Source organism: Oculina patagonica, chromosome 8, assembly GCF_052425735.1.
Source record: "Oculina patagonica isolate OP01 chromosome 8, crgOcupat, whole genome shotgun sequence".
Taxonomy (NCBI): Eukaryota; Metazoa; Cnidaria; class Anthozoa; order Scleractinia; family Oculinidae; genus Oculina; species Oculina patagonica.
The window spans coordinates 24,823,124-24,895,212 of record NC_135765.1 but is presented as its reverse complement, the minus strand read 5'-3'; the positions used below and the strand labels follow the sequence as shown (position 1 = coordinate 24,895,212).

General features: G+C 36.6%; 7 protein-coding genes across 10 annotated transcripts in view; 4 read left to right on the top strand and 3 right to left on the bottom strand.

Annotated features, from left to right (window-relative positions):
- The first annotated feature begins 365 nt into the window (after nt 1-365).
- LOC144663638 (trace amine-associated receptor 365-like) lies at nt 366-2,139 on the top strand. The gene has a single exon (XM_078524646.1). It carries the CDS (start codon nt 869-871, stop codon nt 1,802-1,804), a length of 936 nt encoding a protein of 311 aa, XP_078380772.1. The 5' UTR covers nt 366-868; the 3' UTR covers nt 1,805-2,139.
- Nucleotides 2,140-5,080: 2,941 nt separating this feature from the next.
- Nucleotides 5,081-6,442, top strand: LOC144663253 (trace amine-associated receptor 2-like). Its single transcript, XM_078524163.1, has 2 exons — nt 5,081-5,153; nt 5,277-6,442. Exons 1-2 carry the CDS (start codon nt 5,081-5,083, stop codon nt 6,287-6,289), a joined length of 1,086 nt encoding a protein of 361 aa, XP_078380289.1. The 3' UTR covers nt 6,290-6,442.
- A 9,794-nt stretch (nt 6,443-16,236) lies between these two features.
- LOC144662395 (adenosine receptor A2b-like) lies at nt 16,237-17,539 on the bottom strand. Its single transcript, XM_078523188.1, has one exon. The coding sequence runs from the start codon at nt 17,360-17,362 to the stop codon at nt 16,436-16,438; it is 927 nt and encodes a 308-aa protein (XP_078379314.1). The 5' UTR covers nt 17,363-17,539; the 3' UTR covers nt 16,237-16,435.
- A 3,563-nt stretch (nt 17,540-21,102) lies between these two features.
- On the top strand, nt 21,103-47,159 carry LOC144663532 (fibroblast growth factor receptor 1-like). 3 transcript variants are annotated; one of them, XM_078524505.1, is made up of 18 exons: nt 21,103-21,132; nt 31,639-31,782; nt 32,626-32,919; nt 34,719-35,021; nt 35,559-35,822; nt 36,562-36,840; nt 38,493-38,873; nt 39,845-39,970; nt 40,535-40,586; nt 41,121-41,269; nt 41,583-41,699; nt 42,099-42,289; nt 42,865-42,993; nt 43,488-43,576; nt 43,783-43,823; nt 44,425-44,524; nt 44,772-44,868; nt 46,082-47,159. In XM_078524505.1, the coding sequence occupies exons 2-18, from the start codon at nt 31,707-31,709 to the stop codon at nt 46,304-46,306; spliced, it is 2,913 nt and encodes a 970-aa protein (XP_078380631.1). In that variant the 5' UTR covers nt 21,103-21,132; nt 31,639-31,706; the 3' UTR covers nt 46,307-47,159. The 3 variants fall into 3 exon arrangements, with proteins under 3 accessions (XP_078380631.1, XP_078380630.1, XP_078380632.1); XM_078524504.1 differs by lacking the exon at nt 21,103-21,132 and adding an exon at nt 30,919-31,099; XM_078524506.1 differs by lacking the exons at nt 21,103-21,132; nt 36,562-36,840 and adding an exon at nt 30,919-31,099.
- Nucleotides 23,092-29,871, bottom strand: LOC144664235 (uncharacterized). Its single transcript, XM_078525340.1, has 5 exons — nt 29,687-29,871; nt 25,750-27,975; nt 25,253-25,628; nt 24,506-24,621; nt 23,092-23,289 (listed from the first exon to the last, which is right to left on the bottom strand). Exons 1-5 carry the CDS (start codon nt 29,840-29,842, stop codon nt 23,092-23,094), a joined length of 3,072 nt encoding a protein of 1,023 aa, XP_078381466.1. The 5' UTR covers nt 29,843-29,871.
- On the bottom strand, nt 27,934-29,693 carry LOC144662504 (uncharacterized). Its single transcript, XM_078523316.1, has 2 exons — nt 29,218-29,693; nt 27,934-29,011 (listed from the first exon to the last, which is right to left on the bottom strand). Exon 2 carries the CDS (start codon nt 28,886-28,888, stop codon nt 28,376-28,378), a length of 513 nt encoding a protein of 170 aa, XP_078379442.1. The 5' UTR covers nt 28,889-29,011; nt 29,218-29,693; the 3' UTR covers nt 27,934-28,375.
- Nucleotides 47,160-68,410: 21,251 nt separating the features above from the next.
- The window catches only part of LOC144663565 (uncharacterized), a 108,718-nt gene continuing 105,039 nt past the window's right edge, over nt 68,411-72,089 (top strand). For both annotated transcript variants that reach the window (XR_013572625.1, XM_078524560.1), the window contains exon 1: nt 68,411-68,577. Coding sequence is in view for 1 of the 2 variants with exons in the window: in XM_078524560.1 (XP_078380686.1) it covers nt 68,514-68,577 (64 nt within the window). In the remaining variant the exon portion in view is untranslated. The remainder of the gene's footprint in view (nt 68,578-72,089) is intronic.

The window sequence follows — 72,089 nt, the reverse complement described above, 5'->3', positions numbered from 1 at the left end:
TGACTCAGAAGCCATGTGGCTATGCCAAAATAAAGAACAGCAAATTGCTTATTTTGCTTAAAAATGCAAATAACTGACCTCAACCATAAAAATGAATATTTAACTTTTTTAATGATCGTCTTGTTCTAAGAAAAAATAAAGGAAACACTTCGACACTTTCTTTTCCTTCGAAACACATTGACACTTAAGCTTCTTTCTTTTTCTTCGTTTACTTTCTGTTATGGTAATTTTTAATTAACGATTATGGTAAATTGTTGATTGTGATCTTGAATTAATTTTTGATGGCAATCTTTCGCCTGCTGTGTAAGTATCATTCGCAGCATTAGAAATCAAGTGAAAAATCAGGCCAATATGAAGCTTTCGATAACAGTTCAGAATGATATACTTCAATCATTGTGACATTTAGTCCGACCCTGTATATAGTTTATTTCGAACGTTTAGAAGCAATGGAACGGTTTTTTCATTCACAAGGAATGAAACTACGGAAATAAATAGCTTTCTAGTAAGACAGCCACTTGAGTAGGTAGCACATTAATTAAAAACCACTCAGTGAAATGCTAACTGATTTAGCTTTAGAATTATGAATTATGTATACACTTCAATTAATACAAGTGCATTTAGCAGCATGCTTAACAGTTTGGCATACTAATACGGTGGGTAATTTTTTAAGACTCACGCTTCGAATGTACAAAATGACGAATTTCTCAATTAGCACAGTTTGAATTGCCATCTTATTCGCCATACAGTTTGCTTCAACTGAGCACCGATGTCGCTTTTATTTATTAAGTAGCTGAACTTTGAAGTTTTAACAGCTCCCCTTCCTACTTTGGTCGAGTGTTACAGAGGGCTTCATTTGGTCAAAAAAAAAATGAATGCATCATTTCCAGAAAATGCGTCCAATTCGCAAAACATGACCAGTTTTGACGATTGCCTGGACTGTGAACTACAAGACTGCGAATTTGGATTAAGCCAAACATCACAGATTGTTTTCATTACGCTTTCTCTCATATGCGGCATTTTCGCAATTGGAGGGAACTTAGCCCTACTGGTAGCCCTATATCGAACATCAGCGTTTAGCACCCGAGTCAATACCTACTATATTGTTTCACTAGCTGTTGCCGACTTCTTAATAGGGTTGACTATGACACCGTTGTACATCTGCTACGCAATGGCTGTTGAAACTTTGTGGCTCATCAAGCTTGAAGGTTATCTTTGGATTGTTACAGTGACAGCCACAACTTACAGCTTAAGCGCTGTGAGCTTGGACAGATTTATAGCGGTCGTATATCCTTTGCATTATCATCAAGTGATGACTGAAAAACGATGTCGTGTTGCCATCTTCTTTATTTGGTTTGGATCCGTTATCTTTGGCGTCCCCAGGCTGTTTCTTGATGATTTTGTAAAACTAGAAAAGCTATGGATCGCCTGTTCTGTTACCACGGTGGCAATTCCTCTGCTGGTCATGACGTGCTGTTATGGCAAAATTTTCTCGGTTGTTCAGAAACAGAGTCGGTCAGTTGCCGACTGCCAACTACCAAGTACCAGTGTTAACAACAAAAAAGCTGCAGTGACGATTGGAATAATAGTTAGCTTATTTATTGCAACGTTTCTTCCAAGCACAGTTGTGTACTTTATGCTTTTATTGGAAGACGATCTTTGTACGGAACTCAAACTAAATGATGTTTGGTTGTGGGTTGCACTTGTATCCTTCACCCATTCCTCATTTAACCCTTGGGTGTATGGACTTAGGTATGTAGAATTAAGAAACGCGTTGAAACAGGCTTTTTTAGATGACAGTGTTTAGTGTTATTTTTCACAGCTGCTGATGTGGTACCTCAGTATATGAAACCCCTTAAATTGTTGTTATCTGGTTACCAATTCCTTAGCATTTTTTTTCAATATATTATTGACTCGAAGCTAACGGACATTAAGTACATGCACATTCGGTAGAAATATACACTAAGTATTGTGATTTCAGTTAGCATGGGCAATTTTTTTAGCAGTCTCTTTTTTTTACATATAGATAGCGATGGCTATTATTTATTTATACATTTATATATATTATTCTGCTATTAGGATTAATACTTAAAACAGAATCCATTAGCCGAATCGCTTAACCGTTTAATACAAAAAAACATAATGGATATTTCGGGGTCGTCAGCGGCCAGCCTTCAGATCCCCCATTATATCTGTTTTGAGTGCATTTTAAAATTGTATTTCTTAACGACCAACTTCAACGAACTCTGTCACGGATTTTAACAGATATTTGAACAGCCAAAATTATCCGCAAATTAAGGTTATATCTTCCTTTAGACGTTCAAAGATTCAAAGAAAATGTTTTTTCCTGTGTGAAGTTGCCTACCACTTATTTCAGGACGTCAGCTTAGACCAAAAAACTGCGAAATCCCCGTGACGTAGCTCCTTTGGCGTATTGTATCGAACAATATGTATGCTAGTAATTGTCCCGTCATAAAACATCTGCTATCTTGGGATTAATAAATGTTGTGACTTCTCAAAAAAGTACATATATTTTACAAGATCGCTCTAACGCAACAGACTCAAAGGCAACTAAAACTATTAAATAAACACTAGCTGCAGAGAAAGCGTAGAAATGTTATAAACCGTAAACCCTTTATTAAGCTTCACCCCTTCCTCGGTGGGAGGGGAGTGGGGACGTGTTTGTTATGCACGTTTGAGGGCCGAGGGGCTCATGATCAATTGAAAGGAAGGATAAAAAAACGTTTCGGGACCTTCGAGAAATGGGTCCGAGATTTTTGTTACTTCTTGATGAATAGCACTTTTGTCGGAAAGGATTGCTTGCAGGAGAAATTTGCCATATAGTGTGACAACCAAAATGTGGGTCTTAATGGGTCAACCGTTAGCCGTAATATGGCCAAAAAAAATTTAACTGTTAATATATGTTGCGGCAGAGGAACCTGTCGCACTCCCTTCTATAAGGACCTGATTAGCAGATGTCTCGAATTATTGTTATCTGGGGATCATATCTACTTTATTTAAATTTCATTTTAGTACTTTCCTTATCCCGATTGATGTGCAATTTACACTAGGTATTGCTTTTGGTGTAAGCAACCCGTCCAGAGCTACTGTATGATTTAGGTATTACTCATCAGAGAAGCGAGTAAATATTTCTTATTTGCAGCCGCGTAAATTAACATTAGTCGTTTTGTTATGTCAAATGATGAAAACTATATTTGAGGTGAGAATTTAAACATTTTTTTTTATTGAAAACATACATCTTCTGCATGTAATTTTCACCGTGTCACAAAACATTCGACATAAAATTATGAGTTATCCTTTCAATAACTAAATGTATGTACTTGTTTTCAATCGCAGTGCATTTACCGTGGGAAATTCACATTGATTATTTGTTTTCTCTGGTTGATTAAGAAATGTTGATTTCCTTTTGTTTGTATTTTTCGGAAATAAAAATGCCATCTTAAAGAGCCCTTGATGAATGACTTTTAGAAAGATTTTATCGCAAATCCGTATGATGCATTTTGAGCTAAAAAGCACTTGATAATTAGAAAAGATTAGAAGCGATTTTCTGCGGTTTTTTTTTTGCCCATGATCGATCATTACTTGCTGCGAGAAATACAGCCTTTGTTTTTTTTTCTCATTGTATATAAGTAAAATGTAGCTGATTCTTATTTGATGATAATTAAACGAGCCAGCCCAGCCACCAAAGTAAAGACAATGCTCAGAAATGTTATTATTAGTATTTTTGTTGTTTCAATATAAACGTCGCCATGACCAAGATGGCATTGGCACAGATTATCTGCGTTTTTGCAATCTTTCTTCTTGCTACTTAAACGACATACCTTAAGGTTACTATGGTGAGCGGCTACTAATTTAAGCGATTTTAGCGAGTTGGGGCCAAAATCGCAAATCTAGTACTCGCTAAAGTTTGTCTCGGTCAAATTTAATACGCGTTAAATTAATACGCCCGCCCGCCAGAGGAATACAAAATTAATATAGTGGCCCTGTTCAACTATATGACAACGTCATAAGGTAGGGCAACGATTAGAAGGGTGAGAGAAGAGGAGATCGCCGGCATTGGGGAGAAAATGACAGATTTCCATGACGAGGACCCAAATGATAGTGATCACATTCTTTCATTTTTTATGGAAATAAATTCAACTGCTGCTTGAAATGAACCATGCAATAAACTCACAATCAATGAACAGTTATTTTGACAACATCGTTCAAAAAAACAAATACATAAAAAGTTTGCCAATAGACTCTGCCTTTATTTTGGCGAAAAACGGTAAATAACTGATGCGCTATTTCCAACCAACCTCCCGCCATCTCAGTGGTACACCTTATTCAAAAGAGCGAAAAACGCCAATGAAAAGGGTAGCTTTTAAAATTTGTGTGAAAGTAATTTACCAAAAAAGGCCACATCTTATTTTCCGAAGTTATTCACCCTGAGGATTTGGCCAATATACTTCGGTTTAAATTAATTATTCAGTAATTAGTCTATAAAATACGACTCAGAAGCCATGTGGCTATGCCAAAATAAAGGAGAGAAAATTGCTTATTTTGCTCAAAAATGCAAATAACTGACCTCAACCATAAAAATGGCATATTTGACTTTTTAAATGATCGTCTTGTTCGTAGAAACAATAAAGAAAACACTTCGACACTTTTTTTTTCCTTCGAAACACATTGACACTTCTTTCTTTTTCTTCGTTTACTTTATGTTATGGTTATTTTTAAACGATTATGGTAAATTGTAAACTGTGATCTTGAATTAATTTTTGATGGCAATCTTTCACCTGCTGTGTAAGTATAGCTCGCAGCATTCAAAATCAAGTGAAAAATCAGGCCAATATAAAGCGTTCGATAACTGTTCAGAATGATATACTTCCATCATTGAGACATTTAATTCGACCCTGTTTATAGTTTATTTCGAACGTTTAGAAGCAATGGAACGTTTTTTTCATTCACAAGGAATGAAACTACGGAAATGAATGGCTTTCTAATTAGACAGCCACTTGAGTAGGTAGCACATTAATTAAAAACAACTCAGTAAAATGCAAAATGTTTTAGCTTTAGAATTATGAATTATGTATACACTTCAGTTAATACAAGTGCATTTAGCAGCATGCTTAACAGTTTAGCATACAAATACGGTGGGTAAATTTCAAGACTCACGCTTCGAATGTACAAAATGACGAATTTCTCAATTAGCACAGTTCGAATTATCATCTTAAAGTTTGCTTCAACTGAGCACCGATGTGGCTTTTATTAAGTAGCTGAACTTGGAAATGTCAACAGCTCCCCTTCCTTCTTTGGTAGAGTGTTACAGAGGGCTTCATTTGGTCAAAAAAAAAAAGAATGCATCATTTCAAGAAAATGCGTCCAATTCGCAAAACATGACAGTTTTGACGATTGCCTGGAATGTGAACTAGAAGACTGCGAGTTTGGATTAAGCCAAACATCACAGATAATTTTCATTACGCTTTCTCTCATATGCGGCATTTTCGCAATTGGAGGAAACTTGGCCTTACTGGTAGCCTTATATCGAACATCAGCGTTTAGCACCCGAGTCAATGCCTACTATATTGTTTCACTAGCTGTTGCCGACTTCTTAATAGGGCTGACAATGACACCGTTGTACATCTGCTACGCAATGGCTGTTGAAACTTTGTGGCTCATCAAACTTGAAGGTTATCTTTGGATCGTGACGGTGACAGCCACAACTTACAGCTTAAGCGCTGTGAGCTTGGACAGATTTATAGCGGTTGTCTATCCTTTACATTACCATCAAGTGATGACTGAAAAACGATGTCGTGTTGCCATCTTCTTTATTTGGTTTGGTTCCGTTTGTTTTGGCGTCCCTAGGCTGTTTCTTGATGATTTTGTAAAACTAGAAAAGCTATGGATCGCCTGTTCTGTTAACACGGTGGCCATTCCTCTGCTGGTCATGACGTGCTGTTATGGCAAAATTTTCTCGGTTGTTCAGAAACAGAGTCGGTCAGTTGCCGACTGCCATCTGCCAAGTACCAGTGTTAACAACAAAAAAGCTGCTGTGACGATTGGAATAATAGTTAGCTTATTTATTGCAACGTTTCTTCCAAGCACCGTTGTGTACTTTATGCTTTTATTGGAAGACGATCTTTGTACGGAACTCAAACTAAATGATGTTTGGTTGTGGGTTGCACTTGTAGCCTTCACCCATTCTTCCTTTAACCCTTGGGTGTATGGACTTAGGTATGTAGAATTAAGAAACGCGTTGAAACAGGTTTTCCTAGATGACAGTGTTTAGTGCTATTCTTCACAGCTGCAGATGTGGTACCAAGTCTGTATGAAAACCCTAAAAATGATGTTATCTGGTCACCACATCCTTAGCATTTTTTCAATATTATTCACTCAAAGCTTACGAACATTAAGATTTTACTCTGTGTAGATTCGCTAGGAATATATAAGCAAATTTATATGTAATATAAATGCCAATTTACATGTAATATAAATTAAAGTTAATGTGACAACCATGAAAGGAGTTCAGAGAAGTCATAAGATCACTCTATTCAAATATGCAGATCTGTCACGCAATATGCTGCAAGACTATCACTCTTGCGTTACATTCAAAGGTCAAATTCACTTCTAGAGTGTGATGCGCTATACGGGCTGGCCAATCACATCGCTCCCTTTTCTATTATGTCAATCAAGGCCATGCGGTTTTATCTAGACTTGAGTAGTTTTACTTCAAATTCTCTGAGCTCCCTAGAAGAGTTTTCACAATAATCCAATAATCATTATTGCTGTGATATCCTTCGATTGTTTTTTGCTTCAACATCGCTCCATCAGTACTTTATGAGTTATCCTGGTATCTGCCCGCGAACTACGTTCCGGTTTTACACATTTTATTCTGTCGTTCGAAGATAAATATGCGGACGATCTGTCGAAGGCCTCGCACTACTGAACAGGTATTCGGTCCAGCAACTGAGGAACTTGATATGCACACACAGAACGGATTTCCTCTACCGGAATATGGCCACTCTACCGACTCGGCTTCAAGGTCCTGTGGTCTCCAAACCGCGGCTAAAACCGACAGTACAGCAAACAGCATGAACCTCACAAAAACATCATTTGTATGGTGGAGACAATATGCCTTCGTTTGCCCGAGATTATGTAATGTGAATGAACGACTTATAAAGAACAAGACGATTTCTTCAACTAGAAAATACTATTCTCTTGTCAAGCCGGAGAACAGTCAACAAGGGTCATGGCCGTCGTGAATGTCTTTCAAGCCTCGTCTAGCGCCTTCCAATTCTCTCCCGCCGAAAGTGGTCAGTAAAAAATTTGACAAGCAATCCGGATTTCCCTAGGGTGCATCTTGGCCAAGTGGAATCCAGGAGCTTGCTAAAAGCTAAGTATAAATATTTATAAGCTGATTCTATCTTGCGTTATATCATAGTTAGTAGAGTTATATTCGACCGGCGTTAAATGAGATTTCAATATGAAAACAAACGAAACTTAGAGCAATTTGCAGGCTGCCGTTTCCACCAGCCGTCGTAAAGCCTAAAGGGCTGGAAATTACATGATACCGATGGAATTCGCTATTGTTATCTTCTGCAGCGTTCGAAGTCATGTCTTAATACCTGAGTAGACGAGACCCTTTATAATTTGGCTGCTCAAAGTTGAGGAAGAGTGACATAAACTTAGCTTTGCTGGAGGCTAGTGTGGTGAATTCTCGTCCCTTGTCACTAAAGTCAAAATAGGACAAATAACAACTCAAAGCAACGAAAGTTCTCAGCTTATAGAATACTTTATGAAGATTCTGAAAATGTAAAGAGTTTTTACATTTAATGCAAGGAATTTGAGGTATTTAAAGGTGCCATTGTGACTTCCATTTTAATAAAAAATAGGTTATAACTCAAGGGGAAATTGAACAATTGTAGCAAGAATTTGATCCAAGACATACAGGGGCGTACCTGCCTTTACTAGCACTATAAATTGCCTAGGAACGCCCCTGACATAAAATACAATAACAGGACTTTTTACGGGAGTATGTCACAGGAAATATAAAAGTGAGGATTCTAGGATCAAAACATAAAATTTTGCTTTGTAGTGAATACATTACCTTGTTCATGCAAGAAGCATCAAAAACTACACATACTCAAATTCTAACCATTTCAAGCCTGCCAAATTTAGTGGCACAAGGATAAATCTAACAGGAGTTACTCTATCTACAATGAATGATGTCTGTGTCGCAAGTGTCTAAATTGTTCAAATACGCCTTATTTTTCGCACCTTCTTCCCTGATTGATTCTTGTGCGAGTTCTGCCTTCCTGCCATGTTTCTCAGGTCAGCAATGTATAATTTCAGTGGTGAATAACAAACTTTTGCTCTGTATAAGGTCTTTCTTTCCGTTTTTCCCAGCACTCATTGAATTCGTGCTGTATCATTCAAAGGGAAACCATGAATTGGCATTTTAGTATTAATAATAATAATAATAAATAATTTACTTATATTGCGCAATTATCAATTAAAAAATTTTCAATTGCGCATTACAATATAGTTAAAAAAAAAAAACTAAAAATTTAAAATTTAAATTCACAAGCTAAAAAAAGATTAAAATGTATATGACTATAAAAAGAAATGTACAATTAAAAAGCTTTTAAAAATAAAAAGGTCTTGATGGCTTTCTTGAAACTTTGCATAGATGACATGTTTCTTATTTCACTTGGAAGATCGTTCCATAATTTAGGGGCGGCCACATGAAAAGAGCGATCCCCAAGCGTTGCGAGTGATTTACATTGGCTATAATTAAGGCGTAAACCATTGTTGGAACGCAGGTAATGTCTTCCAGCAGTTTCTCTAACGGAAATAAGTTCACTTATGTAGGCTGGAGCAAGACCATGTACGGCTTTAAAAGTAATCAACAAAATTTTAAAAACTATACGATATCTAACAGGCAACCAGTGCAATGACTTGAGCAGAGGTGTGATGTGGCAATATCTGCTCTCCTGGAAAATCAATCGCGCAGCTGCATTCTGAACCCTTTGTAATTTTTGAAGATGGCTTTCAGGCACTCCAAATAGGAGACTGTTACAATAGTCAAGCCGGCTTGATATAAAAGCATGAATCAGTGTTAAAGTCTTGTATTTATATATCTATCATCATCATCATCATCATCATCATTTTATTTGCCACTTCAGAATTACAAATACAAATTAAAATAACTTAAAAGATAGGGCGAGGAGACCTCCAAGAAACCACAAGGCTATGGGGGAGGCCACCTCGGGTTAGCAATAAGTTTGTAATTTCGCTGTGAGTGTGCAGCTAGGTCAATTTCAGACTCATTTTATTAGAAATTTAATCTTTTTTTTTTTTTTTTTTTTCTTAAAAGAAGAGAAGCTACTCGAACCAGTGATCGATTCTGGTAGATTATTCCAAATTTTAGGACCCTGGAAAAGTATTGTAAACTGCTTTAGATTTGTACGACAGTGATGTGGTCGTAACACTTGGCTATTCTTGTATCATAACTGTGTATTTGACTACTAGTAGAAAACAAATTGAGAAACATCGGGGGCAATAATTGGTTATGATAGTAAAACATAAATTTAGCTATTTGCAATGCATTAACTTGAAGATATCTAAGATGTCCAGTTTAGCAAATAAGAGGGCAGAATGTTCTCGATAGTCTGAGTTGGTAATAGCTCGCACAGCACGTTTTTCTAAATGAAAAATTCTATTTAAATTAGTTACATATGTAGAAGACCAGGCTGAATTACAGTAAGTGATATAAGGGTAAATTAAGGTGTAGTACAGAGCAAGCTTAGTATTAGATGATAAATAATATCTTGACCTAAATATGACACCAACTGACTTAGAGATTTGTTTACATACTCCTTTACGTGTATGAAATGGCTAGGTCACACCTTACGGATGCCTTCCTGTACCATCACAAGGCAAGCTTTGTCCTGAAATCCTCAAGGGAGTTAAAAGAGAGGTCGACCATGAACACTTGGAGACGTTCGCTAAAAGCAGAGATCAAGTCCATGGGAATAATAATAATAATAATAAAACTTTATTTAAACTCGAATTTAGAGTAGCTTGACAGCTAATATTTCCGAGAACGAAAAATAGAGAAAAAAAAAATAAATAAATAAAAAAAAAATAAAAATTACTATTTACATATTTAAAATTGACTTATATTAACTAATTATAAAATTGTCATTTAATGCTTCGTGAATTGGCTTTGCAGATGTACCTTTTAAAGTCCGATAAGTTACATAGCCTTATAAAATTAGGTAGAGAATTCCATTCTTTTGTTGCCAGATAAGTAAAGGAGTGGAGACCAAAAGTTGTAGTTCTAGGTTTGGGCATTTCCAGTATATAGTTTTCACGCAGGTTGTATGAAGTAGAACGGAACGAGAACTTGTTTCTCATATAGGCTGGATAGTCATTGAAAAATAGACTTTTGTACAAGATAGTAAGGAATTTACAGATGCGTTGATTATGAAGTTGGGACAGTTTATCCTGTCTAGCAGCACATTATAAGGCGATTCAAAATCACTTAAAATGAATCTCAGAGTTGGTACCAGCTAGAGAGGGATGCACGGGACACGATGCTATGACGAGAGACTGTTGATGGTCTATACTCCTAAGAAGGAGTCGAGCGAAGGGCTACTACTACTTATTTACATGTTAACTTAAACCTATTTTATATTTGTGTGGTGTTCGTCTATGGGGAATACACTTCGTGTATTTGTGGGGATGAAGTGCTCTGTACCATTCGCCCTTTTGCCCCATAGCCTCACAGGGTCAGCTTTCCCCTTATAGTGGGGACCCCCAGTGTTGCTGTTGTTGGTTGTTGTGATTGTTCCCAAGGGTCCTAGAGATTAGGACCCCAGGTTCTTGGGAACCAGGGCATGTGGTTGTGTTTGTTCCCAAGGGTCCTAGAGATTAGGACCCCAGGTTCTTGGGAACGTTCCCAAGGGTCCTAGAGATTAGGACCCCAGGTTCTTGGGAACCAGGGCATGTGGTTGTGTTTGTTCCCAAGGGTCCTAGAGATTAGGACCCCAGGTTCTTGGGAACTAGGGCTTCCTGAAAGGAAGGAGAGGATTCCAGTCTCTCGTTGCCAACCAACTAACCTGTGATACATGTACCCTGCATGATTCCTATTGATGATTCTGATTGGCAACTCGAGCACTTCATCCCTTACCCCTTTTTCTCCCACTGAACTTGTTGTCTTGTTTTGACTTCATGGGTTGGGAACATTAAAGCAAATTTATATGTAATATAAATGCCAATTTACATGTAATATAAATTAAAGTTAATGTGACAACCATGAAAGGAGTTCAGAGAAGTCATAAGATCACTCTATTCAAATATGCAGATCTGTCACGCAATATGCTGCAAGACTATCACTCTTGCGTTACATTCAAAGGTCAAATTCACTTCTAGAGTGTGATGCGCTATACGGGCTGGCCAATCACATCGCTCCCTTTTCTATTATGTCAATCAAGGCCATGCGGTTTTATCTAGACTTGAGTAGTTTTACTTCAAATTCTCTGAGCTCCCTAGAAGAGTTTTCACAATAATCCCCACCCACCCAACCCTCTTTGGTTCTCTTTTAGCTTAGTATTTGTAAAAATGTAGGCAATGTTCTAGTTCTACGCACATATCCGGCTATGTTGAGGGTGTTTATTTTATTATTATTATTATTATTATTTACAAACGTAAGCCATAGCTGATGGACTAAAGAAGCAAGCCCGTATTTATAGACATTGTTATAATTATTATTATTTCCATTTTGTATGCTAACTTACGTTTAGAGCTGATGGACTTAAGCAGCATGCCTGCTTACAGAATTGTTTTTTATATTGTTACCATTTTGTATGCTTACTCAGGCTTAGAGCTGTTGGATTTGAGCAATGTGTCTGCTTTTGAGATATTGATTTACATGTAACCGTTAGCTTTAGTGTCGAGCTGGCATACACTAACTCGACCATTCTGTTATTCGATTACTGTCTCTTCTGAACTTCTTCAATAGCTTTAGACCATCTTAATTAAGCATTGTCTTTCCTTATAGTTAATAAACCACGGGAGGGGATGAAGTGCTCTGTACCATTCGCCCTTTTGCCCCATAGCCTCACAGGGTCAGCTTTCTCCTTATAGTGGGGACCCCAGTGTTGCTGTTGTTGGTTGTTGTGATTGTTCCCAAGGGTCCTAGAGATTAGGACCCCAGGTTCTTGGGAACCAGGGCATGTGGTTGTGTTTGTTCCCAAGGGTCCTAGAGATTAGGACCCCAGGTTCTTGGGAACGTTCCCAAGGGTCCTAGAGATTAGGACCCCAGGTTCTTGGGAACCAGGGCATGTGGTTGTGTTTGTTCCCAAGGGTCCTAGAGATTAGGACCCCAGGTTCTTGGGAACTAGGGCTTCCTGAAAGGAAGGAGAGGATTCCAGTCTCTCGTTGCCAACCAACTAACCTGTGATACATGTACCCTGCATGATTCCTATTGATGATTCTGATTGGCAACTCGAGCACTTCATCCCTTACCCCTTTTTCTCCCACTGAACTTGTTGTCTTGTTTTGACTTCATGGGTTGGGAACATTAATGGGTTATTGACCAAGCTTGTTCGGTCAAGATGGCAGGATATTGGCCAAGTTCTGTTTTTGCGTGTTTATAAACACGCAAAAAAAAAAAAAGAACGAGGCCAATATCCTGCCTTCTTGACCGAACAAGCTTGGTCAATAAAGAATTTATTATATGACTTTTTTCGAGTACTGAAAAGGAAGCCAGTTGCATGCACATTCAATGGCGCACGCTAAAATCATTTCATTGGTTTAAAAGTTTAATGACTGACTGTCAAATTTTTGAATGGATCGAGACGAAGTAAACCGAGGCGACAACAGCGAAATTCACCTCTTTTTAACCCTCAAAAAGATATTGAAATGGCTAAAGTTGCAAATCGACGTTGAGTTTGAAGCCTTAAAACAAGAATGTCCATTCTATCTGGCCGCCAGCTTTTGATTATTGGACGTTTTGCAGAGTATTTGCTCGCCTCTGGCACTTTAGTGGTGCAAACCTGCCGACACGGTGACACGAGCTGAATATGGAAATTGTGATTGTTGAAAGCGTTTGGGACTATATGAATTCACGGGAAGAGCTTGAACGTTCCTACATCACTGATTTAAATGTTCGACCCGACCTTTTTCGACGTGAGCGTTAGAGGCTTCGGTGAGAAGATGTTTTTAAAAGCTTACAGTGCCTGGTTCGCCGTGCCGACCGCTTTCTCCATCAAGATATACACAAACGACAAGTTTGCCGAATTCTTTATTCTTCAGCTATGACACTGACTTCTCTCCCTTTTCCGCCGAACAAAACCGATATCATGTCTTCAAGTCGCTTTGCGTTTTTTTGTATTTAAGCTTATAGCTGGTTGTTGTGGCAAATAAAATTCATGAAACTCGTTAACATTTGTTGTTTAATTAGTTTGTTCTCGTTCGCTTCAAGACCTATTTCTTTGTAATCGGACTATCTTTCGCTAGAAACAGACAGAAAATATTTGAGTTGTTTCGGTAAATGGTTTCAAGTTTACGACGGAAAAGCTTTTTGTAGTAGCGTCGACGGAACTGAAAAGTTTTTTCGCTTGCGGGAACACAGCGGGTGATCCCGAGCGGTCAAGATGGCTCCATCTTGACCGCTCGGGTAGCCAATCAGAGCACGGGATTCTTTTTTATCTTGACCGCTCACGGAGCTAGTCATATAATAAACACCAAATATTGTGATTTTAGTTAGCATGGGAATCAGTTATTAGAACCTTTTTAGCCATCTTTTTTTTCCACAAAAAGATACCGATGGCTATTACTTATTTATGCTATACATCTTTTTACTTTACTTTTTACTTTAGTAGGATCACGGTAATACCGAAAACAAAATCAATTAGTTGAGTTGCATAACCGTTTAATACCAAAACATTACTAGGACGTCAGCGGGCAGCACTTCAGATCGAGCAATCCAAGCTCGAGCATCAGCTGGGGTCATTGTCGGTGTTGTGTTCTTGCTCAATAACCCTTCACCACACATTACGATGAGGGGGATAAATGGGTACCGGCAAACTGCGCTATTAAAGTGAACGCTATTAAAAAAAAACGTCATTTAGAGTCTGTTATTAGGGAGCTCTTTAGAATAAATTTGTCTGTAGGCATATGGATAATTGTGAATATAGTCGCGTTATTGGATGGCTTTCAAGAAAATTTAAGAAAATTTAAGAAAATTTACCTTCAGACGGCTTGTATATAACTACTGTTTTATTAATGCATTGAATGTATTGCATTTTTATATTTTTACCTATGTATATCTCAGTATTGTGTGTATTTTAATACATTTTAAAAATAGTTTTTCTGACAACTAACTTAAGGGGGCTCTGTCTCGGGTTTAAACAGAATTTTAAACAGCTAAAATTTATATCTGTGTCCAAGGAGACCTAAAAATTATAGTCTTATTTTGTTAAAAATTGCTTTATTAGAGCTCTGGACATGTCAACGTGCGTCTTTGGCTGTGTATTGCTCGAATGGGAGTGGATTGCAACTTGAACAATTAAGGCTTTACTTTCCAAGTTGTTTCCGTGGGTCATCAACTTAAGGTTATATCTTCCTTCAGACGTTCAAAGATTCAAAGATACTCTTTTTCTTTGGTTAAGTTGTCTACCACTAATTTTAGATAGCTTAATTTGCAAAAAAAACTGCAAGATCCCCGTGACGTATAGCTCCTTTATCGTATTGTATTGAGCAATATGTATGCCATTAATTGTGCCGTCATAAAACATCTGCTATCTTGGGAAATGTTGTGACTTCTTAAAACAAAGTGCATATTTCTTACAAGATCGCTCTTACACAACAGATTCAAAGGCAGCTTACATTATCTAAAAAACACTAACTGCAAAGAAAGCGTAGAAAAATTAAAAACCGTACGCGTAAACCCTCTTTTGAGCCCCAATCCCTTCTCGGTAGAAGGGGAGTTGAAGGACTTGTTTCTTATGCACGTTTGACGGCCGAGGGGCTCAATAGAAAGAAAGGACTAAATTGAGGGGGGTCTTGATAAATAAGCGAAACACTAGAAGGTAATCGGTAACCACTCCCTTTTTGTACAATATTTCATTCAATAAATTTTTAAAGTGTTATATTTGTGACTAATTACAATTCTTATTGAGTACATGTGCCAATGATATTCCTACCAATTCGCGCCACTTTCTCATCCAGTGATAATAAAAAGCAAAACCAATGGTGACACGCTTGTGCTTGTTATCCCGCGCTTCGCATCGGTTACATGGATTTGCTCTGAGGTTTGATTGGTTCACAGGAATGCCTGAGTCCTTTGTATCGACCAGAGTGATAACTTTGGTAATAAAAACAGCTCCATCTCCAGCTATATAATTATGTAACGGAAGCGCTGGATTTGAAATATAAATACGAAATACCGGCGACTGGTCGTTGTGCGAAGAAAATATAAGAAACGTACCAGAATGCTACCTGAAAGTTTTGTAGGTTTTAACATTCGTAAATATACGACTTCAATTTTTCTGGCTTTAACTGATAACGCAAATGCAGGACCTGTACAAAATCTTAAGTATTTATCATGCAAAAGCCGGCTCCCTTCAGTGGGTTACCATATATAAATTTTACAATGTAACAAGTAGATTATTTTCAAGAACAAGCATACAAACACTTGGAAGTCGTCTACTCAGGAAGATGATCAACCTCGAAAGACCTCCTCGAGGTGGATTGATCGAAATTACAACAGGTAATATATCGTTTAGAACAGTGATGTTAACACACATTATGATTTCTTGTCCGAAGATTAATATATTTTTTTTTTTGTTCGAGTAGGCATGCTTTTTACGTTTTTGCCAGAAAAAAGGGCGTAACAACAATCTTTGAATCGTTCAGTACAAGGTGAAATTTTTGAAATCGACTAGTTTGGCTGTAACTATATTACATATTACACAACGTACGCTTTGCTCGTGTAGAGCTACTGTGTCTAGTGTAATGGTTTTGGTGGGAGAAGTCTTGGAAAAACAGTTGCTTGTGACTGACATTTTGTCAACCTGCCATCGTTACATTAGTTAAAGATGACATCAACTTTCAGTTGTCTAAACATCAGTTACTAATAACAATCCTTTCCAAGCCTGCTGTCACCCGGACGATCATACAAATGATGTGTAAGAGTTGTAACCAATTTTACACTTCAGGTTTAGCTTTAAGCTGACAAATCTTCAAACGACATTAAGATTGACACGATTCGATTAAGTTTATATTTTTTCTTGCCTTTTATTTGTTAAAAACTTGGCTGTTCTAATTCTAACGATGAGAGCACGAGTAGAAACTTTCTTGGAAGAAAAAAAACAAATTCAATGAAAAAAATTAAAAGCCATAAAAATCAGGCTAAACTAATTTATCTTTACGTGTTCAATTGGTAAAAACGGAGTTTCAAGTTACAATTTTTCGTAAAAAGTGCCTTGAAATCTTTCCTTAACTCTCGATACCTGAATCCGTAAACCCATGGATTGAAGGAAGAATGAGAGAAAGAGACAATTGCAACCCATAACCAAACGTCATTTAGTTGATATTCTTTGCAGGGATTATCCTCAACTAAAAGCATAAAATATACAACGACACTTGGAATAAAGGTTACTACGAAGAGGCAAACTATTATTCCGATTGTTACAGCAGCCTTCTTGTTGCCCAAGCTTTCACTTGATGCATTTGGGTTGTTCTTCATATAACTACTTTGTTTTCTGACGATTGCAAAAATTCTTCCATAACTAAAAGACATAATCAGTAACGGGATTGCAACTGTGGCAACAGAACAAGCGATCCATAGCTTTTCTAGCTTTATGAAGTCATCAAGAAACAGCCGTGGCGAACCGAAAATGACAGATCCAAGCCAAATAAGCGCGATGATAACACGACATCGTTTCTCAGTAATAATCTGGTGGTAGCGCAAAGGATACACAACTGCTATCAGTCTGTCTATACTCACAGCGCTTAAACTGTGAGTTGTTGCTGTGACTGTCAGAATCCAAAGAAAAGCTTCAAGCTTGGCGAGCCATGGCGGTTCATAAGCGACAGCGTAGCAGATGTACAATGGTGTCATGGTTAATCCGATTAACATGTCGGCGACTGTTAACGAGAGAACAAAGTAGTTATTTATCCGGCTACGGACCGTTTCACCATAAACGAAAGCCACCAGAAGAGCCACATTTCCTCCAATCGCCAAAAGACCAGTGATCGAGCAAAAGACAACCAAAATAATCGTCGATTTGATGCTTAACCCATACGTGCAATCTTCTAACTCACAATCCTGACAATCATCATGGCCGGCCATGTTTAAATCGTTTGACCCCGAAGCACAGGTTTACTTCAAGCAGCTAGCAGTTCAAAGACAAGCACGGTTCTGGAAATAAAAACATCACAGCTTTATCACACCTTGGGTACAATTACTCAACAAGCCGAAAAATAGAGTTTTTCCACCCAATGTGATATTAACATAATAAAGGCTATCCCAAACATTCAACTCAAAGACAACAAAGCGGCACGCTTTTAACGCGCGCTCTCCAAAACAATCATTATTATTTCAAATGCAGGTGAAGTCATTTCGGCTACAGCTGCTCACACAAATTCATGTGGCTCTTGATATTTTTATTTTCCGTTCGAAAGCGGAGTCCTTTAAGTAAAAGTAGGAAGCTATTTGGGGTGTACATTTTTCATGCTCCCTTATTTTTTACTATAGTTTTTTTGTTGGCATTTAAACGGGCAGTACGGAAACTATATTTGCTATAGTTTTATGCTAAAACATAAACGAAAATAAAACAAAACAAAGTGAAATGACATTAAATAAATTAAAATAACGCAAACTTTATTGTAGTAGTTCACGATGTATTTATCTTCTCTCCTGCTGTTCCCAGATATGAAAAGCGAAGATGTGAGACACCACGGGTTCAAACTTTTTTTCCTTTATATTGCAGTTTTCAGTGATATGCGAACTCTGAAATTCAAAATCCAACTAACGATTGCGTTTTTCGCTGCCGTCAATCATAATTATGGCGACAGCCAACGAACCATGAAAAGCAGAAACAAACAAAATGTACCGAAATCTGCCAATCACAACTGACACAGGTGACCTTTTGACCCGGTTGAAGTGAGCTTCTGTTTCCCGAGAGGTCCGCTAAGATGATTGATGGCAGCAAAAACGTAAACCGTTGGCTCCAAGGCGTGTACAGACTCTGCTGACAGTTCAAACACCAGTTATTACAACTACAGATTTCACGCGAAAACCGTTAACAGTAATAGTTCATTTAATTTAGTAATTTAATTTGTATTTAGACAGTGCATGGGAATGAAAGCCATATCCCGCTGTTCAAGAAAATGAAAAGCAAATAAAAAGAGGGTGATTGGCAAAAATCTTCATTTCTTTATCAATTTCCCTTCGGTATGTTTTGTGACGTTTTTTTATTGGCGCATCCGTAAATATGAGCTTGTTGTATTAAATTTGCATTGTCATTCGCTGCCTCGAGTTTCAGGCCATAAGAACAATGGATTAACTGCGGGAAAAACGGCGAAACGCGAGTATTAAAATAAACAAGGCCAAGCAGATACGATTTTTGTATTTAGAACATGACGTTTGAATTCTGTACAGAAAACGACAGAGTTTTTCGGAGTTTTTACACGGACTATCTCTTAACACTATTTATGGTGGCTCGTTATGGTTTATATATTCCCATATTCGGCATTCTAATACAGCTACAATAATAATTTTGAGGTAAAACTCTTCGTACAACTTTGTAAAGTTTTTGGCAAAGAACAACTTTAAGTCACCGTGACGTCAAAAATCGTTGCCAAAGCAACGACCGTAGCTATTTTTTACCTTTTGAGGCTAAAATCTTAAAAACTAGAAGGTGAAAGTTTTCGTTTTTCAAATATTTTTGTCTAACGGACAAAACAAGAAATCTCACATTTTTTTTTAAAATTCTGTATGTGGGATTCAGAGCCACCTTAAACTTATGAAAAAATAACGTGGCTCTCCTCCACAGATTGTTTTAAAAGTTGGCAAAAATGTTCCTTATGTCGGTTAGATAAATATGTATATCAATAAAGAATTTTCACCGAGTAGTTTTTGAGTTATTAGCCTCAAAAGGTCCAAAATAGGGTATCTTTGAACCCGTCTGACGTTGCCATGGCAACGAATTTCGACGTCACAATGACCTCAATTTGTACATTTGTAAAACTTGCACAAGTTTGTCTTAGAATATTTTCCTAAACATTATTGGTATAGTTGCAATAGAACACCAAAGATGGGCATGTCTAATTCTGACGGTGCTGGTACCTTGCACTTTTATTTAACTCACAAATTTACGGTAGATTCAATGCTGATAAAAGTTTTGGAACCGCCGTACACCGTTGGTGTGCTTATAAAGCAATTCTGGATGAAAGCAAAACGTTCCAACCATCGTCTTTAGAATCAGCGAGAATTTCAACAGCTTTTCATGACAGAGAACCACTTTAAATTAATTGCACCTTTTTTTCTATATGGTCGCAAAACATGATCTATTTAGATGTTCGTACTGATTTTTTTTAGACGTTTAAGATGTTATATCTAAGTTTCTCAAATGCTGGGCTGCTTGTAGCTGGCTGTGAATTTGATTCTCATGGCGTTTCACAGTTTTGAAGATGCTGAAAGCAAATATCCCTCCCACTTAGAGAAATCCCACAACGCAAACGAATTCCCAACGATAATTCAGCGCTGAAAACTAGCGCTGTAACCCGGTTGGGCAACTAAAGCCGTCAATTAGTCAGATAGCGCCACAGAGCACAGGAGAAGGTTAGGCGGAGTGGGAAGGGAAGGCTTTCTTACAATAACAGCGATGACTATTATATTGCCAACGAATGTGTCACGCCGCCAAAAACTACCGAATATGATAACGATGTTATCCTATGAGAAGGCTGAAAAATGCTCGTTTTAACTTTTCTTAACCCAGGGGGTACTTCCTATAGTGCACTACATTGAGATTCTCCTCTCGAAAAGGGTACCCTTCTTAGGCTGTTGGTATATAGGCAAATATAACTGGGTAGCGATTTTACTAGTTGAAGTATTCAAAGGGTAGGGAAAACATTCACCTACGATTTTAAAAAAAGGCCTTTACAAATTTTCTCGAACATATATCAACTGAATGGTCGATTAAGGGGTTATTCAAGTAAAACAGTAAGTAAAGACATGCAGTGTCCCTTCTGTAGGTATGTATAAGGGGCGCCATTTTCCTATGAAAGGTATACGAAAGGGTACCTTTTCTGCGGAAAATGGTATATAGAACGGTAAGGTTTAAAGTTAATGGGGAGTAAGTCTTTTCTTGTTGGGATTGTAGCGAGTATAGATCGACACTTTTTGCAGTTAATCTATGATAAAGATCACTTAAATAAAGCATTTCCTTCACCATCAATCCATTCAAGCTCCTAGTTGACACCACCTTTTTCTTCCACAGATCTACCGATTCCAACTCCATTTTAAAATCTCTAGTTAATGTTAAGCCCAGCCAATACTTTTTTTTTTTTTTTTTTTTTTTTTTTTTTTTTTTTTTTTTTTTTTTTTTTTTTTTTTTTTTTTTTTTTACTTATATTTATATCATAAAAAAAAAAAAAAAAAAAAAAAAAAAAAAAAAAAAAAAAAAAAAAAAAAAAAAAAAAAAAAAAAAAAAAACGCAAAAAAAAGGAGAAAGAAAAAGAAAAGCACAAAAAAAAATATTTTTTTTTTTTTTTTTTTTTTTTTTTTTTTTAATACGTTTCTTTACGTCAATTCTTGTTCAAAATAAACAGTACTGAATTCCGAGCTCGTTCAAATTAGCGCGAGCTTTTCATCACGAATAGATCGCCTCGATAGAAAGACAAAACTATCGCGTAAGACGTTTAACCGCGCCGAAACCAAACCGAACGGAACAAGACAGGCTTTTTAGTGTCCGAGAAACGGTAAGCTACAGCGTTATTACCTTAAAAATTAACAAAAAGAAATTTAGAACATCATATCTTTCCCTACCTGCAGTCATGTCCGAAATAACAGAAGGACTGTTTCAAGCGGAGCCAGGCATAATCGCTAGAGACTTCCAGGTACCATTTTAAGGTCGCGCGGGACCCTTGCTCATTAATAAATTCATTAGCCAAATTTCTTGACGGAGTGCTATCTTGTATAGCTTTAATTCACTACATTTTGAACATCGATTCCTGTAAAATTTAACAAGGATATTCGGGGATGATGGAATTACATCATGATTGTCCTTTTACTGAAAGATAACCGTTGTCTGTGATGTTACAAGCCCTTAAAAGTTTAACCGCAGATAATGCGATTTTGTGTCCAAGTTTTCAGCTAGAACAGCGCACCAAATTAAATGATTGTATAGCTTAGTGATAAATCATAACCTCTTTTGTGCTACCACTAGAACGAAATTTTCGATTTCAAAAACTGCTACAAGTTAATCGCTTCTAAGAGAGCAAAAATGTGAAATCTTAACTTTGAAACGTGCTATCTCCATTGTGAGAAGGAAATTTAAAAAATTCGCTCTAGTCATAGCACAATAGAGTACACCAAGTTTATGTTCCTCGTGAATCAACTCTTGAAATTGTATATCGACGGAGAAAACTTGGACACAAATTTGCAGGTTTTGAGGCTTCCGAAGACCTTCCGAGTCAATGTTTACAACAACGTGTGATATATTTAAAGCTGTGAATCTAATTATGATAATTCCTTATGTTCCAGCGCACGTGCACAAAGCAGAGAACAATTACTAGTAATTAATTGTACAAAAGAGTTTAAAAACAAACATTCTCATGAATATTTCGTTTGTTGTCGGCTTCAGTCGTCCGGCAGTTCGTGCATACTCTTTAAATAAATACATATACTAATGATTCCAAGGGTCCTGCGCGACCTTAAACATGACTTATTAAGCCATAGTACTTAAATCAAGGCATCATTGGTGGCAACATGCACGTAGGGCTCAACCAGTGGTACCAATGGTGTTGAAACGTGTGGTTCAATGCGTTTTTTCCTGTCCTAGCTTGGGGCTATTCCATTTTATAGCCACCCCCCCCCCCCCCCTGTTGACGAGGTAAGTCACAATTTACCCTCTAAGAAAAAAAGATCAAAGTGCCGACATGATGCCCCCCTCAGAAAAACCCGATTTTTTCTTAACCCCATCGGAAAAAAAGACCACTTTTTGCTCATTTTTTACTTACCCCCTCAGAAAGAATCAAAGGTGCCGACATATTTAAGACCTCTTAAGAAAAATTCTTCAACGGGGGATGTGGATTTTTTTTTGGAATGGCCCTTGTTTCTGCCATTTTAAACTCGAACTATTACTCGGCCCAGTTCCCCTCGGCTAAGCGGTTTAGGACTCGGCTCAGTGCGCTCTCCCGCCCATTTTTTTTTATATTTTTATTTCCTATTCATTGGCCTTGCATACCTTATGAGTCCCTGATGAGACAGGGTATGCAAATGTTGTCACATTTTCATGATTGTCTTGTTTGTGAGCTCACTAGGTTGGGTAAATAAGCTAGTTAGTATAAATTGAGGAGATCCTGATGCGAGCATACACTGATCAATTCATCCATGCAGTTCACACCAGTGCAGGAAAGGAACTGCAGGCAAGCTTTGGCTACTATTGAAGAACGGGAAGATGCCCTGCTCGTGTCCGCTTCGTTGAGCGTTCAAAGGGAAGAAGAAGAGAAGAGTAGACGACGAAAGATAATTAACATTAAAAGACTACGGGCGCTTACGAACAGACTCCGTGCACAAATTAAAAAGCTCGAGAGAGAAATTGAGAGAGAACTCAAAGAATTAATGTAAATATTAAAGTAGACAATTGTATTCTTATTTTTCTCATCCTGTAAGGAATTTTTATCTATTTCCCTTTCAATTTGTAAAAATATTTGGTTAAAAAAATTTCTTAATTCCATTTTGAGAGTTTTTTAAACGAGAAGTTGTAAAATTAAACACAAATTATTTTTGCTTTTATTACACAATTAAAGAGTTAGAGTCTCTACAATTTTAAATTTCAAATGCATTTGTAACAGTCAAAACATATCTATTTTCCAGATGTGTCCATTTTTAACCAAAGCTTTAAAAGCTCCATTTTTAACCCGTGCTTGAAAAGTTCCAAATGTAATTGTATTGCCTTTACGAAGCCACTCTTTTTTCTGTACACAATAGCAGGATTTATTTCTCCTTTTTCTTGCTAGTTGCTGAGATCCTTCAGAGTTTGCATTCCCATCCTGAAATAAATAAAGAATAATTAAGCAAAATATAAAATAAAGGACAATATAAAATTAAGCACATTTTTAAAACCTTACTCTCTCATTAAACTCCTATGTGGTTATCTAATTTCTAAGTTTTTATAACCTTTTCTTAAAAACAAACACGAAGTCTAAATTACCACCATTTTCATTTCTTCTATTCCCCTCAACACATTTTAAAGATTTAACAAACTCCAAGCTTAAAAACAAACATAAAGTCTAAATTACCCCTTTTCATTTTCATTTCTTCTCTTCCCCTCAACACATTGTAAAGATTTAACAAACTCTAAATGTAATTCTGTCGTCATGTGATTCTTTTGTAATACGATTTTTTTTATTTTTTTCCACGCCCAACAGGGGCGGATCCAGGATTTTTCTAAGGATGATGCTCCAGTAAGGAATGGCGTAACTGACTGGGAGCCTCCCCTTTTTTTGGAGTAGCCTCCTCCCCCCCCCCCCCCTCCTGGGATTTAAAGACTTCACCAGACAAGTTTTCTTGTTGATATGGGCTTGACAACAGTGTATTATTCCGCCTTGGTTATTGTCATTAATGAGATATGGAAGCACAACTCCGACCGGAACTAATCCGGTACGAAGTGGCATGAATATGGGAAAAGGGTTCCGGGAACTAAGGAGCTCAGGGCAGACAGGTTACTTGTATTTCACTTAATCAACCGCAAGTTCCCGGAACCCTTCCCATACCGGAGATGGCATCAACCCCGGCTCGAACTGGGTGGGTGGGTGGGCGCCAACTAAAGTTCCCTCTTCGTCGGTTTGAATTAACTAACCACGAGTTATGAGCGTCCTTTTCCCTTTATATTACCCAGCGACCAATGAGCAGCAAGTCCTATTGCAACACATTGCTCTGCACGTGCTGAAGGTGATTAATGACCTAATCTCGGCGGAATATACATATTTACATGACTGTGCATAGTGTATTATTCCGCCTTGGTTATTGTCATTAATGAGATATGGAAGCACAACTCCTCCCTTCACCGCACCGCTCCAACAAGAAGACAGACCACTGTCACATCAATACTATATTTATTCCTTATTACCTCTCCAAACCTTATCCAAAATATCTCTAAACATATATAACACTCTAAACTAACTTGAAAGTGTTAAAGGCATTGCACTTTGAACTGACAATTTATTCCGGAAACGCAGTGACAAAACCTGTCAATTCATTGGTTACCTTATAGTGTTTACCCGTGTCCTTATCTAAATCCGCTAACTTTGCCGCTGGACCTGCTGGATTCAGAACCTGTTTCAACTTAATATAATGAAGGGCCGTCTTGCTAGACTTCCAGCCTACATGATCCATTATATCATTAAGAGAGACATCTGCAAGTGCCAGTGAAATAGCGGCACCGCTTCTAAAACCATGTAGAGTGAAACGCGTGCTCGAAAGACTCCCCTGCAACTGTTTCACATCTTATTTGAACCCCTCTTGAATGCAAAAACGTTGGCGTCTCCGGACCGTAACGTTTTTGTCCATACATGATTAAACAAAAATCCAGAATTATCTGGAAAGCGCAAAATTGTCGGAGTAGAAATACCTAACAGGTCGGCTGCCCGATCCGCCGAGAAAGAAAAGCTTGATCTCTGGCTAACACAAAAACCTGAATAGGATCTAAAGTAGGATCTCTTAATTTTGACTGAATATGCCGTGAAAGGATCTCAACATCTGAAAGCAGAACCGGATCTGCTTGGCGCGGGGTAATTCGTGCCCTCAACTGCTCCTCACGAACATTAGCCAAATAATCCTTCACTGACCTAGAGGAAGCAGGGTTACCTACACCTAATACAGAGTGCCATTCTGCTCCCCTACCGAGCTGGATAAAAATTGCTCTAAGTTTTCCTATTAAGGAGTCTACCGTACCAAACGCAAGCCGTTTGGGACAAGCACATTGACTTCGCTTACGCTGTAAAACAAACTCACAATTTGGCTTATGAACCAAAGTTCTTCCATCCTGATCCTTCCACACTAGAAACGCCACGACATCACACGGTAAAGCTGAACTTAAAGTTTTCCGACACGATAAAGATAACAGGAACCGAGAAAACTCTATCTCCAAGGCTGTCTTCTGCTTCGCATATCGAGTAGTGTTACGTGTTTGTATCAACTCTTTAACTCGCGCTGCAATCTGTTCTTCATCCACCTTATGTTTAAGTTTCAAAGCATCATCCTTGTCCAATACAACTGTCTTCCTGTTGTAACCACAACTCTGGCAAAAACGAAACCCTTCATCATTTGGGTACTGGCAACGAGGGCAAGCTACCGATGGCTGGAACAACTTGGGAATTCTTGGTAGAGACTGAAGTCAAAAAGAAAACGAACAATGTTCAAGACTATATGGACAACTTCGTTGATTTGAACCATACTTTAGTTGGTTAGAATTTCGAAACTCTGAAAGCCCAAAGCTTGAAAGGACAAACCCGTGGCTCGTACCCGGACCTGGACGGGTATCTAAGGACATCCCAATCACCCTCTGAACCTAGACAAATTGCTTTCCGAGAAAGACCTGTCAAAATTGGCCACCAGAATGGTCGTGGGTAAAGTTCAGGAACCACAATTGTGAATGGAATTCGAAATTGAGTAAGGAACCTTAGCACGGCAGGAACCAACCCAAATGGAGGGAAAATGTACGGGTTGGCCATAGCAGGTCCGATAAGATTAACGTCCTGAGCGAAGAAGTTCACACCCTTAGACTGAGGGCTAGGACACGGGGTGAAATGCGGCAAAGGGGTTCCTCCTTTGGAGAACTGTGCGTTAGAATCCAACGCCATCAAATCGAATGTATGACCACAGAGACCACCAAAAGTCTGTTCAATTAACTCCCACACTCTTGGAGAAAGTGTTGAATCCAACGCAGAAAGGCATCTCGACGGGCCATCGGCCTCATTTCGATCTGACGCGATATGAGACAGTTCTAACTGCAGATTTCGGTTAACAACAGTAAAATAGAGTTCCTTTGTGGCTGCCGTCAGTTGAGGAGAGTTTTTACTTCCTTGGCCATTATACGTGTCAATCGCTACTTGACTGTCAACCTGTACATCTACCCGACAGTCCCGCACATGCTCCGGAGTGGCTTTTATTGCGTTTGAGATAGCAAGCATTTCCTTGGTAGAGATGTTTAATCCAATCTGCTGTGGATTCCAATAATCCCTAAAGGATTGATCACCTGACGTTGAATGCATGACGCATCCCCAACCGTATCCCGAAGCATCCGTGGATAACGATAAACGAACATGCCTCTCTTCACGCCAAGGAACGTGGCCTTTCCAGGAGTCGAGAAAACGCCAATGGCAAATTTCTTCCCGAAGAGAATCAGTCATCTTAACTTGTCCATTTCCAGGAGATGAAGCAATAGCTGAACTTATATTTCTTATAAACAACTTAGCCCCAGACACTGCCAAGGAAAATGAAATACATTTCCCCTGGAATCGTTGAAGAGTGCGGACATTCACCGTTTTTTTGCAAGCCAGAATTTCTTCTCTTAAGGTAGCGAACGCAACGACTTTTCTCCCGGGAAGTTCGAAAGCTTGCTTTGAAGAGTCCACCACATGACCGAGATACTCTATACGCTTAGCCGGATACAAAACGGACTTCTGAATGCCAATTGTGTACCCTAATTGAATTAACAATGATGCAACAATGAATATGGCTACTTTCGCTGCCTCCAGCCTGAACTTTTCCGTGCGAGCTGAAGGAGATAAAGACCAAGGGCCAGTTGGAGCAAAGACCTCACCGTTAAGTCGATCATCAATGTACAAAGAACACGGAACTCCACATGACCTTAAATAGCTGGATGCAGCCAATCCGATAGTATGGTAAATATATGGAGACTCTTTCCATCCAAATGGCAAAGTTGTGGAGACAAACCACCATCCACCCCATTCAAAACCGAACAACTCCTGTGAGGACTCCTGCAGGTGGACGTGATCGCATCCTGACTTATCATCACATTTCGTAAAATACGAATCTTTGTAGATATAGCGCTTCACATCCACTAATTTATCAAGTGAAAAAGGACAATCCTTCATCCACAGATTGAGGAACCTGGCGTCCAAACATAATCTCGGCTTGGATGGCTCTACCGTGAGCGGAAGAACTAGGTACGGTGGTTCGTCCAGATCAACTTTTCCCCAAACCCTAACGGAACCCATCGCCACACGTTTGAGAATCGCATCCGAAATGAAGGTAGAAAACTTCTTACACGATGCATGATTCCGGAAATATTTAGGCGGAGGAAAGTCAGAGTCGTATGGTTCACCCTTAAAAGTACCCGAATAGTGATTCACAAAATCATGCACGTCTACTTTGCTCGAGATCCAATTAAGTATTTGGTCACCCTTCGGATGGTTAATCAAAATCTTCTGCCAGGCGGACGGGTCTTTGTGAACGCCGCCAGCCACAAAATGATCGGGGTCACGAAATCGCAACAGAGATAAATCAGGCACCTCTTCGGAAACTAGAACGTCCTTTATAGTGGGAATCTCTGTAACTCCCTCCTGAACGAGGACCCCATCTATAGTAGTCGAAAATAAGTTCTCATTGGGAGGCTGACAACAGGATAATTTATGATCAAATTCCTCATCTATCTTTTCCCAGGCAGGAATTTCAAAGCCCTCGCAGGTCCTTCTCCGCTTCACCTGGCGGATCTGCGAAATAATTGGGAAAAATACTTATAGGAAACTGAAAACCCAAACGAAATTATCCCTCCCAAGAAAATCTAACCACTAAAGATGAGGTCCCCGATCAGGAGAGAGTAACTTCCCACGCCCCGAAAGGAACGTCCACAGACTGCCCAGCAATAAGGCTAGCCCATGGGAGTTACTCACCCTCATCGAAGATAAAACTAAAATTTTGTTGTGGTACCCATATGCCATGAAATAAAAGACTAAGAAATGCCCTAAAAATACCGAAAAAAAAAACAGTAACAAAGGAAATCAACTTTGTACACACGAATCAATCTTATACTGTTTGTAATTCATTTATTCTTATTCTTATTACACGCAAATGGTTCAACTGAACTCAAAACCACAGATTTAATCCGTCCGATCACACTGGCGACCCCCTGAACCATCTCCCTCTCTTTGCTGGTGGTGGCTTTCCATCATCTCTCCAGCGCATTTGACAATTTCTCTGGTAATGACCATAACCCTTACAATAGAAGCACTGAACACCGCCTAGAGATCTACCACGATCACGACCTCGGAACGTGGGAGCCGAAAAGGATGGGACCCTCAGGGCTTTGTCGACCTTTGTCATAACATCAAGCACCTTCTCTTGGTCTTTGTCACCAAGAAGAGCCAAGACATATCTTTTAAATTGCTCATCTGAACCACCCATCTTCTCACGTAAAGCTTGGAACACTGTAGAGTAGTAACTGGCTTTAGGGTGTTTGGTTTCCAAAGCCACAACCTTCAGGTTTAAAATCTGCTCGAACACCTGGTCCTTATTAAATGGTGCAGCCTTTGACTTCACCAACTGCATAATCTTTTCGATGATACCATCAACAGTCGCTTGCTGCGATTGTTCTAGCTTCTGAATTCTCCTCGCGAAATCGTCCATATTGGGGATCTAAAGCCAACACAGAAAGTTAGCTTATAACTGACTCAATAAACCCATAATATATTGATTCACTTTCTCAAGCAGCCTCGATCACGGGCCTACGTTATCATTCTCTCATGCTGCCTCGATCACGGGCCCATTATATGATTTTCTCAAGCAGCCACGATCACGGGCCTGCGTTATCATTTTTTCAAACTGCCACGATCACGGGCCAGTTTTATCATTTTCTCAAGCAGCCACGAACACGGGCCTGCGTTATCATATTTTTTTTTTTTTTTTTTTTTTTTATACTGCCACGATCACGGGCCAGTTCCCATTTTTCACGCTGCCTCGATCACGGGCCAGCGTATCATTTTCAAGCAGCCACGATCACGGGCCTGCGTTACAATGAGATGTATATATACTGCCTCGATCACGGCAAGTTTCGTAACAGACAATAACAATTCAGTGCTTTACAGACGCGACTACAGCAAATAATAAACCCGATGTTCTATCCAGCGAAACCAAACGGTATGAACTACCCGTTAACGTTGTAACATAAACACAGTAATAAAAAAAAATTTAGAAACCAGCAAAGCAAAACAAAATGAAGCGATAAGACCTGATAGAAAGACCAACGAGGCAATAATATAAAACAAACTTGGGAACCCGTAACTAGAATAAAATTCACCGCAAAACCAAGGAACGCAAAACAAGGGAAAACGACATTACTACAGAAAGCCCGACCACGCGACCAAACCCCTAGTATAAGCTTCGCGAACTTGCGACAAAAGTTTAAAGTAAACAAGAAATAAATACCTCAGCGACTTGTCCATCTGCCGCTGGAGCGTTCGGTGCCGGTGCATTCGGTGCCGGTGGATTCGGTGCCGGTGGATTTGGTGCTAGTTCATCGTCTACATCTTGTAGCACTGCAAGAACCGCTGCAGGAGCTGCAATAGGAGCTTGTTCTTCCATAAATCTACAGTTCGAGCCGGGGTTGATGGAAACAAGACGACGCCAACTAAAGTTCTCTTCGTCGGTTTGAATTAACTAACCACGAGTTATGAGCGTCCTTTTCCCTTTATATTACCCAGCGACCAATGAGCAGCAAGTCCTATTGCAACACATTGCTCTGCACGTGCTGAAGGTGATTAATGACCTAATCTCGGCGGAATATACATATTTACATGACTGTGCATAGTTGCAGATCGCACTCGATCGAATTAGTGGGATGTCACACTTTGTCACGCACGTCACCACATGTCATGCACGTGACGTACTTGACGGCTTTTGGCAATGAAAATGGTGAAAGATTTTAAATAACATCTGGCGCAGACAAGAAAAAAGCGTTTACATTATGTGGATTGCTTGGAAATTAAGACGATTTGGGAGGCATATCCAAACAATTGGGGAAAATTGTGTTGGAGTGAAACGAACTAATTTCATGTAAATGCCACGTAATTATTTCTCCAAAAATTTAAAAACGCAGATACTCAAATATCAGAAAAAAAAAATAAGTTACTGCCTATAAGAACGTCGTGTGCCCGATTTCTGTAAAGCTTTTGGAGGGTGTTTATTCCTCGCAATTTTTAATAAATAATTTCGGCATTTATGTTCTTCCTTTCAAAAATCCTATCACACAATATGACAAAATATAATTTCAAGCAGCTGTACATGTATTTGTTAAATGGATATCTTAAAGGACAGCGCAATTGTATTTATTTTTTGTTTAAGTTACGGACCCCCGGGTAATACAAAATAAAAGCGAAATGAAATGGTAAAAGTGAAATAGTTATTGTCTATACTCAAGAAAATTGCTAGCGGTAGAAAATGATGATGTTTGTATGGCTTTCTCGTATACTGTTCAAAAACCTCAGTTGGCAAGAATCAAAGTGAATGAAACACTTGTAATATAAAGAAGGAGCAAACAGTTGTCAATTTAGGATACAGAAACTGTCTTTGTGCACTTAACTCGCCCGCACGTTGTTTCGTTTTCTTCTACTAAAGTCAGAGCACCGATCTATAAATTTGCATAATAATCAGACGAACACTCCAGCAAAATAATAACAGCAAATAGAAGACATTGAGTTTGTCAATGTGCAGATCAAGAATCACCGATGTCTCAAGTTATCAAAGAAATAAGAAAAATGGTTTGGTTTCTCTTCTGGGAAATATGTTTTGGAAATTTATTCGTAACTATGGCTTTTGCTACAGAGCAACGTGTGCCAACAGGTAAATACGAAATATGTTTTTCTTTTCGGTTATTTCACGTGCACCTGATATAATTCAGGATCATTAAAATATCATTTTTGTCTGTTTTTGTAGCATATGCATTTTACTAATATAAAATTCCAAACGCCATCTTTGTTAAAATCGTAGCTGTGTAGATCATTCTCATTTGCCAGAAACCAGTTGTTTGAAGGAGCCCTCGAGAATATGTTTTAACCTATATACAAGGCAGCGCAATTTTCTTGAATGTCAAAAGTATCACCAGCCTGAACTAATCTTGATATTTTGCGTTAGGGAATACTTGACAGGAAATTGGGAAGAAATTAAATATTGAAAACAGTTCCTTTATCTACCTCGAATTACTGCCTACATTATCCCTTGTAGCGTTTTTTTAAGGGCTTGTCGGCTTTCCCAAGACAATAGAGTATTAAAAACATAATAGGCCAACTTTCAACTCTTTGGATAATCACTGCGTATTATAAGCCAAAAAAAGAAAAACAAAAAAAATGACTGTATTTTTTAAACTTAACCATTCATTGCAGCAAATCTAACGACTTCTCAGTGGACGAATTGGACAAAGTGTTTCGGTAGATGCAATGCTAAGATTCAAATGAGACGGTGTCTAGTTCATTGTGATGACAACAAATTGGAGATTCGACAGTGTGTAACAAGTCAGAATTGCACAGGTCAGTAGGTACTTTAGTCTTTTGCATCCTATTAGGAGCAAATGCTTCAGTTGGTGAATCATTCTACCTTTATTTAACAATTATTCGCCGAGGTTGAAGTGAATAGTGGTGGATATTTACCGAGCCGTGAATTGCTTTAGTATATTCCACACAAGCTGAATAACAAGCGGACCAAAACATCACTTTCGGAAAACATAGCGACGCGTGAAGGCAGTTTGTTTCTCTTTAGCTGCTCGAAGGTGACTAGTACTTTGCTTATCACCTCCGAGTAAACCAATCAGCGCGCGCGAAAAGCACTATTCACTTGTGTGGTATATACTAATTAATGCCATACCTCGTTACTTGTCTTTTAATGCTATACCCCTTTAATTAAATAGCAATCTTTGTTTGAGTTGAGAACTGGTCACCTTGAACGGAACTGTGTTTAGGCAAGTTGAATAACAAGCGGACCAAAACATCACTTTCGGTAAACAAAGCGACGCGTGAAGGCAGTTTGTTTCTCTTTAGCTGCTCGAAGGTGAATAGTACTTTGCTAATCGCCTCCGAGTTAACCAATCAGCGCGCGCAAAAAGCACTATTCCATGTGTGGTACATGTGTATATACTAATTGATGCTATACCTGGTTACTTGTCTTTTAATGCTATACCCCCTTAATTACTTAGCAATCTTTGTTTTGAGATGAAAACTGGATCTTGCACAGAACTGTGTTAAGGCAAATATGCAATGTGTATCAATGCTTTCGTTGCCGCACAGGTTGGTAATTGCACAAGGGCACATTTGTCGCCAACTGATCACAATGAATATTAGTTTAATTCTTTCTTTTCTCGGCTCTTTCTCTTGTAGCTTACAAGGTACGCATTTCACATCTGGCTGATTTCTGGGCTAAAGTCAAGTTGGAGATCAAGTTAACCAGAACCTGGAAGCCGCTGTGTCATCCAGCATGGAACATAAACATGGCACATGAAGTGTGCCGTATTCAAGGCTTTCCATCAGCCGAAGCTGCTCTTGAGGGCGATAAAAATGTTGACAACGGTCCCTGTGACTCCATTCAGGAGTATAACAAGACATGTGAAGTTTTACAAAGAGAGATGCAATCGAGTTGCTATAACATTAACGAAGCTGTTGCTGTTTGCAAAGGTAACAAAGAGTACATCGTAAACTTAATTATGCTCTTAGAAAACTTGCTATGAATACAATGTGTTCATTTATTTAAAGTCCTTGAGGTATTCGTAGAACAAGTCGCTATGCTACTTTATGACCAATGCCTTTTTAATCGTTATGGGACAAGGATTCTTTTTTTGCCCTGTCCACACTTACCCAAGTAAATTTGAAAACGCATCTTTTTTTTCCTCCGGATAGCTCAACCTTCCAAACCGAGGCATTATTTTTAATTGGAATTGGAATGGGAATAATGGGAATAATAATAATAATAATAATAATAATAATAATAATAATAATAATAATAATAATAATAATAATAATAATAATAATAATAATAATAATAATAATAATAATAATAAAAGAAATTCCCATTATTTATTATTCCCATTATTCCCATTCCCTTTCCCATTACTAAGTAAATTTGAAAAAGCCGTATGAATTGTTTTCCGTCCAAATTAATCTGGGTAAATTAAAAATGACACGCTTTATCGCACGCAGAAATACAACGCATGCAAAGAGCTGTTGTTTAGCCAATTGAATTTTTGTTTTAATGATATGTTCTAAAGCTCTCTAAAAAAAAATAATGCCTCAGTGTGGACCTATCCGGAGAAAAAAAAGATGCGTTTTCAAAATTTACTTGGGTTAGTGTGGACAGGGCAAAAAAAAGAAACCTTGTCTCATAACGATTAAAAAGGCATTGCTCATAAAGTACCATAGCGACTTGTTCTACGAATATCTCAAGGACTTTAAATAAAGGAACGCATGGCATTTATAGTCCACATTTACCCAGGTAAATTTGAAAGTGATACGCTTATTCGCACGCAGAGTTAAACCGCATGCACAGAACTTTTTTTAAGCTAATAAACCTTTTGTTTTGAAAGATGTCACATGACTATTTGACATAAGCGTTTTTAAAAATGTCCCATTTCGCCCGTTTTCGCCGGCCACACTACAACATCTAGCCGGTGTTTTTAAATTTACCCGCTTAGGAGAGCGTTTTTGAAAAAAAAAAAACCGTTTTCGGTGAACGAAAGCGCCGTTTTAGTGTGGGCGGTTAGCCTAGCCGGAGAAAAAAAGATTCGTTTTCTCATTTTTCCGGGTTCGTGTGGAAAAAGCCTTTAAAAATTAAAATTTTCCATTAAGCCATATAAACATTAAAGAGAAAATATAAATTTAAACTTATGCCCTGTCCACATTAATCCGGATAAATTTGAAAACAGAGAAATTTGAAAACGCAATATAAACGATTTCCGTCCACATTAATCTGCATTCATTTGAAAACGATACACTTCATCGCACGCATGGTTGCAACGCATGCACAGAGCTATTGTTAAGCTAATTGAACCTTTTGGTTTGACAGAGATCGCATGACTATTTGACGTCAGCGTTTCCGAAAAGCTTCGTTTTCGCCGTCCACATTAGTGCGTTTTCAAATTTCGCCACTTTGGAGAGCGTTTTTTAAAAGCTCCGTTTTTGGTGACCGTAAATGCCGTTTCAGTGTAGACGGTTGGCCTATAAGAAAAAAGAAATATGCGTTTATAAATTTACCCGGGTTACTGTGGTCAAGGCGTTATTTTACTGGATTCCACGTGATTCAGGTTGTATCGCACTGCATGGACGCCTTCCATTACGTTTTTACGAGAATTCCTTTTTTATTTACACGTTCCGCCTTCTTAGATGCTGTAATTGCCAACGTTTTATTTTGGATTAATTTATTGATAGGTCGATTGATTGACTGTAAAGGTTTGCTTTTAATCATAAGCTCTTCTTCTTAGTCCCTGTCTCACTTGATGGTTCTTACTCTGGAATAGTTCAGTTTTCGCACAAGGACAGTTTGAAAACAATATCTGTCCAAGGATGGAATATGAAAGCCGCCGAAGTCGTTTGTCGTGAGTTGGGTTTCAAGGCAGCCATAGCTCCTTTGTCTACTAATGGTAATCTGCTTGCTGTAACAAATACGTGTATTGAACGGATAGACTGCACTGGTAACGAGACGTCATTGAGCTACTGTTTACTGAAGTACACTACTAACTGCAAAGGAAATGCTGATGTAAACGCAACTGTAACTTGTGAACCAAGTGAGTATGTTCTTCTGTATGAAAGGGGACTTCGGCCTGTGGATTTTCTAAAATGAAGATTTAGTATTCCCCTTCATGATCACTTTCCATGTTCCGGTACTGAGACTGAACAGAAAGGGTGAAGTGAAGAGTGTTCGAACTTACTTTAGTATTTTTACTGCTGGATTTGCCCAAAAAAGTCAATGAACTCAAAGTTTAAGTAGAACTCTATAGGGCGACTGTTTTCTTAGTCTTTTACATTGTGGCCCTTAAACAACCAAAAACAAAATCCCCGAAATTTCTTAGAATTATGAGCGAAATACAATATATTGTTAAAATCTTAACGATTTTAACTGATGCGAGGCAGACCAGATGGTGGCTTGCAAAACGTGGATGAGTTAACTTCGGGACCATTGAATACAAATCCGACTGGTGGCAGGGAGGAGGATTTGAACCTGGGAACTCTGGATTACAATTCCAGCGACCAGACCACTAAGCCACGCTTTTTATTTAATTAACTGAATAAAAATTTACTTGTTATGCAATTTTGTTTTGTAGAACATGGTCTTGTCTCCCAGTTTCGCGAGGTTAAGGTTATGCAGCTTGGAAAACAGTTGTCCTATACTTGCAGGCTAAGTGGTACACCCCGCTGGTATGACGTCAACGGTCACATGATCAAAAACAGCCAGGAGCGCCAAATAATAGTATCGACTAAAGCCAATAAAGCAGGCATTGTTTTTCTAAGAGTAACTCTTGATAATGCTGGTGTCTACTTCTGCAATGGAACAAAATATTACGGCTCATTGATTATTTACGTTAAAGGTATGTCATTTTTATAAATTCATGTTAGACGATTCAAATTCCACAATCCAACAAAAACACAGTAATGCAGGTGAATGAAAATGAAATTGGCCTGCAAAAAGCATAGTGTTTACTATAGTAACTTCAATTTAGTTTTAACCCCCGGACGTACATGCAAATTCATATCCCACCGTGGTACAACGGGGATGGGGTAGAGGGTTGGTGATAAATTTCCTTTACAAAAATGCATATTTGTGTCGGCTTTGACGTCATATCAGGTCATAAAAGAAGCCATCTTGGATCCGTCATCTTGGAGTTCACTCTTTCTTAGAAAGTCAGAAAATGGCGGAATCGAAATTGATACAAAATAAAAGAAATCGTACAGTTTTGTTTTGAGAAACTGGAAAAATATAGGATTCTTACTAATGATGATTTCTGGTCAAACCGGCTTGTAATAATGACGTTGCCATGGCAATGTTAAAAATCATAAACACATATTTGACATTTTTTATCAGGGATGAATGAACAGCTACGTAAATTTAACGTTTCAGCGTCATAGAGTTAATCCCTTTTTCAAAATTACTAAACACAAAACTTAGGGAAGGGTGGCATCCACTCCCTCCCCATCACACGTCCTTGTACGTCCGTGGGCGCTTTAAAGAAGCAGTTGAGCTTTTTTAGTGAATTACCGCCAAAGTGATGTATTCCGTTAAGGTAAAGGTCAAATTCACGATTCTAAAAAGAGTGTCCTATTTTCTAGCTTCTTCCACGACGAAAGTAAAACAAATTGTTAAAGAGGGGCAGAGAGAAATTATTACCTGCGATGCCAATGGCATTCCGCATCCAATGGTTTTGCCAATGTGGTGGAAAAATGGAGTGCGTTTAAACGAAGGCGAGTTCAATCTAACAGCAAAAAATAACAGTCTTATTATCCAAAAGACAACCGCTGAAGACGAAGGAAACTACAGCTGTAAGACATTGCAGGTGTACGAGAACAGCGCAATGAAGCAAAAGTTTACTTTTGATGTAGAGGTCATGGGTAAGTACGTTTTTAAACTAATGAAAAATGGTTTGACATAGAACTAAACGGCATGTAGTTTAAGAAAAGTTTTTTATCATCATTAAATTTAAGTCGGTTTAACTTCAGATTTTAATATTCCACGTAGGATTATATAGTACTGAAATAAATCTGAGTGACTATAGGATAAATTCAAGAAGCCTTTTACATAATTCCATTTACAAGTGTCTGTAACGTTTATTATAAAACATTCTCCTTGCATATATATAATAAGTAAAGTACGTTTACTGAGAATATAACTCATGAACCATTTATCAAGACTTTGAGACATTTGCTGAAGTAAAATGAGGACAGCTTATAAGGATATTGATATCCTTCTACCTGTGACCTAGCTAGTCACTCGTTCAATCATAAGACTGTTTTCTGTTTTGCACGACAAAAATGTAACGACCATTTCGACGTATCATGTAAGAGAACGCGTCCAAATCAACAACGACAAAGGTCGCACATAAAAAACCTCTTTACATTTCGATACTTTGATCAAAGTCTGAAAAGTAAGACTATTGAGCGACGTCGTCTTAACAATAAACTGCCATCGGTTATACTGGTGTAGTTCATTTCTTACTAAAATATATTTTGTGGTACCAAAGCTGCACGAACCAGTAAAACCATAAAAAAAGGATTCGTGAAGGGTGCAAAACTATTACTTACCGTGTATTAATAAAGATTCGTCACAATGTAACTTTACGCTTGACATGTACACGTATCATGCATTACCACCCCAAGAAGACGTTTACCTATTCAATTACACTCCGGCTCGCCACACTAGAGGGTTCCTGTCTGACTGTACTCTCAAGGAAAATAACGTCTTTTAGTATAATTTCAGAGGTGATTATAAGAATTGAAGCATTCTGATTGGTCGAGAAGCTCGGCTTATGAGGCTATATTCACCCCGCGCGAGGTGATTATAGCTTTGAAGGTTTGGTTACTTAGCCACGCCACCTTTGACATCCAGGCAAGTAAACATGGCCGCTTTTGCTGAATGAAAATTTCTTTGATTTGAAAGAAACCAGTCCAAGTCCTGGATATTTTAAACACTGGTAATTTTTCAAATTAACTACCAAGGCTTCTGGACCGAAAATATTTTTAAGAGATGGTGCTCAAGGCATTAGAAATGATCGTAAACACGGCGGTTGTGGCGATCGATGAGAAACTCAGTCAGATCGATTGAGCAAACATTAAGCTTACTTATTTAGTTCTCTTCTCACCGGAGCTACTCATTTTCGAGAGGATACCCACATTCGCTTAGAAGTCATCAACAATCATACAAAGGTACCGGACATCTATCTTTCTCATAGTGTTTGTTTTGTTCCGTTTTATTGCTTTAACTAAACAAATTCTGATTGTAATCGATGAATTAAACTGGTTTACACCGTGTGCAAGCGAACACTTGTGTTTGCTGTTTTCTTGTTTACTATTGTTATTTTTTTAAGTTCTTGATGATCACCTTTAAAAATTATACTAAAACAATTTTTCGCCTTAGGCTCAGTGATTATTGTTGAATAATCCTCTCGACTTCGTCTCGGGGATTATTCAACAATAATCACTTCGCCTTCGGCGAATAATTGTTAAATATTGCTGAAGTGATTGATGTTTCTTTTGTTTACACCAAGGAACGGAGAAGCCAGCGACTCACAATGCAACAGTAAACATGACAGAGATTCCATTGGTTGACAGTTCAACAAAAAACATGGCAAAGATACCAGCGGTTCACATTACAACCGAAAACTTGACGTTTGCCGTTGGTGATCAGGTGTTGCTATCATGCAAGATTGAAAACACCAGGCTGTCCGTTACTGCAAGGTGGATAAGAGTCCAAACCGAACAGATCCTCGAGATCGCCAATTTCTCATATGATGGAAAAGTAAGACAGAATTACCATAAACTCTACCATACAATCGATAAGGTATCTACCGCTGACGCAGGGAGGTATATGTGCGCCGTTAAATATTATTATGGTACACTACATGTGTCCTACAAGTTACGAGTCAGAGGTAAATATTACTTTAATGGCATACTTACCCTATAATTCTGCCTTTCACTAAGGCGATGTTTCGCGTTGCCTGAGGTACTGCTGTTATTCCCCAATTTGTTTATCACTTGGTAAATTTGAATAGCAAAGAGAATTTGAATTCAATGTTTATATGCAGTACCCATTATCCTCTTCCCCCAATTAACTTTCCCTTCCTGGAATGATATATTGATTGATTGATTAATTAATAAGCCAAGAAAATTAACTAACAGAGAATAATGACTGTTTGGTGTTCTAACTCATAGTTCATTAAAGTATGCTTCAACTCAAAAGCATACCCTCTAATAACCGTTTTCCGCACCCCCTGCTGCCACTCCAACCACCTTTCCACCCCCAACCACCCCAATCTGAATAAATATTGTCAGGGAATGGACTTAAGATGGTTTCCGCCGAACATTCGAGCAATACAGGCAAAAATACAGTTACCAGAGAGATCTCATAGCATGGTAACAGTTTGAGCACAGCTAACGAAAATCTACCAAAACTTAAGCTCTCAAGCTGACCCCGCCAGAGAAAAATGGATTTGAAATTATCTACCTTCATTTCAATTAAAACGGACGTTTCGCGCCACTTTAAAACAAAATGGCGCGTGTTTTAAACATATTTTACGAGGTTTGTCTTTAATATCACGGGGTCACTAAGACAAATGAATTTCAGTGAGATGTTTCAAATATTATGTAAAATGTTGCCGTGCTATTAGTAGATTTTTGGTACTTAATTTTTGCACTCATTGCTCGAACTTTCAGCGGAATCCGTCTTAATAGTTATACTGTTAACTGACAGATCTACTGCTGCTGTAGAGTCAAGTACCAATTACATAATGCAACTTACTGCGTCAGGGTTCAATTCACTGACCAAAATGACGTCGTATAGTTTGTAGTTTCTTGTAACCTTTTTGTAACACTTTTCTTTCCCTTGCAATAATCTGTGAAGATGTCCATGCAACCTCTGCAAAAAGAATCATCTCTACAGTAATTATTCTAAGTGTCATATCCATATCTGTCCTAATCTGCCTGAGTGTGGTCGTCTGTTTTCTGTACCATGGAAGACACGTTTCAGGTATGTCTCCCCAGGCTCTTATCTTTAACAGTTTGTGTGTATAGACTACGATCGCGCGTGCGTTTCCGGTGCGTTGCACTTGACGGGAATTGAAAAAGCTTTTTTTTTTTTTTTGGTTAAGGTCCATCATCATCATCATCATCATCATCATCATCATCATCATCGTCATCATCATTATCATCATCATCATCGTCATCATCATTATCATCGTCATCGTCATCATCATCATCATCATCATCATCATCATCATCATCATCATCGTCATCATCATTATCATCGTCATCGTCATCATCATCATCATCATCATCATCATCATTTAATTTGTCTCCAATAAGACCTGCTAAACAGGGACACTGCTACTTCTTAAAAGTAAATACTACAAGATATTGGTTTATTTATTGTAATAATGTGCTCAAACCCACTATGTTTTTTCTGAATGTATTCTTAAGAATAATGATACGCTATGTAAAATATGCAAATTTTACTATAGTAAATGTATTTCGCTACTTGCAGTTAAATCCGGTAATAAAAAAAAAGCGTACCACTGTTAATGTTCTTTTGAAGCCCAAAGAGACGATGCTACGCATGAACCGACAGAAAACTGGGCACTAAATGGGTAAGTGTTATTTGAGATTAAATTTTGGATTGCAAACGATAGAGATTAAACGTCTACCATATTATACAGTTTACTTCTAGTAGAATAGTTACAATACAGACTGCTAGTAGATTGTGGCTACAAGAGGTTATGAGTAAAATAGTTTTTTTTTTGGCACAGCAAGAAAAGCCAGAAAACAAAGAAGTTTGCATCATAGCTTACCGTAAATTTCCTCTTTCATTAATTGATCAAAATTAAGTTGGTCGAACTGGGCATAATTCTCTTATTCTTAATTATCTAGAAGGCAATTTTTACAATCAATCGCATCCTAATAATGCTATCATTGGGGATCATGTCAAGATCCCTGACTAGCATTAGAAGAATGCGATTGACTCCTAATTTTAAAATCTTCGCCACTTAGACGAACAAACGCCTGTTCACTGGCATACAAGTAAAAACTGTTAAAATTAAAATTAAAGTTCTTTCTGTGTCTTTTTTAATGATAATGTTAATGACATTAGTGTCATTGGAACTAAATGTGCTTTATTTCATTAGAACTGCTTTTAGTTGGGAGATCCCGTCACAACAAATCGATCTACAAAGCGTGCTGGGGAGCGGCACTTTTGGTGAAGTGTGGAAAGCTGCTGTCTGGGGATTAGATGGAACTCCGGGACAGAAAACTGTTGCTGTGAAAAAGCTGAAGCGTGCGAAAATGTTATGTATTTTCTCCTCTGATGGAGACTTGCAAGATGATGCCCATTTTTTCCATTCAGCTCAATAATTTTTCACTTATCTTTTTTTTTTCTGGCATCGGAAGCAAGTCATTCCGTTGTAGTACTCTTTAACTTCATCGTCGTCATCATCATCATCATCATGAAAAATAAACTAGCATGAAAATAAACGGCTTCGTTGCTAACAGCAGTTCCAATTTTGATAATCCTTAGTGTGAAAACCGACCATAAGTGGCGGTGTATAATTATTTTTTACAGTATGACTTGTTTCAACTTGTCTTCCCAGACAACAGCTCTCAGTCAGAAATGGAGTCACTTGAACAAGAAATAGAGTTGGGAAGGTCATTGAAAGGGGACAGACATCCAAACATTGTGAATTTCCTGGGATGCGTTTCTTCTTCAGGTACTAAAGAGCATTTAGTGTACCACCTACTGTTTATGCAAGTGTTTAAGTTTGTTTCAGTTGTTATCGTTGGATATTGACCGTCCAAAAAAAATCCAGTGGATGGGGAATGCGTTTTCATCTGTAAATTCATCAGAGAGAACACTAAAGGAAAGTGTACAACTGAATTGTAGGACCCATTTGTTATTTCCAGATGTTTTCAAAAATAATAATTCTACAATTCACCCGGTTCAGGCATTATGCGAATTGCGGCCAAATTTCTTTATTAATTGAAACGTTTTGGAAGCTGATAAACGTAGAGCTATCCCAATATTTTGTTGTTTGTATTGCACGACGGCGTTATTTATAAGTAATCTCATTATTTTTGCATCTCAGTATTTACTTTATTCTCACCACCAGAGGCTTCTTTGATGTTGGTACTTGAATATGCACCATACGGGGATTTACTTGGCTACTTAAGGAAAAGCAGAGGACTGGAAGACAAATTTTACAATTCCTCAGAGTGTTGTCGAAACGAAGTGACGCCATACGATCTGCTTTCTTTTGCCCAGCAGATTGCCTCTGGCATGAATTTCCTTGCGTCCAAAAAAGTACGAATCGTTTACTAACTCCAAGCCAAGCTAGAACGGGTTATGTCGAGTTATGAGAGGGTTGGAAATCGTTAATATCGCTTAATTAAGAGTCGCCAAGACTGCGTAATTTGAGAGTTTCAGACCAAAGGAAGGCTGACATACTCACTCCCGTTCTTTCCTGGTCCGATTTTTACCACAAACATTTAAAGCATGCAGATTCGATTTTACGACTCTTGGGAGCCTTCTGTTTCTCCGTAGTAGGATGACCACCATATTTGTGGAAGGCCGCGGTTCGATTCACGTTGGAAGAACTTGGCAATTTTAGCTAGATATTTCTCATATTTTAAACACTTTTAAAACGATCGCAGTAAATATGAAATTGGAAAGTACAACCTAAAAAAAACGAATGACATATATAATTGATTTTATTAAAGCCGTGCAGTATTACAGTGACTGCCATGCAGAGTACAATAAAAATTTTTCTTTGTGTGTTCAAGTGGCAGTATAAGTTTAGTTTCCCTTTTTTAAAAAAAAATAATTTGACTTGCTATGATATTAGTGTATTTTGATTAACTTATTATTTATTTTAACAGATCCTCCACCGCGATCTTGCCGCTAGAAATATACTTGTTGGCGTTGGCAGGATCTGTAAAATCACAGACTTTGGACTGGCGCTTGTGAGAGAGAAACATCAGTATCTTTACTGCACTGCAATCAGAAAGGTAGTTTCTTCTTCGCACTGTAGAATAAGCTCACGGCTATCTAATAAGTACAGAATATTTTTAACTTGTCTTTTTATAACGAAAATCTAAGGGGGTGGGGGGAGGGAGGGTTCCCATCAACCTCCATCTACTCAGTGTACGGTCGTAAAGGGATGAATTTAGATGTACGCCCCAGGGTTTATGTACCTTAAAATTTCATATTTTCGGTAGTTGGCGTTACAGATGAAGAAAGAAGTTTGTGTGCATTTCCTCTTACAATCCTGAAGAAATGACACCGGAAATAAAAGAAACATTGTAGTGCTATTTCACGTGGCTATCATGCCAGGCTAATTGTTTCAATGGTATCAATAAATATCTATAAAATAAATAGTTTAAAACATTACATTTTTTAGACGTATACGGATTCAAGGTAAAAAGAATCTGGAATTCATTTAAATTGTTTCTCAAATATAAATCTTCTTCTAGGTATGAATCATCTTGTTTGTTTTCACCAGGGTCGACTTCCAATCAAATGGACAGCGCCAGAACATTTGTTCAATGATTCTGAGGAGAATAATGTCCGTGTGTCCGAGAAAAGTGACGTGTAAGTAACAAAAAAATAATTAAAATTATTTATGTGACGTTTAAAGAAAAACATTATTTTGAAAGTAAAACATCTACGCTTATTCGTTTTCGTGGGAAGGTTGACGATGTAAAGGATTTTCTGACAGAATCAATTATCTATTTAAAGTACTCGTTATCATTGTTTTCTTTTCTGTACTAATGTAATATTTTTTCTGATTCCAACAGATGGTCTTATGGCATTATTCTGTATGAGATCTTTACATTAGGTGGGACACCAAACTGCGTTTAATACGTACAAAAGCTTGTATTTAAACCTTTTGTAGTCATCTTATTAACGATTTTTGTCCTAGGGAAAATAGCCGGAATAGTACCTTTCAAGTGTCACAGTTTGTTTTTGTAGAAGCATAGAAATCTCTAAAGAAATTCCGTGCGACTGTGTAGCGCATATAACTAGTGAATTGAAACGATAATAAAATGTAAATAAAAATGAAAAATGCGCCAGATGGTAGTAAAATGTTTCCATACGTTTCGGGGCTACTGCTCCTTCTTTAGTGGAAAATGTGAAATGCATTTCACATTTTCCACTGAAGAAGGAGCAGTAGCCCCGAAACGTATGGAAACATTTTACTACCATCTGGCGCATTTTTCATTTTCATTTACATTTTATTATCGTTTCAATTCACAGTTTGTTTTCTATTGATAACTACTTCTTAATTTGCTCTTTGCATGAACTAAATGCAAAATAAAACTCCTGATTGTTAGCGGCAGCACAACAAAAGACAACATTTGGTAGATATTTTCTTACTGGAGACCAGAGTGAATTCGGTAAAAGAATACATACATTCTTAATACGAAATTGCCTTGCAGGAGGCATTCCCTACCCCGGTTGGGGTGAGTGGAAGGTAGTGTATGAGCTGAAGGTCAACAAGTACCGAATGAATCAGCCAGATCATGTCAGTGATGAATTGTAAGTAAAGCAAATTATCGGTAGTCTACCTAATAACTCCTTCTAAGGATTGAACAGCTAACTACAGACACAATTGTTGAATTCATCCACAATCAAATTATTGATACTTGTATGAATGTATTATTACCAAAGGATACATCTTATAAAAAGTAACAAATGCCACAAATCATGGACTAATTTTAATTGAATAATATTTTAATTCAATGACAAAAAAAATCCATGAAGTTTAGTTATTTTTCATAAACAGGTACCCAATAATGTTAGATTGTTGGCGTGACAACCCGGACGATCGTCCTTCCTTTGAACGTCTCCACCAGATAACAACTGGATTCTTGCAGGAAGAGGTAAAAAAGAGATAATAACACAAATGCCGCCATGGCTGGCATTTATGAGATAAAACAAAAGTGTTAGCAAAAAGGCTGCCTTGACTTGCATGCAAGTTGCTTATCAGTTTTGTCGTAGTTAAAACCCCCCAAGAAAGGTCTATTGTTGTATCTGGTGTGCATGCACATGTATACTGAATGTACCATAGGAGGTAGCACGAATATCGTTATACTGTCGTGATAAAGTCGTAAACCGATTCTTATACCTAATCATACCTTTTTGGTACGCTTCGGCGGCATATCAGGCGAGTTTGGTCGCGCCATGGCAATGGCGAGACCAAACGAGCCTGATATGCCGCCGAAGCGTACCAGAAAGGTACGATTCGGTATTTGCCGTACCCAAATTCACCCAAAAATCCGGTGAAATTTTAGTAGTTGGGTTGTGTGGCCCGCAAGAAGATTTGTTGTATCTTTTATCAATTTGCTGTTTTGGAAATTTTTTGACTCGTTTGTTTGAAGTTTTATTCTATACATTTTCAAAATCAGTACGCGTCGGCAAACATCGCGCAACTGGCGAGCGTGCAAAAGTTTGGTTTTGGCGGGAAAGTTTTTACTCCCTTTACGACCGGTTAACAACAGCTAAACTTGAAATACGAAGTTCTGTTCTTTTGGTAACACCTCTTTTCTTTTCATCGCACAGTAGCACTATTTCACGTGAAAGTGACCGTGATATTATGGCATATCAGGTCAGTGACTTAATATCGTAGGATATCAGGACAGTAGATCGTGCTTCTGATTGGCTACTTGCGAATTTGGGTACGATAAATACACAATACCACGAACAAAAAGTTTAGTTTGCAAGGAATATAGAAAGGTGACAACGATGTTATTTTCTATTATCACGAGTGTGGGAAAAAAAGAGTCCTTGACGGGAATCGCGAGCCCATAACCTTTTGCAAACCGGTCAGATGCTCTAACCATGACCTACATGGAGACTCGTGGCAAGCTTGGTCATTAATAAAGATTCATGTGTGGCGCACGCACTGCATGCTGCAATGTCCCCTAAGAGGAAAGGAAAAAAATGATGGGAATTTTAAGCTCGGTTACTGAAAGTTTTTAGTTTTGGTGATAATTCAAATATGGCTTTAAGCTATATATGTACGTGTGTCTCGCAGCAGCCAACTAGGCTGTGACTGATCTATTTGCCTATCATCACTTTCAATATTTTTTCCAGCACTATCTGGATCTGGACATGTCAAAGTACGAAGCAAATCTTTACACAAATGTGGAAGAACTCGATGCTGCTATGGGTCAAGCACACTCTTTGGAGACTCGAGGGCTCTCTGAGGAAATTGCCAACATGCCAACAGAACACCAGGACAGCAGACTGTGGAACTGGTTAACAGCCATCTTCAAAACTAGTTTGTCGCAGAAATACTGTGTTGAAAGCGACAAATAGATAAGAACGAGAAATAGTAGGGAGTTAAATAAGGTTTAAGAAGAATTAAATACAGTGCTATTAGGTAACCTTAGTTTAGAGCGTTTGAAAAAAAAAATTAAGAGGGGCGAGGGCTGAAAAAAAACATTTAACTTTAAAGCTTTCCCCTGCTGTTAAAACTGCTTTTTTTGCTGGCAGATTTTAAATAAATGATAGATACACCATTCGAGTTGAACAAAAACTGATGCAAATAGTGTTTTAGTGGACAAAAAAGTCTGAGCTACACCCAGCGTGGTCTCCTTTACATTAGGGGATTTAAAATTCGACTTTTCAACAAGCATTTCTGACACTTTTATTTGGGAGTCCCCATGGGATCGACTGTCACAGGTCTTTTCTTTATCCAATATATGCTCGTGACTAATTACAAGAAGAGGTTTATCGTAAAGGCTGGTTCTCATATGATCGCCCCGATCGTTTCTATCGCCTCTGTCGCTTCAAAAAGTTTGCTTTCGATCGGGGCGATCATATGAGACTATAACAGAGATTATCGCTAACGTCTGCAACGATTGGGGCGATCACGAGCGCTTCGATCGCTCATGTTCTATCCGGGCGATCGGTCGCAGACCGCGGCGATCGCAAACGATTAAATGAGAACTACTTTCACACAGGAAGACGATCGAAGCGATCCAAACTGTCCCATGGTGCATCAATATTACCCAGAACTACGTTTCCGTTTGGCCTCTCTCTCCCTCTTTCGCTGTAAAACGGCAATACCGATAAGAATGGAGACCACGAGGTTTGCTCTTGCATCGAAGGCTGCCATAAGCGATATCGGAGTTTTGAAAAAAAAAACACACGTGCGTCAATCGGTATAAAATCGATTGGAATGTTCATATGCCGAAACCAAGAAAAGATCAGGAGTTATTATCTTGTTTGTATCTCGAATATCTACATTTTTACTTTCATGAACATTGAATGTTATACCGACTTACGCACGAGGTCTTTGTGATTGTTTCATTATGTTGAGTTTGGCGCCAAAATAATTGTTTTGGACCAAGGCTTTGGCCGGGCACTTTGCATATACCGGACGATCGGGACAATCATATGAGAACCCCCTGATCGCTTCCAATCGCTTTGATAGCCTACGATCGTGTCAGTTTCTGCAAACGATCGATGCCATAGTGGACGCAAGTTGAAAACGCGTTTACTTGCGTCTCCGTTTGGCCTTGACTTGCGTGCACTTGCGTTGACTTACGATGACTTGCATTCACTTTGGTCGAGATCAAATTCAACGCAAGTTTTGCTGCTTACTTCAAATACTGAATTGCAGCGCGCGCAATTGCATTTAAATGGCTTTTTTGACAACTTGCGTGCACTTGCGAGTAAACTTGCGAGTCCGTTTGGCCACCCAACGCAAGTTTGTAAGTAAGTTCAACTTGCATCCACTTGCGTTACCGTTTGGCCAGGGCTTTACGAGATACTAGCGTCTCAGGAATTTGCCAACATAACTTAGAATTTTAATCAAATTCAGGCTCGGGACTCAAGAAATTAACTTCGTAGCCAATTTCTATTCCATAAAGTGATCGTGAGCAAGGTTTAAATTACGATATCTTGCGTGGATTGCTAGAATAACAAAATAAGTTTTTTGAGTGAAAGTTTAGTCACTGTTGGATTAAAAATAAAATCAGTTACGTCGTTGTAACGAAAATATTGATTGAGGAAATTTCTCAATTAACTTTCACCAACCGTCACAGACCGAGTCGGAGCTCGGCAGGTGAGTCGCCATATTTTTCCTTTATTGCCGTCTTCAGAGTAGCACTTTTTTAACACTAGCAGTTTTGCATTTGCGATTCTTTTATACATAATAATAATAATAATAATAATAATAATAATAATAATAATAATAATAATAATAATTTTTTTTTAAAATAAACACTTTATTAACCAATTTCTAAAAGAATTACAATGATTTGACTATTCGAATAAGAACTTTATATATAAACATATTATTTACATAATAATAAAAACAGTGTCTTTAAAAATGTAGAAAAATAGTAAAAGCGACTTCGAGAGCAATAATAAAAGAAGAACTATATATTAAAAAAAAAATATTCGATCTAAATTGCAGTACGAGAATTCTCTACTTGAAAGTCCATATCATAAATGTCAATGTTCCTGTTTCTCTTTACAGTTCTTGATCCCCTTAGGCAGATTAAGGCGGATCGGAGGATCGCAAATGAGACTTTTGATCTGATCCAAGACACCGTTGTTGCGTAATCCTCCCCTTTCTTTGCGGCGATTAATTCTGCAAGCCTACTGTGATACCTCTTGCACTCCTCGCCCATTCCTCCGGTGGATGTAAACACCAATGGAGTGAAAGTTCCCTGTTCTACTTGAAGAACCCTGTCTGCGTAAGCCCTCTTCTTCTCATTCTCATGGTTACGGTATATCTGCTTGGGGGTTTGGTCCTTGTAGGAATCCGCGTTGGGGTGACACACCCTCACATCAAAGAACGCGGATCTCTGCTTCTCCCAAAACCCCCGGGCATGTATATCTAGGCGAGCATCTGGCGTTGTGTTAGCGCCGCTTGGTAGCCTCTCTCCAGTCAGTTCTTGAAGGACGGGCTCTATTTCGACATCATTACAGACCATCTTAAGCAAGTCAGCCTCGAGGTCACGGAGTTCATTATGGCGCTGAATTATGAATCTGCCTCTCCTACAAATCATTGCATGATCGATTGTAAAGGCGTCACCGCACACGCACACTGTCGACTGTCGGCTTTGTTTATAATAATAATAATAATAATAATAATAATAATAATAATAATAATAATAATAATAATAATAATAATAATAATAATAATAATAATAATTATAATAATAATAATAATAATAATAATAATAATTTATACATTTATATAGCGCTAAAACTATAAATATTCTAAAGCGCTGTTTACAATATGTAAAAATAATATAAAAATATAAAAATTAGAATAAACCTACATACAAATCAAACTAGAAACAGTGTGATTAAAAAGTTAAAACGCATTGCTCATGAAGGACAATTTTCGTATCAAAATTGTTTCTATTCTTACTGTTGGTTTGGTATAGTAGACATTTTAAATCACTCTCCGACGGTAAAATGAGCTGCCATTTCTCTTGAAGATAAACCAAACTGCGCATCATTGAAAGCTGAACTAGGTACGCAGTAAAGCGCATGAGCAAGGGTTATGCGCAACTTGAGAACTGTTTTTTGCAGGTGATGTAATGGTCCCTTCCTCAATCAATCACTTATACTCAAAAGGTAGTAAAACGGATTCGAATTTTTATGTATACAACTGAGATGTTATTGCGTATTTTTTTTTTTAATTAAAGCAATCCAATAAACTGATATTTGTTATTAAGGTGATCAGTGTTTGAAATAATAAAAATTTGGTTTGTATCTGATCTTAAAATCGGTTTAAAAAAGGTGGTAAAACACGTATAAAACTGAATTTTCGGTAACTCTCTGTTACCTTCAAGTTCATCAGAGTTAAAATTGGTTCAGTTTTTGCATAATAAGGTTTTATACACCGCCGGTCTCTAGGTATGTTCTCAATGTTAAATAAACTTGTGGGAAATGCACATGCTCATTCACACAGTTAATGTCCTGGATAGAATGTAGCGCTTCTAGGAAAAGGCGTTGTTGCCTTTTGTTGACATTTCTTTCTAAAATTTCTACATAATCCGGATGAATGTCATGGTCTGTTGTTTCCGCGTGAAATCTTATTGCGCTTTCGTTATTAGATCTTGTGCCAGGCTTGTGCTCTGCGTCGCGCGAGAACATCCCTAGGGACCGGCGGTGTATAAAAACTAATTATGCAAAAACTGAACCAATTTTATCTCTGATGAAGGTAACAGAGAGTTACCGAAAATTCAGTTTTATGCGTTTTTTACCACCTTTTTTAAACCGATTTTAAGATCAGATACAAACCAAATTTTTATTAAACTGATATTTAAATAGAAATATACTGACCACGGACATCATTCCACTAAAGAAGGATTAAGCCCAAAACGTCTGGAATCAACTTAAATATTTTGGCACTTTTCGTGTATTTTTATTGTTATTATTTTAACTATTATAGTCTTCTTACAAGTGCCACGCAGCCCATGAACATCAATTTTTTTTGTTCAAATTGTGGTATACTGACCATAATCATGGAAATCAAATTAATTTTATAGGCATGTAATTAATATTATTTGGAATGTGAAAACTAAGCACAGGAACACTATTTCAGAACAAGTAAGTGTTGATCGTTTTCAAATACGCCCTATTATTTTTGGAAAAGAATTAAACAAAGAACTCACAGTTAAAAAAACACTTTTTGTCACAATCTCTCCCAATCTCTCTCTCTCTGGTGCCCTTTGTGTTCTACTTGAAGTATGATTCCCAGTGTGACGACAGGGATGAATTTACCAATTCCCAAAAGAACACGTATTTTCTGAACGTGTCAGTCGTCTTCCTCTGCTATTGACAAGTCTCTGCTGGCGGTGATGAAAAAAAAAATAGCTAATTAACTTTTGCAAAGTTAAATAGTTGCAAATTCTCACCGCTTGCTCGATTACACTTTGCAAAACTGTCAATCAAAATATAACTCTGATTGGTTAGCGACAATAGAAAACCACAAAATCATGCATTCCAAACCACCCAAAATTACTGCAAAGTACTCAAAATCATTAAAATTGTGCTTAAAAACCGTAAAAAGGTAAAAATTAATTGTATTTAAGTTAATTTTCATTAAAAGAAGCACGAAAATTACAAATTTGGGAAAACATGCCTATCAAAATGCCGTTGCCATGGTGATGTCAAGTTCCTGGCACAACATCCTGTCCTACCAAATTATTTCCAGATAAATTTTAGGTAAACTCAAAAAGTTTGGCACGGTTTGGTTGAATCTTGAAAAAGTTATAAGCGTTCAAAGTCAGCGCGGGCCTCAAAAGCCACCCCTCCCCCCCCCCCCCGGTCGGAATAGGGTTAAACACAAGACTATTTAAGTGCATCTAAGTAGTATAGGAGTTGGGGGTACGAGATCATAAAAATTTTTATAATCTCTTACATCCCCAACTCCTATACTACTGCACAGCACTGGATTCAAAAAAATAGAATCAAAAATAGAATCAAAAAATAGAATCAAAAAATAGAATCAAACATGGAATCAAAAATGAAATCAAAAATAGAATCAAAAATGGATTCAAATATTGGAATCAAATATTGGATCCAAAACTGAAATTCAAACCCTAGAAAACCAAGCCTGTAAAACCAAGCCTGTAAAACCAAGCCTAACTCAACCCTAGGTTCAAAATAAAAAAAACTTCTTATACTCTTTTTCAAACTTTTTTTATACTGCGTTCGAATGGGATTGTCTTATATGGGTCCACTTGCTACCCAGACTGTACTCTTTTTTACATTGCTCACAAAACCATCGTGTATTTCGCATATAACGGGCTTTTGTGCGCCTTATAGCTTTCATTTTGTCTTCTTTGGTAAACCATCTCTGGTATCGGCCATTAACAATATTATCATTCCAAAACATCAATTGTTATATATTAATGACACAATATGTTAATTTCTTATAATTTATCATTAATAGTGCGTTTAAATATGTTGTAAATCCTTGATTGGTATCCAACTATTAAATTCATCACTATAACCTTTCCACTTCACTAAAGCTTGTTTCTTCTTATAATCTCTACGGACCACTTTATCAATACGAAAAACATCTTGCATCGCTTTTAATAATTCGGGTTCATAGAAACTCCCTTGAATATCTTCACCTCTGAGATCTTTTAGTTTGTATGTGCTTGGATTAGTATGTTTGATCTTATCAACGACGAATATCTCTTCTGTCCAATTTGGTGTATAACCCTTATCGAAAATATTTCTTTTATACTTCGATATTCGAACCTTGTCATCAACTTTGAATTTTGGTTTTGATGATACTTGCTCCATATCACCATACAGATTAAAATAAACGATCCCTTGATTCTTCTTTTTACTAGCCTCTACTGGTGTCATCTTTATGCTTGAATGCTTTGTATTATTGTATTCATTTACCAACTGTGGTAGCATATCTAAATATTGTGTTGTATTTTTAGCTGTAAACTGTTTCCACATTTTAGACTTAATTGTTCGATTCCATCTTTCACAAACTGATGACTTTTCCTCATTTTCAGTCGAGTACAATGTTATTTTATTCTTTTCCAGAAGGTCTTTCAAGTGTTTGTTATAATACTCTTTACCCTTGTCTGTCCATAGATACTGTGGTTTTCTACCTTCTTTAATGATTGTTTTGAATGCTTCAGTCACTGATTCGCCTTTTTTGTCTTTTAATGGCACTATCCAACCATATTTACTGAAAACATCTAGTACCATTAGAAGGTATCTGTTGCCTTTGTTCCATTTACTGAACTGTTGCATCTCAACAAGATCACTGCACCATATCTCATCAATATGATTAACTATAACACGTCGTTTAGTAAAGTTACGTTTTATTTGCTTGTGTAATTCATCAGCTAATTTTTCTTGCCATTTTTCTTCACCTGTCGTTTTTTTACGTTTTTTTTTTTGCTTTTTAACACCAAGTCCGATTTTTCGTTTACTAGCGATTAAAGCTTGTACTCCTGTTGTTCCCCATGGACGGTCTTTGAATGGTATTTTTGATATTTTCTTAAGCATAAGATCATCTGCCTTATGTTTATCAGCTAGTGATTTTGAATTACTGTAATCAATATCATGCTGTTGGCATATGCTATCAAGATTGTTTATTGGATCTCTATATTTAGGATCATTAGAAGCCAATCGTTCTTTTAATTTAGTACCAGGACCACAATAATTATACTTTTTGCCTGTAGGTGTTCTCATGTGTAGTTCTCCAAGTTTTGATAAGTGTTTTTGAATATCAAGACCCTTACCCTTTTTATAGTAATCAACATTGTCTTTTACACCTTTGAGAGCTTGCCCTGCTAAAAGTCTTGCCATTGAAGCAAAGCTAGGTGACGGAGTTACGAAATTTGATGCTACATAGGCTATTTTATCAACAGTAGAAGGGCCTTTATAACGTGCAAGAGCCCCACCTTTTATGAATTTACTCTTCTTTTTACCGCAAATATAACAATTTGATTTTTCCATAAGACGGCCATTCTTTGCTTTGACCTTTTTAGAATTCATTGACTCAGTATTCTTTTTACATGAAACACAGTATGACTTACACATATATATATATATACATTAGATATTAATCACAGTATTTGTTCCTCCATTTCCCTGCTTTTTTATCCCAAACGGTTCCAGAGCATGACGGATCTTGATGCTCACTTGGAGATGTCCAGAATTTCTTTGAGAATAAACCATTCTTCTTATTAAAAGCCCCTTTAGCGATATTGCCCGACCAGTAACGTTTAAGCAAATCTTTATCGCCTCCGGTAGCACCCATGATAGCTGATGCTAAGTCTTGAGCCTGTTGAAACCCTGGAATCTTTTCGCCGACCTTTTTGTTAATCGTTTCACCAACTCCCCGCCCCTTTGTCTTTTTATTATCGCTTACAAAACGGGTTTTAGTGATCCCGCATTCGGCGCATGTGCATTTCATCATAGTTCGACCATTTTTGGTTTTAACAAATCGTGCACTTCCTGAAACGCATTCAGTCTGTTTCTTTTGTTTTACACAATACGATTTCACATATAATATGATTACATATTTTTGAAATAATTGCTTATAAAACGTTCATTGTAAATTGTGTCAGTCATTGATAATTGCATTAATATATCATGATACTCTCTATCATAAACCAATGCTTGATGCAAGAAATAAATACAATAATAGCCACAAAGTACTGATTTGATATTCTGATATTGTGTGTTATTATACAAAACTTGTTTTATCCCATCTTTCTCAGCTCTCATTTTAAATTCATTTGGGTATGGCATTCCGAAGCTATCAAAGTACCACAATATGTCTTTTTTAACACTAGGAACACAGGCAACCCAGTGGCTACCAACACCTTCATAGCTGTCTAAATTAATGATACATGGGCTATGTTTTTTAGGCATGTGTTCATCTCTGCTGTATATCCCTGTGATATTAATATTTAAATACTTACACCATCTCATTAGATCAATGTTACTCAGAGGCTTTTTGACAAATGCAGGCTTTCTTACTTTCTTTTCGGTTTTAAATTTTTTTTTTTTTGGAAGCACTAATCCACCTGTTCTAAGAAATTTATCATATTCACCCCATGATCCTATTACTGGAGGAGATCTGTAAGATAATACATCTTTCTTACTTGGTAGTTTAATTTTACCACCGTTTTTTGATCTTTGTTTTCTAATGTTTGGTGATGGATAATAAGGGTATTCTATTTGCATACCTGTCCCTCCTTGAGAGGGAGTGACTCGAATTCCTTTTCCAATCACCTTTAGCATTTTACTTATTTGTGTTTTAGATAAACTCAATGTAATGCCTTTATTCTCACTTTTTAGTTTATTATACCGTGTTATTTGTCTTTCTGTAAGGTATAACTCAGTATTACCCTTCTTTTTGATCTGATGCTTATCAATCAATAAACTCACTTCACTTGAATTTTTGATTGCTCTGGCTAGCTTTTTTATTTGGCCTTCTGTTAGAGGAATATATGTTGAAATATATTTTGTGCTCATAGTATTGCTCTATATATAATAGTGTTAGATTAAATATCACATAACATTGAATATAAAATTTATACCAAAATAAGTTCATTCCCAATTTTATCAATTACGATCATTTCTTCATACAATACTATAGCAAAAATCATATAATTGTCAGTTGCTTGTACATTCAATCGATAATGAAACAATAACTGTTTTGGATCATCAGTAACAGATTCCTTATGATTTCTTAAATCGAAATAGATAACAGGAAATAATTCAGAATAGTTTTGCAAAGTCAACTGCGTGCCACTATTGTAATCGTTGGTTCTGTATGCATATTCTTGAATGTCATTATATAATCTTGGTATAAAATCGCAATCATACTCTAATTCTGGAGTAAAAAACGAAGTACCAAGTTGTAGACGGCAAGTAGATAGCTTGCAAGCATTATCGCCCGAATTTACTTTAAAAGTATCAAAAATGAAGGGGTTTTCTAGTTCATTATTACTCTTGTTTCTCTGCAAGTATACAAAAACATGCTTTGCATTTTTAATAGATGGTGTTATTTGATATATCCCAGAAATAGCTGTTGTTGGTGATGAATGTTTAATAAACTCTCTTAAATATGTCCATTTTGTTGCTGTTAAAAAACTACTATTCACTAATTTCTGACCTGCTGATGTGAAGTTCAAGCGTGGTAACCATAACTGAAAATCTTGAATCACATATCGTGTTTCATCACCCGCAACTCTGTAAATGAATTCTTTGTCATCATTTAATGTTATATTTAGTTCGATTTGCATGGGTGGTAGCATTTTATCGCGGAGTTCTTGAAAAAATGAAAAACGATTTAACGGAATGATTGCGTATACGTCCTTAGATTCTGAACATACTTGAGCTCTTCGAATCGCTCCTAATTTAGGAGCTGTTCTCATATCACCTGCTAATACCGCTCTATCGTCGAGATACCAATTAAAATTGGTGGCTAGTGTATTACTATAGTCATTTGAAAATTCAAGCAATCCTTTTATGAAAGAAATTTTATGTAGGTCATTACCATCATACACTTTTTTACCTGAGGAAGTTATCATAATGTGATTTATAATACTTGTACTATCATTTATCGTCGATGTTAATACTGGGGTTTGTAAATTATTGGCTACAATGTTAGCTCCATCTGCCTTTTTCTGAAGTTTATATTTCACGATAACGTATCCATTATACCAATCAAACCAGCTACTGCGATCAGTCATATTGAATATATAGCCTGTTTTTTCCTGATATAGTCCATTTGCAGGTTGAATAATTGGCGTTGACAAATTAAACCTGAGATAATCTGTTTTTTCAACATTTTCTATGCTTCTGAAACTCATTATATTAATAGATTAGATAATTTACTTCAATTGTGCTAATCGTTTCAAAATAAGATCCCCAGCTTTTTCACTTCTATTTAACACGGTTTTTAAACTTTTCTTTTGTGCTTTGATTATTGGTGATTTATTGATATCTTTCACCATTTTTTTAGAATATTGTCCGATATTTGATAAATCATTAGTTATTAAACCTGATCCTTTATGACGATATTGATATAAGCCTTTTTTAGGGTTATAAAATTTTGACCATTCGTATACTCGATTCATTTTATATTATTAGTTTAGATTAATTCACCTCTTTGATAATAACATGAAACGCAGTATCGATTTCATTAAGATCAATGGGTCGGTTATAAGAATCTGTAATATATATTCTAATTGAATCAATGCTATTTTTATTAATTGGTGAAAATTTCAATCTTCTCGGTTCAAGAGTGAAAGGAAATGACCTACGAATTCCTTGTGCTATAATACTAAAACAAAATAAAACGTCTCTTGATTCATCTGTCAAGGATCTGTTAGTCAAATCGCAATGAATACATATCATATCAACGCTCCTTGTTAAATCAGGTATTTTGTCACTTATATTACTCCCCGAAGTTAAAATTTTCTTTTCAAAACCCAGAATCAAATTAAAGTCTGATACAGATAGATCTAATTCATAATTTTGCTGTATGGTTATTATTGTTCTAAATAATGATAAATCAAACGTAACTGAAAATGGATAATCATCACCATCTTTACCAGTTGTATTTTTTAAAAAAGTATCAATGTCTGTATATGAATACATTCCATTAGGAAATTCAACATTTTTAAAGCTTGTATCACTACCTGTTGTTTTTCGATATCTTAATTTATTGTTACCGAATGATGCTGTCACGTTATACCAGCTATACGTCATACTGATTATTTCGTCCAACGCCATTTCATAATTTTTATTTGGATCTAAGAATAGAGGCTGGTCAAGATAAATTGTAAAATCATGTGCTTTCTGATTATAATTATTGGGTTGTCTTTTCGCCCTGAATGAACTAAGTATTAAATGTTTCTCCATTATATATTTAATTTAGATAAAATAGTTGTTATAAATTTTTTCATATAGACGCTTTGTAATTCTTTTTACTCTTAACAGTTCATCCAATATTGTAATACCTTGATTTCTTACTTGATTGGATGAATTCCCAGCGTTAATGCTACCGCAAATTACATCAAGTTTTTCAATAAGCTTCTCAGGATTTTTGTAATAGATTACTTTATAATTTTGATCATATCCACTTCCATACCATTCATCGTCTTCTCTATCAGAATCAGGCGCTGTGTCCCTCCTCATACCCTCTATCTTATCAAATAATGATTTCTCTATAGCTGGTTTTATCTTAGGTTTAGTTTTTCTGGGGGTCTTTTTCAATTTTTCCGATTTTTCCCGTAACTCCGAAGCTGAAAAAGGAACTTTTTTGTATTCCATACGTTGTATTTTTTGCTTAGTTAATAACAACTGGTTTTCAATATTGTTAATTTGTTTTGTAAAATTATCTGATTGTTTTAATAGATCATCATATGATAGCCCACGATACTTTCCCGTTTTAACATAATTTTTTCCACTCTTATTTAATTTCCCAAGCAAAACATTAATCTGCCGTCTATCTTCCGAAAGATTTTTACGTAGATTGTTTAATTCCTGTTGGTCAGTCTTATTAATCGAAGTGGGATCCCATTCTTTTCTCTTCCGTGTTGTTGATGGTGCTTCAAAATCTACTATTTCATCTTCATCAATTGGTAACGGTGGTTCATAATCGGGCATTTCATCTTCATCAATTGGTATCGGGGGTTCATAATCGGGCATTTCATCTTCATCAATTGGTGGCGGTGGTTCAAAATCGGGCATTTCATCCTCATCCTCATCTTCTGGAAGATGATCACCCTCTCTTACCCCTTTATTTTCCAACTTTTTAGTTGCTTCAATTTGAGTGTCGAGACGAGATGTCACTGGTTTAAACATTTTTGCGAATTTGATTTCGCCTGATTGATCTACCAATTTTGAAGACATTATTTGATTATTAATTGATTTGATTTGATTTTCAACTTCTTCTTTTTGTTCAGCAATTTTTTGCCAAGCTAATAGACTCATTTATATATATATTAGTGTAGATTATTATCGGTCTTCCAGAAGTCTTTCATCAGTCTTTCATCAGTCTTCCAGAAGTCTTTCATCAGTCTTTCATTAGTCTTCCAGAAGTCTTTCATCAGTCTTTCATCAGTCTTCCAGAAGTCTTTCATATTATATAATTAAATAATATAGATGAAGATACCAAATTTAGACAGAAAATCATCACATAAGCTTGAGAGAAAGTTATGCGATTTTATAAGCGAAGATTATAGAATGCTCGTAGCGGGCAGTAGCAATTGCGGTAAATCAAACCTAATGATGTTCATGTTGAGAAAACCGCTTGTCTTTTATGATAAAATATATACTTATACCCCTAATCAGCATCAAGATAAAATTCAAGATCTTATAAAGTTGATGCAGGAAATATCTGGTTTTGTAGGTTATGATGTGCTCGAAGTTGGTGGTGAAGATGATATAAAAAATACAAATGAGTATCAAGATGATAACAGAAAAGTTGTTATTTTTGACGATATGATGAATTCAAACAACAAAATTCAAGATAAAATAGCTAACCATTTTACTGATGGTCGACATCATAAGATTAGCCCTATATATCTGAGTCAAAGATACTATGATGTTCCGCAAAAAATTCGGTTAAATTGCTCTCATATGATTCTATATCCACCCACGACAAAAAATAACCTCCAGATGATTGCAAGAGAAAATCTGATATCACCGAATTTGTTTGATAAACTCAAAAAATATGAGTTTTTATTTCTTGACAAACAAAAAAATACCGTAAAAAAGAATTTCGACGAATCTACATTATAATCTAATATATTAACATAGATGGGTTACATTAATGACGAAAATGATTTTATATCAACTAAATATTCTCAAAGTGCAAAACCTGCAATTGGTTTTAAATTGACTAGCCATGGTAACTATTATATGGACAAAAAGAAAATATTCGGGTTAAAGACACAAGATGACGTTGCAGTGGATGCTGATTATGATTCATATGCAAAAGACTTGAGTAGTGCTATTAATAAGAGATATCTTAATCAATTTTGTTTAAAAAAAAATAGAGATGAAACTACTTTTGATTGTGTTGGACTTTCACTTCAGAACACTGAAGCTTACTATGATGGGTTGTATAACGACTTATCAATACCGAATGTTGAATACGTAAAATTAGAAGACAATAAAGTCAAAACAGAACTAAACAACAAACTCACTGATAAAGCCGATCTTAGTACCAATAACGAACAAACGTTTAACAGCATAATAAATGTCCCGAATTTCGATCAAGGCTATAGCAATATGTCTAACGTAATGAATAAAGAATATATTGACTCCAGAGACGCGCTTAAAGCAGACAAATCATACACTGATAATACATATTTAACCAAAAATACCGGAGCTATTTTATCTAACAGTATTCAGAGTAAGGCTTCGAAGGTATATGTAGACAGTACTTTTCTAACTAAATCCGTTGGTAATGGCTTAGCTCAGAGCATACAAAATAGGCTCAATATTCACGGTAGTAACATGATGCAGGCAAATCTCCATATGGGTGGGTATAATATAACCCATCTAAAAAACCCAACCAATGATACAGACGCTGTAAACAAAAAATACATGCTTGATCATGTTGATAGCAGTCATATAACTTCCGTTGGTCAAGAAAACACGTTTACCCATATAATGACCGATAGTATCAATCAATTAAGTGAGGAAGATGATATCGAGTTAGGCAGTTTAATCGATCATCCGAATTCATACCATAAGATCAATACGAAAGTTGTAGACAGTAAGCTGGTACTTGACAGAAATAAAGGCTACTACTCAAGCAGATTAGGTATCAATGTATATAGTTTACCAATCAATCGATACACAATGGTTTTCGAGCTATTTTTTCCAGCTGAAATAGATCATGATAGTCTAGATATCGATATTGTTTCATCAATCGACAACATCGACAAATCAACTACGCGAGTTTATGATGGATATAGTCGAACAATAGCACAAATTAATAAATATCAACAACATCCTAATAATTATCTCTATGTTGATATCGTTTTAAAGATGAAATCACGGAACGCATATGTCCCAAAATTACAAACATATATCGTGATTTATGGAATAAAAGGTTATCAGAGTAACGTTGATCCTAGGATATACGATCAGCTATATTATGTTGAAAATGATAGAATAGCTTTCAATGCATCGATTGATATGAAAACAAAGGCTATTTATGGTATTAAACCAGCTACTACTAATGACCAAGCTGTTAATTTTGAACAGTTAAAAAATTTTCGGGACAATTTGAAGTCTGATCTTGAATTAAAAATGGATAAGAAAAGAAACATCAGCTATTACCATAAAATTTTCGAGTATTTTTATGATCTAACGGATCCATCTGAATTCATCATGTCAGATAGTAACGGTGCTGTAGTGTCTGGATTAAATGGCAATCTTGTCTTTAATCCCACAAAATTGTTAGAAGATTTTGATCCAAAAAACGGCTTTATGAGTGGTTTCGAAATTAATTTAAATGAAAATATCACTGAATCCAATGACTGGACTATATATATGGCATTTAAATATGACTATAAGCCCAGTGATAATAAAAGGATTAAAATTGAATTTATCGAGGGTGATAGTTTTAGTTTTCCGTGGGTTAAAGTGGAGCATAATAAGCTATTCATCGATTATGATCTAGATTCATATACAGAGCAAATAAGAGGAACATATTTTGATAAATATTTGAATCTCTGGTATATTAAATTAGGAAATCAATTTAGAATCGCTGTTTGCAATAATGCTATGAGTATTGATCAAACATTGTCTGGGTTTAATATCAATGCATCCAACATTAAAATCAGTTCAGATTACTATGTACAAAGAATCGCTTTTAGTAAAACTGCATATCCGATAAACGGTAGAGAGTATCATAAAATCCAATTTTTAGATAAAACAAAGGCTGTATTCTTCGAATAAATTATCTAACTCCAACGATTTTATCTAATTAAATTATATGAAAACAGTGAAATTGGTTAGCAATATTATTGATTCTATTGAGAGATTAATTCAAAACATAAGGAAGCTGTATTACACAATAAAGAACAAGCGCAATGCTAAAATGACAAAATGATAAAACAAAAAAATCATATATAACTAATATATATGACTAAACATCGAAAATGCATATTTACATGGAACCATATATCAAGCGAACTGACTGAAGAACAAATTATAGAATTGAAAGCTTATTATCAAACATATCATCGAAAATGTTGGGCTTATAAGCAGGCTGTTAAACGTTTCAAAAAATGGAAATTATTAGGGAATTCATTGTCTATTCTCTTTGCATCCGGCTCCCTTGCATCAAGTATTGCTACAGGAGGTATTAGTTTGGTTGCAATTAGTACAATAGCGCTTTTAATACAAGGCTGGATGCATCATCAAAATCTCGATTTAAAAATTCAAAATAGTACATATGCATATCAGAGCTACCAGCATTTACTCAACTCAATTAAAAACACGATGAGATGCGGTGATTACAATCCGTCTAGCGTCATAATTTCAATGAAGAACATTGACGATTATGTGACGGATACCGGTCCGATAATCGACAAGTACCTACGAAAATATGATAAGAAATTTATTGGATGATTCGATTTATTTCGCCAAATTTTAATTCTAAAATCTCATTCCAATACAATTGATAAAAGGCTAACGTTTTCTTGTTTGTGCTAATTTTGATAAATTCACAAGGTAGATTCATCATCAAAAAAAGCTGTTTAATTATGAATTTGGTTGATATGAGTCTTTTTCTACCTTTGTTTACAATAGGAATAGCGGATTCGATAATATTAAACACTTTATAAATCCGATTCCTTTGATCACTAGTCAATTGTACCCTATTTCCATAGCATATACTATTTAGCATATTTTTAATATGATACTTCCGTTGATATACCGATTTTCGGCGTATTTTATACATATTTGCATAAAAATCAATGAACTCATTGTAATAAATAGAACCATGAACCAAACCGCAATTAATACAAACATTTATACCATTTTGATTTGACATATCCTGCTTACTACAGCATAGCTCAGCATCCTTGTCACCTTCTATCAATAGTTGATCGCATAAAGGGCATATAGGTTTTTTTAAAATTTTTAATTCATCGTGGATTTCACAATTACAAACCATTATATATATAACACACATAACTTCACGGCACAGCTGTTTTTGGCAGTAAATTTTAGAATAAACTTTTTGAGTAAACTTTTTGAGTAAATTTTACTCAAAAAGTTTATATATAAAAAACTTTTTACTTGTTGAAATATGATTGGTCAATAGAAATCACACCAGATTAAAATACCTGCTGACGCGTAAGCCGAAAAATTCCGCCATTGACCAAAAAACCTGCTGACGCGTCAGCCGAAAAATCACGCCATTGATCAAAAAAACCTGCTGACGCGTAAGCCGAAAAATCACGCCATTGATCAAAAAAACCTGCTGACGCGTAAGCCGAAAAATCACGCCATCGAAAAACCCCCTAATAATTTCCGAGAATGCCTTCAAATGTAAACATTGTGAAACCATCTTTTTAGTCATTAATCATTTATAACTTATGGCTAAAACCGTAAACTGAATAAATATGTATTTAATGCTGATCCTTACGAGGTCTCTTCCGTCGTCGTTTCTGGTTTTTAGGTATACACTCTAAACGTACATGATTTTTGTCTTCATTTGATAACAAGCATTTTAATAATACTAATATTAGCGTCAAGGATGCTCTGAATACAATACATTTTATTAATGAAGGCTATATCATTCGAGCTTTTATCAGCTTCTAGTAGGTGTTTGATATTTAATGTTATATAACACATTCTATATATATTAATAAAGAAAATAATTATCTGTTTATATCTATCACTTAAACGCACTATAAAAAACACTTAAGGAAATAATATATAGTATATATAATGGGACGAAATAAAAAATACGATAATGAAGAAGACAGACAAAACGCTATTAAGGAAAGCAAGACCAGATATATGCTAAACAAATCATGGATATGTGATGCATGTCAACATGACTACACGCTCGCTGGAAAGCACTCTCACATGAGGACCAAGAAGCATATTAAAAATACTGTTATCAAGGCTATTGAAGACCAATACAACATAATACCAGCTGAAAACATAGAAAGCAATATTATATAATTATATATTGTATAGCACAGTATATATGAATTGCTGTTATCTGTTGCCTTAGGTGACCAAAAATATATTTATTTCTGGTTATCTTTTAAACGCACCAAAAAAATCTCAAAAATAATTTTTACTATAAAGGACTTAAAGAAATGGTAATTCTATATAGTACACAAAAATGGAAAAAAATATCTCATATATTAATATGAATGAATTAGATCTAGAAAAATTATCTAAAACTGAACTCATAAAACTAGTATTATCACTAAAAGCAAACCAACCAAGAGTTTACAAACCTAGGCCACCAATCCCAACTCCTCGTAAGAGTGTTAAACAGATGATTGATGATTATGAGGAAAATGTCATTCAACCACCTCCTGAATTTAGGGATGATTACAAGCCTAAACCCATGCCACGGACTATAAAAACAGCCCCACTACCATTACCAAGGACAAAGATAGAGGAAGTTGCTAAAGCTATGAAAGGCTACACAAAGTCTTTTGAAATTGGTATAAAAAATAATAAAGACCCGTTATTACAGCTTCAAAACACAAGAAAAGCTGTAGAAAATCACATAATAAAAGAGCTATCAGCAATGAAAGGTGTTAAGTTCATTGAAACGCTCAAGGTGAAATTCACTAAAATGTCTGGGGATAGTGTAATATATAAAACCGCTTATTTCAACAGTAAAGCACAGACCATAATTAATAATCTGGAAATCGTTGAATCACTACAAGCATCTAAACAACAGATATTAAATTTCGTAGCTCAATGGATATCTGAAGGCTCAGGATGGACTATTGAATCAGTTGATGGTCATTATATAAATTTAGTTAAATATGAACCAATGAAAGGCGAATCTTATATTCAGCTACCACCAGAACTTAGAAACAGTGCTAAAGGATTAATAAACATGAAAAATGAAGATAATGAATGCTTTCGGTGGTGTCATATCAGATACATAAATCCTCAAGATAAATATCCTCAACGAATTAAAAAATCTGATAAGGCATACATCGAGAGATTAGATTACTCTAAAATTGAATTTCCAGTAACAATAAAACAGTACAATAAAATTGAGAAGCAAAATGAGATTAATATTAATGTTTTCGGTTATGAAAACAAACAACCATATCCCATCTATATATCAAAAGAAAAGTATGACAATCAGATGAATTTATTATTGATAACTGAAAATGAAAACAAGCATTATGTTCTAATAAAAGATTTTAATAAATTCATGTATAACCAAACTAAACACAAAGAGAGGAAGCACTTCTGTATGCACTGTTTACAATGCTTCAGTTCTGAAAAAGTATTAAATAATCACAAAGATAATTGTATTCAAATAAATGGAGTACAAGCAGTAAAAATGCCTGATAAGGATAACAACATACTAAAATTCAACAACTTCCATAAACAGCAACAAGTGCCATTTGTCATTTATGCCGATTTTGAAGCTATAACAGAAAAGATATCCGGCTGTAAGCAAAATAATGATAAATCATATACTGAAGCCTATCAAAAGCATACTGACTGTGGATATGGTTATAAGGTTGTTTGTTGCTATAATGATAAATATTCCAAACCGATACAAATATATAGAGGAGAAAAAGCTGTTTACAAATTCATGGAAAAGATGCTAGAAGAAGTTAAATATTGTAAAAATACAATGAAAAAATACTTCAAGAAACCATTAAAGATGACTAAAGATGATGAAAATGAATTTCAAAAAGCAGAAGCATGTCATATCTGTGATATAAAATACATAGATGAAGATATTCGGGTTAGAGACCATTGTCATATTACTAGCAAATACAGAGGGAGCGCTCATACAGAATGCAATCTGAAATTAAGAATAGAACCCGATAAAATAAAAATTCCAGTAATTTTTCACAACTTAAGAGGTTATGACAGCCATTTCATAATGCAAGAGATAGGAAAAATTGTAAAAAATCATACATACAAAAATAAAAAGGGAGAAATTAAAGAAATGAATATCAATGCTATACCAAATAATATAGAAAAATATATGGCCTTCATGCTCGGTAATCATTTAACCTTTCTAGATAGTTTTCAGTTTATGAGTTCAAGTCTTGAGAAGCTGGTTAGTAATCTACCTAAGGAATCCCTAAAATATACTTCTGAAATATTCGAGAGTAAGCAACTCAATCTGATGTCAAGAAAAGGAATATATCCGTATGACTATATGGATAGCTTTGACAAATTTAATGAAAAACTACCCAAAAAAGAAGACTTTTACAGTATATTAAATGATGAGCATATATCAGATGATGACTATAAGCATGCTAAAAATGTGTGGAAAACGTTTAAGATTAAAAATATGGGTGAGTACCATGATTTATATTTAAAATCAGATGTCTTATTATTAGCAGATGTGTTTGAAAGCTTTAGAAAAACATGCCTAGAATACTATAAACTTGATCCATGTCATTACTTCACAAGCCCAGGTTTATCGTGGGATGCTATGCTTAAAATGACTGATATCAAATTAGAGCTAATGACTGACGTTGATATGTACCAATTCATCGAAAAAGGAATGAGAGGAGGTATATCGTATATAGCTCATCGATATGGGAAAGCTAATAACAAATATATGAAAAAATATGATGAGAAGGCGCCCTCAAAGTATATCATGTATCTTGATGCTAATAATTTATACGGTTATGCTATGAGTCAATATCTACCAACTGGATGCTTTAGATGGTTAACACAAAAACAAATTGATGAAACAAACTTGGCCAAGTATAAAGAAGACAGTAAAAAAGGCTTGATACTGGAGGTTGATCTTGAATATCCCAAGGAGTTGCATAATCATCATAATGACTACCCATTGGGTGCAGAAAAAGTTAAGGTGACTAAAGATATGCTTTCGGATTATTGCAAAAACATTGCTAAAAAATACAATATATCATCAGGTTTAGTACATAAACTGATGCCTACATTAAACAATAAAGAAAAATATGTATTACATTACAGGAATCTTCAGTTGTATTTAGATCTAGGATTAAAGCTCACAAAAGTCTATCGAGTGTTAGAATTTAATCAATCCCCATGGTTGAAGCAATATATCGATTACAATACTGAAAAACGTAAAAATTCTAAAAACGCTTTTGAAAAAGACTTTTTTAAATTGATGAATAATTCAGTATACGGCAAAACCATGGAGAATTTGAGGAAGCGAGTCGACGTTAGGTTAGTGACTAATAAAAATAAATTATTAAAGTTAGCTTCAAAACCAACATATGTCAGTAGCAAAATATTTAATGAAAACTTAGTAGCTGTCCATAAAATCAAAGAAACATTAACCCTCAATCGACCTTCATATGTAGGAATGGCTATATTAGATTTAAGCAAAACACTAATGTATGATTTCCATTATAACTACATAAAAAAGAAGTATGTAAACAAAGCCAAACTACTATTTACAGATACAGACAGTTTAACTTATGAAATTCAGGCTGAAGATGTATATAAAGACTTTTTTAATGATAAAGAGAAATTCGATAACAGTGACTACCCTGAAAAATCACCATTCTTTGATAAAACAAACAAGAAAGTCATTGGTAAATTCAAAGATGAAGCTTCTTTTATTCCTATTTTAGAATTTATCGGTCTGCGATCAAAAATGTATTCTTATATTAAAGACAATCTACAAGTAGGAAAGACTGCCAAAGGAATCAAGAAATCCGTTATCAAAAAAGATATCACACATGAAAACTACAAAGAGACCTTATTCAATAAAACACAGATGCATCATACTATGAAAACCATCAGAAGTCAAGGCCATCAACTTGGAAGCTATGAGATTGATAAAATATCACTGAGCTGTTTTGATGATAAACGGTATATACTTGATGATGGCTTAACAAGTTATGCTTACGGGCATTATAATATAAAGCAATAATTTTCATTATGATTTCTAGTATAAGAGATTTTTAAACGCACCTTGATTTCAAAATTTTAAAAAGAGTATAAGAGATTTTTTTATTTTGATTAAAGGGTTTAGCAAGGGTTGGTTTTTAAGGCTTGGTATTTTCATTTTGGTTTTCAAACTTGATTCCATTTTGGTTTTCAGTTTGGCTTCGAGGTTTGGTTTCATTTTTGATTCTATTTTTGATTTCATTTTTGATTCCAGTGCTGTGCAGTAGTATAGGAGTTGGGGATGTAAGAGATTATAAAAATTTTTATGATCTCGTACCCCCAACTCCTATACTACTCATCTAGGCCCGCATTTTCTAACCTGTGGTTAACACTAGTATATCGGTTCTCTCATAACGAACAGCCTTCTCCAACAAAATACTTATAGACCGGAGTCAACGGCGGCGAATTTGCCACAGATGTTGAGGCCATAGCCGCGACACCGTCGGAGTGCAAACTAGTTAAACGCTTGAGCTTTGAATAACACCTTCCATTGGCGTTGCGGTATAAATATTCGCTGAAAGACGCCCAGAACCGATAGGACACTGCAAATGTCACGATTAAACTTTCGATCGCGGTTTACATGTTCGACTTTCGCCGCACCAGGCCTGGTCATTCGCCACGCGGCTGTCGCGTACGTGACATGTCTGGTTTTCAAACAATAGATCGACAGCTATAGAGAACAATGGATATTTGAAATGTTTGATGATAGATTAGTGACAGATGAGACGGCTTCAGTGTGTAAAATCACAGCGTGACATAGCGAAATCATTCTTGCAACTCGAGTCTTCGTTCCTTTCTGCGCAGGGAACGAAGACCCTGGCTACGAGGATGTAGCGACTGTAATATAAGCTAAATCCCACTCAATTCATGTAGCAACTGGCTTCTCCGTGAGATTTATGATCACGTAATGGATTTCAAATATATCCTAGTGATCTTGTTTAGTTGCGTGTCAGCCCTCGCTTCTACATCAGGTGGGTAAATCCTTACTGCTTGGGCAATACGGGGAGGTCAAACTCCGACCGGTCAGGCTAGTATCAGCAGATGATATTTTTACACTCAGCTGATTCTAGCTGTTTGAGAATGGTATGAATCGTTATTTTATCGTCGTGAAGTCGAGTTCGTTTATAACGTATCCAGATGAAATAATTTTGAGCCATAAATTGTTTTGCTTTTACGAAATTGGCAAAGAATAATTGATACAAAATATGTTTAGATAAACTGTACAAGTCAGTCTGGACTCTCGTGGTCACGATCTTGATAACAGTATGATGCTCTATTTCCGGACACTTTTTACACTGACCGAAATATCTTACCTCAAAACAACACTTACGAGCTGAAACTTACCCACAATGTAGCTTTCACTGCTGGTAAGTAGGTCGTAAAGTATTATCTTCTAAATCCTTTTTGGCTTCTTTGTAATCACGGAAAGAATTGGTCAAATTCGGTGCCCTATTTCCGGACCGATTGTTACGAGGAAAATATTCCCTTTTTCTCGGAAATATTATTCCCGATCATGGAAAAATATAAGTAATTAGGGCTAAATAAAGAGTTGTTCTTTTGGAAAATTATCTTTCAAGCAAAATTGAAACATTTTTCTTTCAATTTTAGCGAGATAATCATCCGTGCATTTGACATAAACAATGTTTCGGCCACGTACTGAAGTATGCCAAGGAAGATAAATCAATACCAAAATAGGTATAAAAGTTTAAATAGAGGACAGACAGTTACAAAAATGCTTGTTTTTCAAAACCTATTCCATAAAATTCTTTTCAAATAGGTAAACAAGTTTGCTGTGGGTATGCGTCCGGAATTAGGCACACCTCACCAAAAATGAAACTAAACTCTTCGGAATAAAAAGCGAAAACCGAAAATGTATTATATATTGAAAAACCTAGTCCTTTTACCTTTACTTTGCAATTGATATATTATAAATAAAATCTATCGAGCACTTTGTGAGAGCGTTAGCAGAGCGCTTTATTGAAAAGATGAACCTTGACGCACTGTAAAAATCTTATTTAAAGACATTAAAGGGTAGCAAAGGGAATGTCGCGATCCCGTTTCACGTACAAATTTTAACCAAATCCACTCGTCACGTAAGCTTAAAATAGCAGAATTCACGAATAACGTGTCTTTTCTAGCTATTTTCACGCGTCACGGTATAAATTTTGCCCTATTTTCAAGCGTCGCGGACCAATTGTTGGCCTTTTTACGTGTCGTGCATAAACCCTTTGGTACTTTAATTTATCTACCTCCAGCAAATCTTGATTTTTTCCGTCTAAACGGAGCGCAGCTCAGCCAAGAAAAAAGCAAACGAAAGCAGACTAATCGCTTAATCTTCTGAACGTTTTGTTAAAGTAAACTTTGCTGATGACGATTTACGAAAATTGTAAAGTCGAAGTCTCCGGAAATTGGGGTGTCCGGGAAATAGGGCAACATACTGTATAATTATCGCTTTGTTCCTAATTTGGATGTTCGATTGTTCCAATATCCAAAATTGACCTTTATTGAACCGTGTGTATGTCTGAGCGTGCTTGTAAATGTTTAGAATATTCGTTGTCAGAGTCGGTTCAAGATTCAAGTAGCGGCGAGATTTAAACAAACATTCAAGAGCGCGCGTGCTATAGAGACGCTGTAAACCTTTTGCTAATTTGTAACAATTAATCATTAATCGTTTACTATCATCCATTTTTTCGACTTTTTTTGCTTGTTTACAAGCAAAAAAGTAGAATAGCGTTTACATGGGCTCAAATCTGAACCGGAAGGGATCGCATTTTTGTTAACTCTCAAGGGAATACTTTCCGCTGTGGGTGATCAAAGCGCGTGACTTGTAAAGTGTCACTCTATAGTTGTGCTTCAGCACTTCCGTTCTTGTAGTAAAAACGTGACTTGTCAAATTTACAAACATTATATAAGGATCAAAAACGTGAGTAGCCCAAATCTTACGTCACATAACCAATTAAGAATGTAAGCGGTTCAGCGCAATTTTTACTAGTACAAGTCTTTAGGCGCTAATATTAATTTAACCTAAAACGATAAACAACGCAAATTTGTACTCGTACAAGTCTTTCACACACTAAAACGTTGCTAATAGTTAACCAAAGGGAACTCATTTCGTGACAATTGATTATTTCTGCTGAGTTGCACAATTTAGAATTGCACTATTACTAAAAATAGATTTCGCTGCATGATACCCCTCGCGTGAGTCGGACAACAATTTTAGTTTCGGCAGAGGCTTTGTATGGAGGGACGCATTCTTGACAAAAAAAAAGGGCGAAAAAGGCACAATTTGAGGCCGAGATTCTCGAAAGGCTCGAAAAATGATAGATTCCAAACATTTTTGCTTTAGTAAGTGAAAAACAGATTGAAGGTATCCAAAAAATGGCCCAAAATTGAATTTATTAGTCGAAGATCAGGCAATGACACCTTGATTCCCACTGCAACATTATTCAGGCTGCCGAGAAATTTAAGCGGCGGATAGCGAATTACTATCGAATTATATAATTGCGAAGGATAGCACTTGTATGTTCGCTTCATTTAGGCCCCGGAAAGATCGTCGGTTGCAAGAAATTCAGAATTCTTCCCGAATTTGACGGCACTGATCGCCGGCCATCCGTTCTCAGTCGACACATGATAGATAGAGGGCGAAAATATTATGCTATTCAAACGCCTTTCTAATGGAATTGACGGCAGGGTTTGATTTAAAAATTTAAATTTATCCCCATTACTATTACAGACTGCAGCTACTGCTGCCGAACTCGATCAGTCTATATTAAATACGCGACAATTGTGTAACGAAATTGACCTCTATAAATATTCGGGTCAGGCAAGGAGACCGATCGGACGAGCGTTTCTTTGTGTAATTTTGTGGTGGCATAAATCTGAGGTTAGCTCTGTTGTGTTGCAAAATGTGCCACTAAGAACAGTGTAAACGTTTTGCATTTCTCATAAAAATAAATGTTTTCTTTCAGCAAATCCCGGCAGCAAATCGGGCCTTTATAATCCATTCAATAACTGAAAGTAAAACATTTTACACATTTATTGAATAATCACTCTGTTTGACAAACCTTTTGTTTCAAACCACGGTTTAAGCTTTCTACGTTGCACAGGTAAGGCTTTCTCTCGAATTCCGAGCCAATCTGGCCATGGTTTTGTGCCTGGGTTTTGTGAAACAATCGCCAAATATGCCTCCGAAGTGCCCGCCAACCATATCATTGTTCTTACAGAGAGCGGTTTGTTTGTCCGAATTTTATCTGACTCACACCGGGGGTCAAATTCTGTGACGTCATTAGTGCGCTTCGCTAATTGCAACATCATTAAATGTGTTAAGTGATATTTACAAGTGTTTCTGTAGTAGGCCTTTCTCGATTATGCTAGCATTTTTTCCGGCATTTTTTGGGAAAACGAGCATTTTTTTTCGTTTTTTCTTGAAAAAGAATTGCTAGCATTTTCTGTCATTTTTCATGACTGTGATGTACTATTTCAA

Excerpts from the sequence above, each read along its gene's own strand:
- LOC144663638 (XM_078524646.1), top strand. The coding sequence starts at position 869 with ATGAATGCATCATTTCCAGAAAATGCGTCCAATTCGCAAAACATGACC.
- LOC144663253 (XM_078524163.1), top strand. The coding sequence starts at position 5,081 with ATGAATTATGTATACACTTCAGTTAATACAAGTGCATTTAGCAGCATG. Across the intron at positions 5,154-5,276 it reads CAGTTTAGCATACAAATACG|CTGAACTTGGAAATGTCAAC; the intron begins GTGGGTAAATTT and ends TTTATTAAGTAG.
- LOC144662395 (XM_078523188.1), bottom strand. The coding sequence starts at position 17,362 with ATGGCCGGCCATGATGATTGTCAGGATTGTGAGTTAGAAGATTGCACG.
- LOC144662504 (XM_078523316.1), bottom strand. The coding sequence starts at position 28,888 with ATGGACGATTTCGCGAGGAGAATTCAGAAGCTAGAACAATCGCAGCAA.
- LOC144664235 (XM_078525340.1), bottom strand. The coding sequence starts at position 29,842 with ATGGAAGAACAAGCTCCTATTGCAGCTCCTGCAGCGGTTCTTGCAGTG. Across the intron at positions 27,976-29,686 it reads CAGATGGACAAGTCGCTGAG|ATCCGCCAGGTGAAGCGGAG; the intron begins GTATTTATTTCT and ends ATTATTTCGCAG. Across the intron at positions 23,290-24,505 it reads ACACGGGTAAACACTATAAG|GATGGGAATGCAAACTCTGA; the intron begins GTAACCAATGAA and ends TATTTATTTCAG.
- LOC144663532 (XM_078524504.1), top strand. The coding sequence starts at position 30,985 with ATGTCTCAAGTTATCAAAGAAATAAGAAAAATGGTTTGGTTTCTCTTC. Across the intron at positions 31,100-31,638 it reads AGAGCAACGTGTGCCAACAG|CAAATCTAACGACTTCTCAG; the intron begins GTAAATACGAAA and ends CATTCATTGCAG. Across the intron at positions 41,700-42,098 it reads GGGATGCGTTTCTTCTTCAG|AGGCTTCTTTGATGTTGGTA; the intron begins GTACTAAAGAGC and ends TCTCACCACCAG.